General features: G+C 45.4%; 6 protein-coding genes and 1 pseudogene across 9 annotated transcripts; 1 reads left to right on the forward strand and 6 right to left on the reverse strand.

The window, feature by feature from the left end:
* Positions 1-7,413: 7,413 nt before the first annotated feature.
* Positions 7,414-8,558, reverse strand: LOC123101224 (senescence-specific cysteine protease SAG39-like). Its single transcript, XM_044522770.1, has 2 exons — positions 8,126-8,558; positions 7,414-8,045 (listed from the first exon to the last, which is right to left on the reverse strand). The coding sequence occupies exons 1-2, from the start codon at positions 8,556-8,558 to the stop codon at positions 7,414-7,416; spliced, it is 1,065 nt and encodes a 354-aa protein (XP_044378705.1).
* Positions 8,559-10,484: 1,926 nt separating this feature from the next.
* Positions 10,485-12,806, forward strand: LOC123106617 (39S ribosomal protein L54, mitochondrial). 2 transcript variants are annotated; one of them, XM_044528719.1, is made up of 2 exons: positions 10,485-10,741; positions 12,062-12,806. In XM_044528719.1, the coding sequence occupies exon 2, from the start codon at positions 12,103-12,105 to the stop codon at positions 12,490-12,492; it is 390 nt and encodes a 129-aa protein (XP_044384654.1). In that variant the 5' UTR covers positions 10,485-10,741; positions 12,062-12,102; the 3' UTR covers positions 12,493-12,806. The 2 variants fall into 2 exon arrangements, with proteins under 2 accessions (XP_044384654.1, XP_044384653.1); XM_044528718.1 differs by having other exon boundaries at positions 12,084-12,806.
* Positions 12,807-13,606: 800 nt separating this feature from the next.
* Positions 13,607-17,166, reverse strand: LOC123106619 (putative FBD-associated F-box protein At5g22720). Its single transcript, XM_044528721.1, has 3 exons — positions 16,095-17,166; positions 15,866-16,009; positions 13,607-14,353 (listed from the first exon to the last, which is right to left on the reverse strand). Exons 1-3 carry the CDS (start codon positions 17,121-17,123, stop codon positions 13,925-13,927), a joined length of 1,602 nt encoding a protein of 533 aa, XP_044384656.1. The 5' UTR covers positions 17,124-17,166; the 3' UTR covers positions 13,607-13,924.
* Positions 17,167-24,975: 7,809 nt separating this feature from the next.
* On the reverse strand, positions 24,976-28,871 carry LOC123101226 (B3 domain-containing protein LOC_Os12g40080-like; annotated as a pseudogene).
* A 3,337-nt stretch (positions 28,872-32,208) lies between these two features.
* LOC123101227 (B3 domain-containing protein LOC_Os12g40080-like) lies at positions 32,209-33,294 on the reverse strand. Its single transcript, XM_044522771.1, has 3 exons — positions 33,262-33,294; positions 32,691-33,137; positions 32,209-32,574 (listed from the first exon to the last, which is right to left on the reverse strand). The coding sequence occupies exons 1-3, from the start codon at positions 33,292-33,294 to the stop codon at positions 32,317-32,319; spliced, it is 738 nt and encodes a 245-aa protein (XP_044378706.1). The 3' UTR covers positions 32,209-32,316.
* Positions 33,110-34,667, reverse strand: LOC123101228 (B3 domain-containing protein LOC_Os12g40080-like). Its single transcript, XM_044522772.1, has 4 exons — positions 34,654-34,667; positions 34,420-34,537; positions 33,564-33,987; positions 33,110-33,473 (listed from the first exon to the last, which is right to left on the reverse strand). The coding sequence occupies exons 1-4, from the start codon at positions 34,665-34,667 to the stop codon at positions 33,397-33,399; spliced, it is 633 nt and encodes a 210-aa protein (XP_044378707.1). The 3' UTR covers positions 33,110-33,396.
* A 20,184-nt stretch (positions 34,668-54,851) lies between these two features.
* LOC123102367 (protein FAR1-RELATED SEQUENCE 5) lies at positions 54,852-59,421 on the reverse strand. 3 transcript variants are annotated; one of them, XM_044523698.1, is made up of 5 exons: positions 59,152-59,421; positions 58,863-58,997; positions 58,022-58,084; positions 57,654-57,716; positions 54,852-57,555 (listed from the first exon to the last, which is right to left on the reverse strand). In XM_044523698.1, the coding sequence occupies exon 5, from the start codon at positions 57,190-57,192 to the stop codon at positions 55,444-55,446; it is 1,749 nt and encodes a 582-aa protein (XP_044379633.1). In that variant the 5' UTR covers positions 57,193-57,555; positions 57,654-57,716; positions 58,022-58,084; positions 58,863-58,997; positions 59,152-59,421; the 3' UTR covers positions 54,852-55,443. The 3 variants fall into 2 exon arrangements, with proteins under 3 accessions (XP_044379633.1, XP_044379635.1, XP_044379634.1); XM_044523699.1 differs by having other exon boundaries at positions 58,022-58,104.
* Between the last annotated feature and the right edge of the window lie 11,347 nt (positions 59,422-70,768).

A 70,768-nucleotide genomic window follows, 5' to 3' on the forward strand; every position in this document is an offset into this window, starting at 1 on the left:
CGCCGTCGTGCTGCTGGATCTTCATCAACCTCTCCTTTCCCCTTGCTGGATCAAGAAGGAGGAGACGTCTCCCGTCCCGTACGTGTGTTGAACACGGAGGTGTCGTCCGTTCGGCGCTGGTCATCGGTGATTTGGATCACGTCGAGTACGACTACATCATCACCGTTCTTTTGAACGCTTCCGTGCGCGATCTACAAAGGTATGTAGATGCATCTAATCACTCGTTGCTAGATGAACTCCTAGATGATCTTGGTGAAACGAGTAGGAAAATTTTTGTTTTCTGCAACGTTCCCCAACAAAGCCTTCTTCTTCCTCATCGCAGTACGACCCCAACTATTATTATGGATATCAGCCAGGCCAGCCGTGGCCATAGGCCAAAAGCCTAAGCTTGGGGGAGTACGTATTTCTCACCGACGTTACATTTATGTTCACACACACTCATTGCTAGATGTCGGTGCTCATACTTTTTCATTGTATCATCCATGCTAGTTTATTTCCTTTTATGCTTTCTTCTTGTGTGTTTAATAAACCTTAAGAAAAACCCAAAAAATAGTTGTATCTTTTAATTAATTTACTTTCCATGCTTGTAGTAGTAATTAAAAAGAAAACCCAAAAATATTTCATGTTCTTCTTTTGCTTGTTGGGAGCTTTCCCGTGTAAATAGTTTTATTTCTTTTCTTTGGGGGTCAGTAGGAGAAGACCATGATTAAATTGTTGAAGTGGCTCTTATATGCTTTATTGTTGATTTAACCAAGAGCCCATATTGCTTTGTATTCTCCTGTTTATTGAATGCTCGCAGATTCCAGCTTAGTCCAATGCACATTCACTCTTATTATTATTCACATCGTTCAGTCGTGCAAGTGAAAGGCAATTATGATGATATATGATGGACTGACTGAGATGAGAAAAGCTGGTACGAACTCGACCTCTTTTGTTTTTGTAGATATGATGAGTTCATTGTTCTTGATTCAGCTTGTTATGAATAAACATGTTTGCAATGACAATTAGAGATCATAGTTGCTTGTGCCATGCTTGATTAGCTATGAGTTATAATGGTTTACCTTGCGTGCCAACATGCTATTAAAATGGTTATGATGTGGTATGATAGGGTGGTATCCTCCTTTGAATGATTTAAGTGACTTGACTTGGCACATGTTCATGCATGTAGTTGAAACAAATCAACATAGCCTTCACGATATTTATGTTTATAGTGGATTATATCCTACTCATGCTTGCATCCAATGTTTATTAATTTTAATGCATGTACATGGCTGTTGTCGCTCTCTAGTTGGTCGCTTCCCAGTCTTTTGCTAGCCTTCACTTGTACTAAGCGGGAATACTGCTTGTGCATCCAATCCCTTAAACCCCAAAGTTATTCCAGATGAGTCCACTATACCTTCCTATATGCGGTATCTACCTGCCGTTCCAAGTAAATTTGTATGTGCCAAACTCTAAACCTTCAAATAATCATCTTGTTTTGTATGCTCGAATAGCTCATGTATCAACTAGGGTTGCTTGTATCTTCCATGTTAGGCAGGTTATTCGCAAGAGGAGTGGACTCCGCTCCTCACTCACGAGATAAATGACTGGTCACCGGGATGCCCAGCCCCATGCTTTATGCAAACTAAATCAAAATAATTGCAAACAAAACTCCCCCTGGGACCTGATGTATGTTGGAGGCACTCGTTGTTTCGAGCAAGCCATGATGTTTGTTGGTGGAGGGGGAGTATAAACTTTACCATTCTGTTTGGGAACAGCCTATAATGTGTGTAGCATGGAAGATATCACCATCTCTTGGTTGTTATGTTGACAATGAAAGTATACCGCTCAAAATGTTATTCACCTCTATTTCAAAACCGAGCTCTGGCACCTTTACAAATCCTTGCTTCCCTCTGCGAAAGGCCTATCTATTTACTTTTATGTTGAGTCATCATCCTCTTATTAAAAAGCACCAGTTGGAGAGCACCGCTGTCATTTGCATTCATTATTGTTAATTTATATTGGGTGTGACTATGATTGGATCTCTTTTACCATGAATTACAATGTCTAGTCAGTCCTTGATCTTTAAAGGTGCTCTGCATTTATGTTTTGCTGTCTCAGAAAGGGCTAGCGAGATACCATCTTGTTATATCATATTATGATTGTTTTGAGAAAGTGTTGTCACTCGAGATTTATTATTATGGCTTGCTAGTTGATTATGCTATTGATATGGGTAATTATGAGACCTGAGAATTATTGCAAATATGGTTAGTTATAATCTTTGCTGAAAACTTGAATGCTAGCTTGACATATTTATAACAACAAGAGCAAACAGAGTTTGTAAAAGTTTTTCTTTATTTCTTTCAGTTTGTCAACTGAATTGCTTGAGGACAAGCAAGGGTTTAAGCTTGGGAGAGTTGATACGTCCCCGTCGTATCTACCTTTCCAAACACTTTTGCCCTTGTTTTGGACTCTAACTTGTATGATTTGAATGGAACTAACCCGGACTGACGTTGTTTTCAGCAGAATTGCCATGATGTTGTTTTATGTGCAGAAAACAAAAGTTCTCGGAATGACTTGAAACTCCACGGAATATCTTACAATAAATAATAAAAAATCCTCGCCAAAGATGAAGACCAGGGGGCCCACATCCTTGCCACGAGGGTGGGGGCGCCCCCCCCCCCCCAGGGCGCGCCCCCTACCTCATGGGCCCCCTGGAGACCTCCCGACTCCAACTCCAACTCTATATAACTGCTTTCAGGGAGAAAAAATAGGAGAGAAGAAATCATCGCGTTTTACGATACGGAGCCGCTGCCAAGCCCTAAAACCTCTCGGGAGGGCTCATCTGGAGTTCGTTTGGGGCTCCGGAGAGGGGGATTCGTCGCCGTCGTCATCATCAACCATCCTCCATCACCAATTTCATGATGCTCACCACCGTGCGTGAGTAATTCCATCGTAGGCTTGCTGGACGGTGATGGGTTGGATGAGATTTATCATGTAATCGAGTTAGTTTTGTTAGGGTTTGATCCCTAGTATCCACTATGTTCTGAGATTGATGTTGCTATGACTTTGCTATGCTTAATGCTTGTCACTAGGGTCCGAGTGCCATGATTTCAGATCTGAACTATGTTTTCATCAATATATGAGTGTTCTTGATCCTAACTTGCAAGTCTATAGTCACCTATTATGTGTTATGATCCGTTAACCCCGAAGTGACAATAATCGGGATACTTACCGGTGATGATCGTAGTTTGAGGAGTTCATGTATTCACTATGTGCTAATGCTTTGTTCCGGTTCTCTATTAAAAGGAGGCCTTAATATCCCTTAGTTTCCATTAGGACCCCGCCGCCACAGGAGGGTAGGACAAAAGATGTCATGCAAGTTCTTTTCCATAAGCACGTATGACTATATTCGGAATACATGCCTACATTACACTGACGAATTGGAGCTAGTTCTGTGTCACCCTATGTTATGACTGTTACATGATGAACCGCATCCGGCATAATTATCCATCATTGATCCAATGCCTACGAGCTTTCCATGTACTGGTTTACGCTTATTTACTTTCCCGTTGTTATTGTTACAATCACTACATAATACCAAAAATATTGCTTTGCTTTCATTACTCTTTTGTTACCGTTACCACCACTATCATATTACTTTGTCAGTAAACACTTTGCTGCAGATACTAAGTTTCCAGGTGTGGTTGAATTGACAACTCAGCTGCTAATACTTGAGAATATTCTTTGGCTCCCCTTGTGTCGAATCAATAAATTTGGGTTGAATACTCTACCCTCGAAATCTATTGCGATCCCCTATACTTGTGGGTTATCATTCCCCTATAAAAATGTATCAACATTCATGAAGTAAGTCCTGGAGCTTCCTCTCTCTCTCCCTCTCTCCCTCCCTCTCTCTCTAATGACCCGTTTTGTGTGGGCGAGGATAGTTGGCTGGCTCGCAGCTCTCACATGGAGGGACTCCGGACCTCTGAAGCACGTGACGGGAATGGCAAATCCAGGTGCAACAGAAATAAGCGCCGGAACAATAACAGTGTCCTAGCGATGCCGAGGACCTGGCAGTCAATGTATTGTACAGTGGCTCACGGACTGGACCCAAAAAGAGGCCCTTTAAAGGGAATAAGGATGGCTCAAGTGCTCTGGATAAAATACTTGATAGGCCTTGCCAGATTCATGGCACCTCGAATAAGCCCGCCAACCACACCAATTGAAATTGTTGGGTGTTCAGGCAGGCCGGCAAATCAGTAGTCGAGGGGTCGAGCAAGGACCAGTCTCAGAGCGACGATGAGGATGAACCACGCAGGACAAATAGCGGTGGCCAAATTAAGTTCCCTTTCGATGTAAGATGTGAATATGATCTTTCTCACGCACATTCCTAAGAAGGAGCGAAAATGTGCACTTCGGGACATCTACGCCTTAGAGCCTATAGCCCCGAAATTCAACCCATGATTGGCTTGCCCGATCACTTTTGACAAGAAGGATCACCCGACCAGTATCCGTCATGGCGGGTCGGCTGCCCTAGTGCTAGACCCCATTGTCGATGGATTCCACTTAAACCGTGTCCTTATGGACGACGGGAGTAGTCTCAACCTGATCTATGCCGACACAGTCAGAAAAATGGGAACCGATTCATCACAAATCAAGCCCAGTAACACCACATTCAAGGGTGTCATACCCGACGTGAAGGCCCAATGTGTTGGCACCGTAACACTGGAAGTTGTTTTCGGCTCACCCGAGAACTTCTGCAGCGAGGACTTAATTTTTGATATATAGTCCCCTTCCGCAGCGGATACCATGCGTTGCTTGGTCGTACTGCGTTTGTCCGCTTCAACGCGGTGCCACACTACACTTACCCAAACCTCAAGATGTCGGGGCCCAATGATGTCATTACCATTAATGGCAACACAGAGCGCTCCCTCCATACAGAGGAGCAAACAGCTGCCTTCGCAGCTGATCTCCAGGCGGCCGAGGAAGCGGCCCGACGTACAACTCGACAAGATCCATCGGGATCCTCAAAGCGCGTCCGTGCTATCACTCCAGCCCTAGCCAAACTCGTGTGAACCCTAAATAGGGGAACACGCTCCCCAGCTCCTCTCCTCTGATACTCCCTCCATTCCACAATGTAGTGCTTCCTCTATCCACGTGCTTCAACTTTGACCGTAAATTTAACTACCAAGACCGATCGCGGCGGGAGTAAAAATTATATCAGTGAATTCGTATTCAAAAGAAGTTTTCAATTATATAATTTTTCTCCCGCCGCAGTTGGTCTCGTTGGTTAAATTTATGGTCAAAGTTGGACCTCGGAAAGTACGGGCGCACTATATTTTGGAATGAAGGGAGTAGCATACAACATACCTCGAGTACATAATTTTGCACTTAAAATTCCATGGGAGATTGGGGAGCATAACTTTATAAAAGGAGTGTGTTATCTTTGGTCACCCGTACACGCAACCACCGAAACCTAGTGTCTCTTCAGCACTATAAAAGGCCCACCAGGAAGTACATCTCGGCAGCAGAAAGCTGTCACACTACGACTTTAGCCTTGTTAGGGGCTCCGCTCCTCAAATGCGTCTAGCATAGCCTATGCAGTATAGCTGGCAGTATTTACCAACCTTGGATTAGACAAGAAAGAGTTGGTCAACAGCACGGAGGCACAGACGTGCGGCAGGGAAGACATGGGACACATCGCCCGCATTTTTAAAGCCTTGTATCACACTCCTTTTTTCTTCTTCCTATATTATCTCTGTATTTTTAAAGTTTTTAAAAAAAATCTAGCTCGCCATGTGTGGTTAAACCTTATGAATGAAGAAACAAACCTCTTTTTGGTCCTTGCACAAATTTACGTGTCATTTTTTCGTCCTTGCCTAGTAGCAATAGAGAAACCATTTGCAACATACAGATGAGTCCGGCTTTCAACCGGGCTCTCTCTCTCTCTCATTTCTCAAGAAGACTATGCTTTTTACCAGCTATGCACAATGCATGTATTGAGCACATCATCGTCATTTCTCTTATGGCCAGAATTGGCATCCTACGACAGAGTTGCCAACCACAACAAGCAAACTACTTGCGCTGTGCTCCTTGCATCCTACGGCACAGTCGCCAACCTCGACGTGACACAACTAGAGGAGCTAGGCTATGGAGTTTGCAACTTTGGCAACCTTTCATTGGGTGTTGAGGTCCCAAGAGGTAGACACAGTTGCCCCAAGAACTCCATGACAAACACAACATAAAGGCCTAATTGTTCCTTTTTGCCCTCTGCTAGAAGTACTGGCTCACAAGGTTGATAATTGCTAGTGGAATTTGTCGATTAATAAAATTTAAGCTTGCAACCGTTGTGATGCATGTTGTTTCGTGACGCATTGTGGATGGAATTTGACCACTGAAGCAATTGCCACCGGTATACCTATGATCGCAATAGGGCAATGGACGGACCAACCGACCACTGCAAAGTATGTAGGGAGTGCGCGGGGGCTCAGCTTGTGTGCACGTCGAGATGAGAAGTGCCTGGTGAGAAGGGAAGAGGTGGAGTGGTGCATCAAAGAAGTGATGGGTGTCGAGGAGTACAAAGGAATGCTTCTAAGGGGATGTTGAAGGCCAAAGAGGCAATGCAGGAAGGAGGAACTCTTACAAGAACATTACAAATTTTGCAGCCAAATTGATCCCTCTATCCCCAAATATATGGCGTATAAATTTAGTCAAAAATTCAATGCTTCCTAAGTTTGACCAAATATATAAGAATAGCACCAACAATAATATTAAACGAATACACTATAAAAATATATCTAATGGTAAGTATATTTATATTGATTTGGTATTTTTTTGCAAAAAGATTTGGTATTGTTTACCTTCACATATTTGTATATACGGAATTTCAAACTTAGAAAGCGTTGACTTTTTGACTCAGTTTATACGCCATGTATTTAGTGACGAAGGGAGAATATCAAATTAAGACCCTTTTTTTTATTAGAGAGACAATGTTAAGTTGCCAAGCTACACTGAACATTTGAGTCTCTTTTGTTGTAAAACCGAGTGGTTTCGAATAACTGCTGCTTACTACTGCAGAAATAAGATATCCGACTATGGTAAGTACACTAATACTCATGTGAGGACCAGAGGTGTGTGAATAGTAGATTTCTGATTGAAGAATCATTTTTCGAAAAGGGTGGTAAAAGAATAATGCAGGTTGTACACATTCATATGAGTAATGCTACACGTACAAACGAGTTACAAGCTTTTACAAAGAGGGTTAATTTGATTGGTCAATAGATGGGGAGGCGGCCCACCTCCCTGAAAATCAGGAAGGGGGGCAAGTTTGTGATTGGTTAGTATATGGAAAAAAATTCTAGTCGGTGTGTAATTGTGTGTAACTCCTTATGTTTAGCATTATTGCATCCATATATATACACCACAAACGCTTCAAAGGTGGATCGATTTACAAGCTAGTAGGATAGGAATGAAGCAGCTGGCTACGCCGTGGGGTAGGAAGGGCAGCATGGCGAGCCCGCAGAGGCTCTGCTTGTCGGCGACGTCCCTCTCCATCCTGATAAAGTCGTCCTCGCCCCACCCCGCACCCCACGAGTTCTTCATCACCCAGAACTTGGTCCCGTCCCCGGCCACGCCGTACCCGACGGCCGCGATGCCGTGGTCGAGCTGCGTGCCGCACGCGCCAGAGAGCACGCCGCCCTTGTAGAACCGGAAGAGGTTGTCCCCGCCGTCGACGGCCAGGGACACAGGCTGCGCCGCCACCGCCTTAAGTAGCGACGCCTCGTCGTTGGCCGGCACATCCTCATGCCCCGTGATGGTCGCCGCGGCCGTGCTGGAGTCGCAGGTGCTGCCGTCTGCACCGGTGTAGGGGTAGTCGGCCTCGGTGGCGAGGCCGCTGTTTTTGACGACGAACTCGAAGGCGTTGTCCATGAGCCCGCCCTCGCAGCCCTTGTCTGTGTCGTCGCAGTCCACCAGCTCCTGCTCCGAGAGGGAGACCAGCTTGCCCGTGCTCAGCTTCACGATGCCCTCCATGGAGGCCACCGTGGAGAACGCCCAGCAACACCGTAAAATGTCACAAACGAGTCAGCATACTCCAGTCCATTGTTTCATCACGTACGCAATGTATTGGGTCCGTGTTGCTTACCGCATTGGCCTTGGTCTTTGATGGGAGTGACGGCGCCATTGGTCCTCCAGTCGACGGAGGCCGGGAGGTCGTCGAGGCTTGCGTTCGCGTACCTGAACCCGGTGCTCCGGCCCTTGTTAGTCACAGCAACTGGCTTGTATCCGGTGTGGGTAGCCCTGAACTCGTCCTCGGTGATATCGGCAAACTGGTTGGCCTCCAGCCAAAACTTGCTGTTCCCGGCGTTCGTGGACTCGTTGAAAGCAACGTTGGCCTTGAAAGCCTCCAGCCGCCTTGCTTTCTCGGCGGCGTCACCGTACACGCGGCCATACTTGCCCATCCACTGCTCGTGCCTCGCGGCCATGGACGCATCGTCGGCGAGGTCGCGGGCCGCCAGTGCGCCACTGAGCGCGCAGGTGCACGCCAAAACGAGAACTACCCAGTAATAACTAGCCATGGCTGGTAGGGGTGGAAGATTGATGGAGAAAGTTGTGCTGGATCTTGTTTGTGTGATGATACATGTGGGTGTAATGAGGATTATATATAGATATGACATGAGATGGTTGGTGTGCAGTGAACTGCTTAATTTGATTCTGGGGCAGTGATTGCTGCGTGCCGTGAGAGGGCGAACGGAAGATTAGTTCTAATCTTTTGTTAAACAAATGCACGGAATTGCTTTGGGGGCGAGCTGGCTTGGTGAGAACAACACTAGTTAATATTATTCGACTGAAGAATGTTGAACATCTTGTTACATCCTTGAACAAGATGTCGATTAACTAATTAGCTGTACACGACCTGTAAAATAAATACTGATTAATTAAGCATTGTGTACCAATAAGAAAAAGAATGCACTTAGTTATAGAAGGTACGGAAGAAGCAAAACAGGAATTCAAGACCGTCCTCATCACACCCACATAATATATGCAAAGTAATGGATCCTTCCAAGCCAAAACAGGAAATGAAAAAGAAGAAGAAAAAAACAGACATCCATAGCACTTTGTGCGAGGCCTGCAATGAAATGTGAAATCACGGATCAAAGAAATGGCATCCAAACTTTGTGCATGGCCAGTGTTTTCTAGCCAAATGTTGTATGCTAAGCGTACCACATGTGACAATATATTTGTAAGAAGAGTAGGGCGTTTTGGACCTTGGCCTCCATGGAGGCCGAATTTTCTGAAAAATAATAAAATTCAAACTTATCAGTTTCAAAAAAAATTGTACAAGTATGTGTACAAGGATATAATGTGTATGTGTGTATTACTTTTGGGTGAAATACCTTGAAATGCGAGCTGTACAAATAAAAACAAAATCATGGATTATAAGGATGAATGGTGCATATAATAAAAAGGCGCATAATTTTTTTGCAACACTCATTTTAACATATTTTATCTTGAAAATTTACACACTTGTACATTAATGTCTATAAGTATATGTGTATTTAAAAAAAATCTGAAACATACAATCTTGGTCATCTTAAATTCAGCCTCCATGGAGACCGACCTCCATTCAGCATTTTCGTTGTCTGCTATATATAGTCTACTAAGTCTAGTAAGATTCACAATGTCAATCATATTTGCGGGAAACCTGTTCAAAAGTAAGTTTTGCACGGCAGGCCTGAACTAAAATGATACGGCTTAGTTGAGAAACTGCACTGGCTGTGTAACCTGAAGACGTCATGGCGGTGACCTTCCTGAAACTCATTGTGCTGGAGTATGTTCCTTGGCACATGCGCAGATTTAATGAAGGTAGGTGGGTAGACTGATGTTGTTTCAACGCAGAGAGAAGGTATGCGCAATGAACGAGCAACGGGCGGCAAGCCACTTCAATGCCGACTTCAGTGTCGCGTCTGATGTGGGCCGACATGAATACGAGCAGCTGACTTCGAGCGGGAAAACGTGCAGGCGTGGAAGAGAGTTTTTTGGTGGGCCAGATTAGTCAAAGGTGTACGTGGCAGCAATTTATACGCCCAGACCCCCTCGCTAGATTGTCTAGAAAAACACGTCTGGATCGGTTGATGGATCGATGATGGCAAAACAGTCATAGTCAAATGGTTGCGGGCGACTCGATGTGGGAGATGCCCTAAGACCAAATACAATAAAATGACACAAGCATGCTATAAGCACTAGAATATTATACTATCTTTTTTTAGTTAAAAGAAAAGGAAAAGAAGCAGACTCTTGATTAGTAGCCGGCTGCAACATAAGCCCCAAAACGCTTTGTGAGATTGTAAGATGGATCAACTACTAATAAGTATTTAAATTTTATTATTGTACATGACGGCTATGAGGTTGAAAATAGATAACATGATAACTCTTTATAATCGACCGTTGGCTGTATTATTAACCATGCTTTGAATTGCTATATAGTCTAGTCAAATTCACAATCAGATGAAATGAAATGATACAGCTCTGCTGGTCAACTGCACTCGCTGGAAAAGGGTCCTCGAATCTTGGGCTGCCTCCATCGCCGCCGCCTAGATCCCACGCGTCGCCGCAGCCGGCGTCACACCCCTTCCCTCCCCGGGTTCGTCGCCGAACTTCCCCGCCGCCCGCCGCAGTCTCCTCCCCTCCGACCTCCTGCCACCACCGACCGCCGCCGGCTCCTCCCCATCTTCAACTCTACCGACCGCCACCACCCAAGGTACTCAGCAGCCTAGGCTTCTCTCCCTCTCTCTTTTCTCTTCTGCAAAGATGAGTAATTTCAGAAATGGCGATTTCAGACTGCATATTTCTCTGAAACCAAATACTACTACAGTATTATCCTCGTTCCTTTCTCTTGTGGTAGTTAGAGAGATGACTAATTTCCGACATTCTAATTTCAGGTTGTACTTCTCTGTTGTAATTTTGCTGACACTAGTAATTTCAGATATATTGTACATCTCTTGGTATAATGTTGGCACAGATTGTACTGTGCTTCTTTGTGGTTGGTCCATCTATTGGACCAAAAACAATTATGGGTTTAGCATTTTTAACATCTACATTACACGTAGGATTGGACTAACTACTGCTCTAGGTGGGAAAAAAATCTGCAGCCGCCCCTGCCAAAGTTGTTCATCCTGTGATATATGAGTTTTTAGGAGACTAAAACCCTTATCAGGTGCAGCCCTCCCATGGTTTAACGGTGAATTAAATTCGCTAACCATGTAGTGCCGCATATAGCTTATTGTGAATTGTGCATAATAAATAAATGGTCGAAAGGCGGATGCAGTTCTGATTTTGGGTCGGCTAATGCTTGATGCTGGAAGGTGTGTCTGATGTTCCAATTGATTTTGCTTCAACAAGAAACAGACCGGTGTTTCTGGTCTGCACCTTTCTCATGGTTTTGCTAAACTCCTAGACAAATTTGCTAATCATATTGTGGTGTTCATTGCCTGACATCTTGTGAATGATGCCATACTGCCAATCATGCACTATGGCCTTACGCGGGGAATCGGGGATTATTATAGTTCAGATTTTGCTTTGGTTGGGGCTTGATGCTGGAAATAGCGTTGATGTTCTTCAGGACTTTGGTCTGATCCGGTCTAAATGTTGTTTTATTTGTTTTTACTTTTGCAAGAACCTTTAGATGATGGTTATATCTGATTATCATCTTTAACCATGTGTAATTCATGTATTCAGTTGAACAACATAAGAATTTGGAAATGAATTGCAGTAAACATCTTGAAAGCAGAATTACAAGTCTTAAATGAAACATGTTAGCTTTCGAGCTTTAGTTCCCCATATTACAGTATATAAATAAAGACCTTGTGGCAGAAGCAGGCTGCATAACATGGCCCCAGATCTGATATTCCAGAGTCAGCATACTCCTTGTACATCTATGTACTAATTATACGACCTTCTGTTCAAATGCCTTGATTCGTTGCGGATTTTGAACCTTCTTTTTTCTGTCAGCACTGGTGGTTTTCTAATGTTATATCAGTAGACACTTGATTCTTTTTTCAGCAGAGTTAACACTTCTTAGTTGTGATGATTGATGTGTGCAGCTAAAATATCGACCCAGGAATGGCAGTGTCCTGGACACGAGTATTGAAGAGTGGAGTTATTCCAAGAGACGCAACTCAATTGGTTGGGACAAGAGGCTTTGCCGTTGTGGCCAAGGGAAAGAAGGACGGAAAAGGTGGCGCGGCTGATGCTAAACCTGTGCCCAGCAAAGAAATGAAGAGCACACGTGTGTTTGGGGTGAATATCCTGAAGGAGGGTTCTGACCCGAATATCCAACCAGACTCTGAGTGCCCTGGCTGGCTGTGGCACATGATCGACAAGCATCTGGTGCTGAGCGAGCTTCGGAGGAAAGATGCCAAGACGCTGCCCTATGAAGACCAGAAGCGTTTCGTCAAGCTGGACAACCGGACTCGGATCAAGGAGAACAATGCTCTCACAGCTAAGAACTGATCAGGACAATCTCATCTCATCATAGTGTCTTCTTATCTGGAGTAGTTGATTTTGGTAATAATGTAGCATTGAAGTCAAGCTCACAGTAGAATGTAGCCTATGCGACCAGCATATTGTTTGTCATGTTCTTGTGAAGATTTAACTTGTGTATCTTGCAGCAAATGCTGTAGCAAGTTTCCCATGCTCCTGCTTGTTTGCGTTTCGCGGTAAGATGTAAGTTTCATGCTTTGAAGTAAAAGATATAGCACAGGGGGGTCCTTGTGATGGTACCTATTATTGGTACAGCTTTGAAATTTGAAACGGTTGGTAAATTATTTATGCTTGTCCCCTCCTTGTCCCAGTGAATTATCACCGACATTTCACAAGCGCGGTGCGTGAACTGACAGATCAATACTTCCATGCATTAAACCAGCAAGGATTTGTTATGCTTGCTAACTTAGATTTTTAACATTCCCAATTAGAAAGTGAGGCAACAGATTTCAGTCAACCATGTAGGTCTTAAACATGTGAACGGTTTGCCAAATGTGAGCCGTGACAACCAGTTGAGAATTACTCCACTTTTCTGTAGTATGCTGATGACACCATCTTGTTTGTGGGAAACGGTTGCACCGGCTTTTATCACAGGTTTCAGTTGCGCCGGCTTTTATCACAGGTTTGTGCCAATGCGAAATGGCATCAAGTTTTACCGAGGTCATACATGCAGTTCATTCTACTCAAACTCTATCAGAACAACAAACTCTACTAAGTACTACCGAGGTTATACATGAAGAAAATATTCCAAATGGTCAAATAGAACAGTACAAATAAAATTTGAACACACAACTAGCAACGCAATGTAAATTTATAGATCAAACGATATGGCATCATAATATCATGCATCAGACCTAATGCTACAAGCTAAAAGAGATAAGCACGCGAGTATGCAACCCATAAATTGGATGATAGTTACATGCAAAGCAACAAAGGCTCTTTCAGATATGTGAAAGGCCTGAAAAAAAATGGCAAGGGGGTGATGTTCTAAGCCATTGTTGGTCAAGGATATCCGGTCATGCAATTCAAAGATATTATATGTGATCACTACAGTGCATGCCAAAGACCATGGAGTGCTCTGATGGTAACTAAAATTTTCAGATCAATCAGGAAGGGAAGATGCAAATCTGCAAGCAATGTGACATGCTGCCAGATGGAACAAACATTTGAAGGAGCAAACTTAGGGAAACTGATAGCACAGATTACACAGCAAGCAAAATACCAGTTCATAGTATTTCTGTTTCCCACCAGATATCAATCAGACCACAAATTTAACGCAAAGTTTGCGATGTAAGGCCACCAAAGTCAGGGGCGGCTACCAAAAGAAGCAGATACCATGGATGATTCATAGTTCAGCACATCCAAAAATCTTCCACTCCTCACAGGCATTTTGAAGCAGATGTCATGCCTGTTTCCTACTTTCATCAAATCCAATAAACTTCGACTGCTCCGGAGTGAATACGCTGCTCTCCACTGTTGAAAAAGGGTCCTCGCATGAAAAATCACTTCCTTCTTTAAAACTCCATGCTTTGCCTCCTTCGGGCCCTGCACTCTTAAGAAGCAGCACTTGGCAGCACCTTATGACCTCAGAAGCCTCCTTCAGTTCGGAGAACGCCACGGCTACTGAAAATGGAGTGAAGCTTGGGTTTGCCATTATAATCACCGCAGTCTCCAGCACCTTTGGGAAGATCGACTTGAGGAAGGCAACCTCGCCTTGTTCCCCTCGGAATTCACGGAAATGCATCTCTTTGATGTGCAACATAGCACTTTCAGTAGGACCCTCCTGGAAATTGAGGCTGAGCTTACCAGCGGACCGATTACATTTTCTGGACTGCAAAGGGAGATCAAATCAGTCAATAGTTGGAGAGCAACCGAGGGAGGTGCGCACATTTGGTGAATGAAGAAAGCCTTAACATGTGTTGCTTGAATAACTACATACAGGATTCACTTTCCACAACAGAAGAAAATATAGAAAGTGAAGAGCTCTGATGGTAATTGACTTGACAGGTCTATGCAAATCAATCAGAACAAATAATCTACAAGTGATAAAATCTACCGCATGAAGGAACAAGTATTACATGCAATATCTAGAGGGAATGGGTCTGTCTAGGACACATCTAGATGTGACAAAGTTATGTCACATCTAAACTGATTTTCACTCTGTTTGTGGTCTATTTTTTTTGTCCTAGTTTTTTTTGTTTCTTGTTGATGCATTATATACTTGTGGGAGGTTAGATGTGACATCCTTAAAAAACATCTAGATGTGAATTAGACAAACTGAAAAGAAAAAAGAAATGAGGCTGCAATCTTTCAATATTAAAAAATCGGAGATACATTCCTGAGCTGATGCAAACTAGTACGTATTATGCAAAGATTAAAATCGCCCATGAAAGTGCAGCTATTGCGGCGCAATCGCTGCCTGGGATGCTTCCCGCAACGCTATGGCCAAAATTACGCGATCTGCCGCGAGGCCCGCGGTTGCATTTAAGTTTTCATTGGGATCCAGAACATGGCAGGCTCTTGGTTCCCTTGTTTGTGAACTAGTGATGCTTGTTTGTAACTTTTAATTGGTGATGCTTGTTTCAGTTTATGTCTAAGTATATACTGCAATCCTCTGTTTTCCTGCTGAAAACACCCTGTTTTCCTGCTAAAAATGTCCATGTACTAGCTGCCACTAAATGGCTTAGTGGCCGCTATTGCCCGCAATAGCGGCTGTAGCATTTCGGACAAGCTGCCGCGAAATGGAATTGCCCGCGATTTAAAACTTTGGTATTATGTTATATCATACAGACCACTAAGAAACTGTAGACAGCAATGTGCAAGATTACCATATGTATCTGTCATCAGTGTGAAATAAGCATAGCAGGATTGCTATGTTGCTACTAGCTTGCAACATCTCAAATGCACCAGTGTGAAATAAGAAAACGAACATTTAGATGCTGTGTTCCAGAAAAAGATCTGGACATGCCAGAATTCAAGAAGCAAAGCAATAGAAACAAAAACTGTGCCACCAGAAAAAAATATTATTACCAAATGTCATAGCATAAGCAGATGAGCATGCAATCCCTGGAATTATAGTTGTGTACTCTAGTCAACATATAAAGAAGACATGATCGCTGACGATGAATGGCACCTTAACATGTGGTAGAACTGCATAATTATCAGCATTCACCAAAAGAGCTGACTGACTGACTGTGATGAATAAATGACTTGAAAGGCCTATGCATTCAATCAGAACACACACCATTTACAAGCACTCCCTCCGTCCCACAATATAAGAGCGTTTTTGACACTAGTGGGAGTAATAACATGTAAAATTAAAACTTGAATTAGTGGAAATTACCATGATATGCAGTCGCACGACATTGGGAAAGCATTTAAGGAACATGGGCACCATCCTTGCCTCATTGGGGACTCCAAAACGCACATTTAAGCTCAGGATCTTAACGCTTGCGACAGTGGTGGCCGCACTCTCCTTTATCCCAGCCTGAAATTCACCCAATTTAAGAACAAAGATGGCACATTTAACTCATGGACCTCCCACAGTGACAACTGCACAAATGGATACTCACCATTATGACGGTGTCTCCGATCCCCAGGACATGATTGCCTGGCTCCAAGAATCCAAACGAATGTAGCTTGGGGGCATCAAGAATGCTGACCATGGTACACAGGCCACTAGCAGCATGCCGGCCTCCCTGCAGGATGAGCCGCTCGAGGCGTGGAGCCTTCACCACCGTGACGTTCTCCACAACAGAGCTGCAGATTTGCACGCACCGTAGGCTCTGGCTCACGATGCGGAGGCGCAGCCCCTTGTGGCTTCCCTGGATGCTCAGGATCTCCAGGACGGGGCTGCTGGCGACCATGGAGTCGACGTCGCCCTCCCCCATCGCGACGGTGCAGATGCCGAGCTCGCGGAGGTGGGGGAAGGAGGCGCCAGCGCCACGCAGGCCGGCCGTGTCCGGGAGCTTCCAGAGGCCGATGTAGAGGCGGACGACGGAGCTGATGCTGAACAGCGCGTCAGGGAGGGGCACATCGCACGGCCACGGTCGATTGACGAGGACGAGGTCGTGGACGCCCTTGGCGGCGAGGAGCTGGAGCCAGCGCGCGAGCTGGGCCTGGTGCGCGCTCATGTGGCTGCAGGTTAGGTGGACGCGGCGGAAGGGCCCGGGGTGCGACTCGAGGATGCCCGAGACGGCGGCCGTGACGGACGACGAGCTGGGCCGGAGGAAGGCGTCGATGAGGACGGGCTCCGTGGAGAGCCAGACCCGGCGCCAGCGCGAGGCTAGGACGGCGGTGCGCGCGGCGTCCGCGATGGGGAGGCGGGAGACGATGTTGCGGAGGAGGGTGTCGGGGAGGACGCTGATGAGGTCGGCGCTGGCGGGGAGGGCGGGTTCGTGCGCGGCCTCCGTGATGAGGAGGCGGGAGAAGATGCTGCGCGGGGGCGCGTCGGAGACGGGCGGGGCGGGGAGGAGCTCGACGCAGATGTAGGTAAGCAGCTGCTCTGTGGCTCGGTCCAGCTCGTGGGGGTCGATGCCCAGGCGCCGCAAGTAGGCCGCCGTCTCCGGGTCGACGTTGGTGAACGGCGTACGGCCGGCCATGGTCGGCGGCGAGGGTTTTCCCGCTGATTTGTGGGGTTTCCGAGCGGAGGCGAGCGACTAGTGTAGTGGAGACTAGGCTGTGACTGTATATAGCGCTTGGTTCGTTTAGTTGGGCCAAATTCTGGGCCCATGGCTGCTCACTTAGTATTTGTTTAACCCTAAAAAAACTTAGTATTTGTTTTCTCCCCTAAAAAACTTAGTAGTATTTGTTCTGTTCAACTCTCTTATTAATATCACTAAAATCCAAAAGAATTAGGATTGTGTACTTTAAACATTATTTTATGATCTGAAAAAAGACAGAGTTTACACACAGATCCATGTAGATTTCATCTATATGTAGTACTACTAAAAGCTGCTAAATGAAAAAAAAAAGTTACTTCATTTCTATAGTTTCATTTGAATTTTCTGTCCTCTAAAAAAATGCCTAATTTCTAGTTTGCAAATCACACCGTATATTCTAACCTACATTAATATTATGGTTGTGGATTACACTTGAACTCAGGCCTAGATCTCAGTCGACTTAGACTTAGTTGAGTCTAAGTCCAGTGACGCCAGCATCTTTTTTCTCATTTATTTCTGTCATTTTCTCTTATTTTTATGATTTGAAACTTTTTAGCACTACTTGAGCTAAGTATCATTTTGATTTTGCTAAATCTTAGTCAACTTAAGTCAATGCAAAATCTGTCTAACTTTATGCGGAGATCCGCGCAAAATTTATTTAAAATCTGCATGGATCTTCGTGTAATATCTAAGGGGTATAGGACTACTGAAAGTTCTTAAATTCTTGAATTTTTATTTGATTTCTATAGTTTCATTTGAATTTCATTTCCTTTAAAAATAACGCCCACCATTTTTGAGAGTGGCATTGTGTCTTTCTAACCTGTATTAAAGTTATGTTGGGGGTGGGGGTCACACTCTAACTATGGTCCTACTCCCTCCGTTCTAAAATAGATGACTTAATTTTATGAAAAGTCTAACGCCCACACATGTGGACGTTTCCCAACTCGCCCACATGCCTGGATCGTCGTCCAGTGCCTTTTGCACGAATGTTGGCACAAAAAGGTTGATTTTTTGTGCCACGTAGGATGGGGCTGGTGTGTGGGTGTTGGAAAGTTTGCCCACACGCTCGCACCATGCTGTTTGCCAGCTGCGTTGTGTGGACGAACTAGTTTCTGCCCACACAGCCATCACCTAGGTCATGCGCGTGTGGGCGAACTGCTTTTCGCCCACATGGCACTCATATGTTGTGGACGGCAACGGCAGTTACGCGAACGTGGCAACTCGGCACACACACACGGCAACTGTGATTCTCTGCTACACGGCAACTGCAGTTACGCGAACGTGGCAACTCGGTACACACACATGGCAACTGTGATTCTTTGCTACACGGCAACTACAGTTGCGCGTACGTGGCAACCAGATAAACACACATGGCAATTGTGATTAACAATACATGTCAACTATGGTTGGACCACACGTGGCAGCTAGGTAAACACACATGGCAACTACTGTTTTGACCATATGTGGCAAGTAGTTAATCACACACGGCAACTACGGTTTGATTACACGCCGGAACTACCATAAATTGGATATGGCAACTATAATTAACCAAAACAGATAAAGTTGACATGCTTTTACAACTACACTTGCCATCCCGGATAACTACATCTGCCATCCAGGATGGCAACTAAATAGTCATCCCACGGGGTACCTAACGTAGCTGCGTCAGAACGTGTGGGCATTTTTTTGCTTCGTGCCACACGCACGGGGTGAAGATGAATAGTACTTGTTGGGCGTGTGACACGAAGTAGCCGCGCCCACACGTGTGGGCAATTCCAATGTCCGCCCACATACAGCCCGTGTGGGCTGCCTCCTACTCACACCACACACGGTATGTGGGTGCATATCGTATATGCCACACGTGTGACAGTTAGCGGCGTCCTAACTTTATGATCTCAGTCCACTGCAAGCACACGATCTGAAAAATCAAGTGATCGCTCTAACTCTGCCTACTTTGATAATTCTAAGTCAGGTGATGTCAACATGTGTTTTCTTTTTTTCTTTTATGTTTTGTATTTTTTCTCATTTGTGTTCGCCATTTTCCCTCTTATTTCTATGATCTGAAAATATTTAGCACTCCTTGAGCCAAGTCTCGTTTCTCTTAATTTTCAGTTATTTGTATTTCACTTGACTATGGACCGAATCTACAGGTTAGAAGACATCATGCGACTCTCCCATCACTTCACTCATTCTCTGTATGGTTTTATGATGCCCAAGTATAACAGTTGGCGCGAATCAACCTGTGGTTGAGTTGGTTAAGTGGACAGTGGTATCCCCAATCCACCAGGGTTTAAATCCTGGTGCTCGCATTATTTCTAGATTTATTTCAGAATTTCCGGTGATGCGCCCGTTGACGACGAGGCGCCTACGGTATGAGCGCTTGTGTCTGTACTGATGCTCAAAAAAAAGAATAACAGTTGGCAATGAGGCGTTATTTTCTGAGGAAAAAAACAAGATTCAAATAAACTCTCGAAACAAAGTAAAAAATCCAAAAATTTAACAACTTTTAGAACTTGGCCGGCAATAATCGCCATAAATTCGAATGCAACATGGCAAATCAAACTGCAACAACTATGGCATTACTCTTATTGCAAACTGCTCTTCACACGTCGCGCATTATGTCTTTAGAAATAAGCATCCAGAACAAGGGATTTTTCACTATAGCTAGAGAAGGCCTAAAAAGAGACATTAAGGTTTGCAGTTGATCAACTGATGCAGATGAGCAATATATGAATATATCATCACCAAATCACAACCAGCAATGGAACGTTTCAAGGTTGCATTACACAGCAAGTCAAAATAACAGCTGAATGTACACCTAAATGCGGGATCAGATTTGTAGGAGATGTGACAACTAGGACCCTTAATGACAACTCTATGCTTCAATGCATGAAAGTACCTTCCCCTGCCTCCTCGAGGCGCTCCCGCGGGCGCCCCCGGGAGGAAACCCTAGCGCCGCCCCCTCCGCCCCCCACGCCTCAACCCCCTTCCTCGCCGCCGCTTGGGGCGTCGCCGGCCAAAGGCCGTGTAGCATTGGCGGTGGCGAGGCGGCTCTCTCCTGCACGCAGTTGGGGGCTCCGCGGGGCGCTCCCCTCTGCCTGGTGGCGCCGGGCGTCGGGCCGGCCCTTCCTTGGCTCCTTCTCTCCCTCCCGGCGTCCTTCGGTCTCTGGCGCCGCCTCCTTCCCTCCCTCCGGCGCGGCCGCAGCTCGGGGCTCCGGTGCGGGTTGGTGGCGGATCTAGCCCCCTGCCCTGTTCTGGATGGTGGTGGGTGGCGGGGGCTGAGGATCTGGGATTCCCTGCCCAGATCCGGTGGATGGTGAGGGTTGGTGTTGGCAGCGGTGGCCGCCGGCCTTGATGAGGTGGTGGTGATGCGGCTAGTGTCTCTGTTGCTCCGGGCGGGGTGGCGGGGCTCTGGGCGGATCTAGCCAGGGCGTGGACACGCTGGTGTTGTGGTGGTGGCAGATCGGTTGCGGCGGCGGCTGGTTTTTTTGGCGTCGGCCCGTCTGTAGGCGGTATGTGTCAGCCTTCGGCCCCTTCCCCCATCGTCCAGGCGCTCACTCCGTCGAAGGGTCGGTCCGATCCCAGTTGCGGTCCATCGCTTGTCTCGCGCCCCATGCTACAGGATCGAGCTCGTCTCACCCCCAGTAGCAGGACTGACCTTATCTTGTGCCCGGCAGCAGGACCGAGCTTGTCTCGCGCCCGGCAGCAGCACTATGCTCATCTCGCGCCCGGCGGCAGGACCGAGCTCGTCTCGCACCCGGTGCAGCAGGACGGGTCAATGGAGGCCAATTTTGGCCGGCTTGTTGGGTCACGGCACTGGGGGCCGCCCAGGGATGCGAAAGGCGAGTCATTTCCGCTCGTGTCTTTGGTTGGGGTAGCGCCAAGTCTCGGGTGAGGTGGTATGAAGGTCTTGGATTCTGGGGCGGCGACCCTGGGGGTGGTACCGTGGTGCTCATGGGCAGAGCTCGCGGTTTGGTGCTGCCCGGTGGCCATGTCCGTGTGGGCAACGTGGTCGCCGGGTGTGGCGTTCGGTGACGGTGAGTGTTGGCCGGGGTGAAAACCTAATCCTTCCTCGGACGGACTAGCGTGCGTTTGTACCTGGCCGTGTTTGATCATTGCTTTATATATAAAGTGGGGCGGAAGCCTTTTTCAGCAACTAGCAGAATGTACTGTAACTAGTCCCTCCGTTCCAAAATAGATGACTCAACTTTATACTAACTTTAGTACAAAGTTGAGTCATCTATTTTAGAACGGAGAGAGTACTAAATAGCCTAGTAGTCAAATTGAAAAAAAAGCCTAGTAGTGCAGAGAGAGAAAAACAAGATGATTCATGGACAACAAATTAATACAAATTACTAGGAGATAAATTCCTAAGATCCTAATATGGTAAAATTAGTTTACTAGCATCAATATAGCGATTATGGTAGTACCAATACCAGAAAGCCTCAGGAAACTGTACTTAATGTGCAAGTTTACTATGTTTACCTTTCAAAAATATAAGCTTTAATATAGCATCTATTACAGTAACTCCTATTAACACAGTGAGAAACAATAGAACAAGAAAATTTGGACATACATAAAAAAGCAAAGCACCACAAATCAAGGTATCGGAATAATAATCATTGTGCCACAAGAAAACATTGTTACCAAGTGTCAGCATAAACTGATCAGCATGAAACCCTTAATAATTCTATCTGTATGGTATAGTCTACCTATGTAGATTGTCGAGAAGACCAGATGGTGGCTGAGAATAAATGGCAAGGCATGGAGTTTAACCTATAACTAGTCACATATGTCACGCATCATACATTACAGTGCACGAAACAAAAAAGATCATATAAAGAGCTATCACAATGACTGACTTGAAGTATGCAATCAATCATTAATATGTAGTCTCTCCGCAACCACATATAAAGAGCCATCACATATAAACACATCTCAAAGCCCATCGCAACAATAGGCGAGAAATCCATACAAATATAAGCCGATCATGGATTGGTGACACATACCACAATATGCAGTCTCTCGGTGTTGGAAAAGCATTTGAGGAAGGTAGGCACCATCTTAACATCATTGCGAACACCGAAACACACATTCAAACTCAGAATCTTCACACCCGTGAGCATGGCACTTCCGCTGCCCGGCTTTATCCCGAGCTGAAATTCAATGAATTCGAGAATTTCATCACACAGATTTGCACGCACCGGAGCCTCTTGCTGATGAGACGTAAACGCAAGCCACCCAAGCATCCGACGACGTTGAGGATCTCCAGGACGGGGCTCCTGGCAACGAGGGAGTCGACGAAGCTGTGCTCCATTTCGATGAAACAGAGGCCGAGCTCGCGGAGGTGGGGAAAGGAGGCGCCACGCAGGGCGGCCGTGCCCGGCAGCTTCCAGACGCCGACGTAGAGGAGGGTGAGGGTGGTGATGCTGAAGAGCAAGACGGGGAGAGGCACGTCGAGCGGTCGGGTGGTTGACGAGGACGAGGTCCTGGACGCCCTTGGCAGCGAGGAGCTGGAGCCAGCGCGCGAGCTGGGAGCGGCACCCGTTCATGTGGCTGCAGATTTGTGGACGCAGCATTTCTTTTCCAAAATGGAAAACCAGACTTTTAAAACAAGTTCCGAACATACGTCGCGAGAATGCATCCTGGGTACAGTGCTGAGTTTATAGCACAATAATTTCATCTCAGAACCTTCTTGAAGGATAACATATGCATAGAGAGGTATAGCATTGCAAGAGAAGGTGGCTGTAAGGCTGATGTAACAATGCCCACCATGTTTTAGCCAATTTACAAGCCAACAGAAACATCAAACCAGTCTTAATTGACCAATAGTTTCAAAACAAAACATAGATATGCTCGCAGGAGCTGAAACCAAACTGAAACCTGTCGCATCGACATCGACAGGGTTTCTTGCGAGAATGGGAGATGGGGGAACCAAAAGCTTGTGGATTTCTGACAGAAAAGGTACTAAATTACGGATCACCAAAAGAGTGGCGTCACTAGATTACGGATCACCAAAAGAATGGCGTCGACGCCATGACAGGCGACACCAGCCAGCTATGCTTTAATTATGTCGACATTCATTTTTTTAGAAAAGGAGGATGACCCCCGTCCTCTGCATCTGGGAGATGCATACGGCTACTTTATTGATTATTTTCGAGGACCTTAGACTTCCTCCAATGCAAAAGTGCTTAGATGAGGTGCTAATCATATTAAATGCCTTAGCAACTCAAGCTCACAATGCAAAGGTGCTAAGCTTTTGGGTGCTAAACTTTGTGCATTTAATTCGTTGTAGACTCAGAATTATGCTTCCACCTAGGTACACGTGCTTAGCACCGTTTCTTCCTGGGTCACCATACTACTCTCTCTTCTTAACTAGCATGCGACATCATATTTTTTGCTTAGTTGACAACCTTAACACCTGTACAAAGTGGAGCATTGGGAGGGGCCTTATAAAGTATTACAACAATGTGCCTGAATTCACCATCTTGCCAACATATGCCGCTACTCCTATCCAAAATGATGAAGGGGTGCTAGCTGGGCCACTACTCAAACCACTCACTTAAGCCTAACATCAAAAGCCAGAAGCCGAAACTCATTCGGAAGCCCCAGCCGAGCCACATACCGGGTCTGGGGCACAATCCGGTCAAACGCACTCGTGTGTCGTCGCCGCCATCTTCCACAGGTCTTCAGATCATATTGAGGCTTCTATCTTGTCTGGCCACTTTGCCATCGACGTCACCATGACGCCAGACAGCAACCTCCTCCTGCGCAAGCCCATCTCCGCACGTCGGACGCCGAGTCTCCACAGCGCCATGCCATCGATCTCCTCCGCCATCAAAATTTGGGATGAAACACCGCTCCACCATCCCTCCAGTCAGCACTTGCTCCAAGACGATGCCCCCAGAAGGGAAAGCGATAGAACGCCATCATCATCCGATCCGGAAGACCCAGATCTGGGGTTTCCCCCTGAGCACCCCGAACCTGATGGCGCAGACTGCCAACGATGCCTCGACCATCGGCAGTAGCTCCTTCAGACGAGCGTTGCCTACGTCGCCGCAACCTCCAAGATGAAGCTGACCAGAATGCATGTGTCGACACCGAACCGCCGCCACTTCCACCGCCGCTTGAGCAGCCCCCGAGCAACGCCTTCAGGAAGGAGCACGCCACCGTGGTGTCGTCGTCGCTTGGAACAGGGGGAGTCTGAGGTTTTCACCTGAGCTCCTGGGAGGGGTGGAAGGAAGGAGATCCTCTCTGAAGCCTCCAACAAGGGAAGCAACACCCAAAGGCACTGCCATCGGAGTGGCCGCCACGCCGGCCAAGAGATTCCCCTGGAACCCTTCCAGCCACCGGATCTGCAAGGCCAGCACCCAAGAACGGTGACCGAAGCCACCAAGGGCCGGATCCGCTGCAGATCGGAGTAGATCGGGGTCGAGGACGAACATCACCATGGCCACCAACATCCAGCGAGGAACCGCCGCCGTAGCCGAAGCCCACCACCTCCCCGCCATCCACATAGCCAGGGAAGTGGCCCACCTGACCACGCCGGCGCCGCCCGCCGCCAAGCAGCGCCGCGTGCCACCAGCCATGGCCGCCGCCATGGATCCGAGCCGCAGGCGGGCCGCCAGCCGCGGGCCCCGCGGGAGAGGAGAACCGCGCCACGGGGGGAAGACCCCGCCGCCGCTGCCACGACGCGGGCTTCGCCCGGTTGTGGCCTCCGGCGGCGGCGAGGGGATTAGCTGGAGAAGGGGGGCCCGGCGGCGGCGCGGTTGGGGGCTGCCGCCCGGGTCGCCTACCCTAGGCGACGCGGGGGCCAATGGTTACTAGAAAAACATATGTTCATGTCCCCTTCTCGTTCATTCATGGTGAGCTCCTCCTTGTTCTTCAGCAGCTCAAACAGGCACATGTCCCCTTCTTGCAGCTTATTGTCTTTTACGAATTTCTTCCAGCCTCTGCGCAGTGCATTAAATTTTCCATGGACTTTGTCACCTACATAGAGCTTGGCTTTCCAAGTGTCGTTCTTCCCGGGCAGTCGAAGCCTCATTGTCTGGTCCTCACGTGGAAGATGGCAGTCAGCGTATCCCTGTTCAATGTACTGAGTTTGTTCGTTGCACATTCACAAGGCAGGATGGTAAGTTGTCAAAATGACTTGAGTCCATTATCTAGAAAGAGGAAACTGCATGGATCGAGCAGAACTTACCAGGCTGTAAGCCTGTAGCTGCTTCTCTGCAAGACTGACACAAATATTTTGATTTCAGGCTGAATGGCCTGGATTCTCTCTTCAATTTTTCTCTTCTGCTTGCGAGTCAGTTTGATGCTTCTTGCAACCACATATCCTGGGTGAGTCCATTTCTTCTTGTGCTGGCTAGCTGGTTTGGCGTGTCCTGTTATGACATACTCTGAGTGACCGCTTTCTTTAAGTGGATGGACTGTTATCATCACTCTACTGTCGTTCTTTGACACTTCGAATGCGCAGATATCGCCTTCCCGCAAGTTGTTGTCGCGTACGAAGCCCAGCCAACCAGCAGTAAGGATGCATGAAAGGGTGCATGCGCCATCACTGATAACCGCCAAATTGGCATCCCATGTTTTGCTATTCTGAGGATGACAGTTTGATCATCTGGTCTTGATGCGGAAGGTGTTTGACAGCATAGTCCTTGCAGATGACCTGTTACAAATGAATGAACTAGCTGGTGAATTATGTCAACACCATAAGTTGCAGAGCACTAGTGTATCAACACAAATATTCTAGTGTTCATTCAAAAATAATTGAAGAATGGTGTAACAAACGCTATCTGAGTCGTCGCTCTAGAAGATATTGTGATTCTGTAAACGTACCAGATATCCATCAGACAGAGTTTTCTCGTTCATTGCTGTGACATAAAATTCGATTCCAGTCTGGCTTTCCTTGACAAATGTGTCGACTCTTGCCCTCTGGGCACTAGTCAGTTTACAGCCCATTTCTAAAATGTAACAAGATTCAGAAGATCCCTGAAGAACACCTGAACCCCTGGGTTCCTGAATATGTTTTGAAGATGTGACATCTTCAGCTGTACAACATTGATCATGACAGGAGCAATGAGAAGAAAAAAATATCGAAAAAGGCTTTCGCCCCGCTTTATATATAAAGCATCAAACCACAAGCATTCAGTACAAACACACGCTACGCCACCGCAACACACGCACACACCCAGGACAGGATACATAGGCACTGAGCACGGCAACACCACTTCTAGCACTACCGCCCCGAAGAGATGAAGCTACATATGACGAACCATACGCTCCAAGGCGGCGCCTTCAGGAAGGGTACGACGCCGGAGCGCCGCCACCGTCCGATCCAAGGATCAGAGTTTTCCCCGGAGCCGCATGACGGGCAATGAGAGCCGTGACGACGCCTTCAAGAAGGGACCGATCTTCGCCGCCGCCGGTCCGTCTGAAGATAGAGCAGGTTTTCACCTCAGCCAATATTCACCGCCACCGAACGCCACACCCCGGCAACCACGCCGCCCACACGACCATGGTGACCGGGCAGCACCAAGGCACGGGCTCTGCCCAAGAGCACCGCGCAACCACCACCAGGGCCGCCGCCCCAGCATCCAAGATCTCGACACCACCTCACCCGAGACCCGCCGCACCCCAACGAAAGGGATGAGCGGAAAGGTCCCACCTTTCGCGCCCCTGGGCAACCCCCAGCGTAGAGACCCAAAGGGTCGGCTGGAACTGGCATCCACCGACCCATCCTGCTGCCCCAAGCGCGAGACGAGCTCGGTCCTGCAACACCGAGAGGGGGACGAGGTCAGTCCTGCTGCACCGTGCGCGAGACGAGCTCGGTCCTGCTGCATCGTGCGCGAGACGAGCTCGGTCCTGCGGCATCTGGCGCGAGACGAGCGGTGGACCGCAACTGGGAAAGGACCAGCCCATTGATGGGGGTAGCGCCCGGGTGACGAGGAGATGGGGTGAAGGTCGAGACGGCCCGAACGCAGACAAACCGACGCCAGAGAAGCCGGCCGTTGCCGCGGGCAGATCCATCGAGCCACCGTGAAGCCGCCACGACACCGGTAGGCCACCATCGAGACCTACCCCTGCCGCCGCCCACGGCCGGAGCAGCGGCCACGCCCAGCCGCTGCCCTACCCGCGTCGCCCGGCGAGCTCCAAGCGCCGGAGCCGCCGGGCACGCACCACCGGAGCCAGGCGCCGCCGGCCGGTCCCCAATGCCAGATCCGGCCGGATCCGGCAAGAGACCGGTCGCGCACCACCTCCCGAGACGGGAGCACCGCAGCCGCCCCGCGCGTAGAACGAGGGCCGCCGAAGCGCCGCCACCAGCAGATCACCCCGCCGCCTAGCGAAACAGCCACCGCGCCGCTGGATCCCGCGGACATCTAGCGCCGCCGCTTGAAGGAGCCGCCCCGCGCCGGCGCCCCCAAGTGGATGGGGAAGGAGGGCCCCGCCGCCGCCGCGCCCCCCGGGCTTTGCCCGACGGAGCTCGCCGGCGACGGCGGGGGGAAGGGGAGGGAGGCGGGGCCGAGGGCCGCGGCCGCAGGGAGCCCCCTGGGCGCACGCGGGCGCGCCGCGGGAGGGGAGGGGAGGAGAGGGGGGGGGGGGAAGCAGAGAAAAATAGCAGACAAAGTCAAAAACTCGATAAAAATGCACACTCAACTGTTCAATTCTGAACCTGGTTTCTGCGAAGGTGAGTCCGTTGGAGTCTTCTTCGTAGTTTCCAACTGTCAGTCAAACCATCGTTTCGGCATCTCTTTTTGGTGGGTAGTGATTGATCATGACAAATGTCCCTCTCTTGGACATTAGGACCACAGCTCATGGTAACACATGAAAACTCGTTCTCGCAGCCACTTGGTTTAAAGATTTTTACTTTGAAGTGAGAGTCCCCACTGTATGTAAAGACTAGGAGGTCACCCTCTTTAAGTTCATAAGCACCGGCAAAGTTCGCCCACCCTGATCGAAGAACTAACTTATGCTGTTCCTCGGCAACCTGAACATTATAAATTTTACCATCCGGGACTTCTAGTTTGACTTCATCAGATATGCGACCTCTGAAATTAGTGGCGAACTTTGGTGGTATGGCCTGCATGAAGAAACAAATGACAGAGAATCTTTAACCAGCAAGTGACCACAGACGATGCTAAGTGATTGCCAGTCTATCTTAATCCCTATATAATTCACTATAAGGAAAACTAAGAGCACACATGCTTCTCTAATATTTATTATCAAATTTTGGTTATCTGGGTAAGTGGGTATACTTCGTGGCTTCGTGCAATTTAGTTATCAAAAAAGGTATATTTGTTATATAACAGGTGCTCAAACTCCTAACTTCATCAAGATTATCAAACTGCTAGCAGTATTTCCCTTTTTTTTTTCACAAAACAACAGTTTTGAAAATTGTACACGATATATTTGTGCACAAAAAAATAGTGTAATCGGCAAGGCCTTACCATCTCATCCTTAAAATTACTCAGAATCACAACCTTGAAGAAAGACCAGTTATGATCCTCCATGTGCCAATAATGGCGTCCAACACATTCTTTGCATTTTGTGCATGCTTTGTTCCTGTGATCATTTGGTCCAGTCCTGCCATATCAGTTGTGATGAAATTATTGAAATCAAAATCCACACACACATTTTGAGACGAACTTTGACAATCGACTTGACAACAGCTCTACTCTTGAACGACATTGCGAGTTGTTGCGACAAGTGTTTCAGTTGCTAGCCAAGCACCGATTTTACCTCAAGATGTCCAAATGCAAATTTGCACAGCCAAGGCTCACCTATTTGGGGCATGTCATCAGCGCAGCGGGGGTATCGACTGACGATAAGAATATTGCAGCCGTCAAGGACTGGCCGACACCCACCAATGCCAGGGAGGTTCGTGGGTTCCTTGGACTGGCAGGGTACTATCGACGATTTGTCCGCAACTTTGGCATTATCAGTCGCTCATTGACCAATCTGTTGAAAAAAGGGGCTGTCTTTGTATGGAGTGAGGAAGCAGAATCAGTGTTCCAGCATCTCAAGCAGGCTTTGATCACAGCCCCCGTCCTTGCACTACCGCGGTTTGATCTTCCATTTGAGGTCGAAACAGATGCTTCTAACACTGGTGTTGGTGTTGTGTTGATGCAAGCTGGCCACCCATTGGCATTCTTCAGCAAGGCACTCGGTCCTCGAAACCAAGGGTTGTCAGCTTATGAGAAGGAGTTTATGGCAGTATTGATGGCAGCCCAGGATATGATCCTCAGATCCATGCATTCCAGTCCTTTGGGCGGGCACTCGGGTATACATGTGACTTATGACCGGCTCAAAAGGTTGTTTGCCTGGTCTGGTATGAAGGCAGCAGTGGTGAAGTTTGTGTCCGAGTGTGCAGTTTGCAAACAAGCCAAACCAGAACATGTTCGCACTCCGGGACTGCTCGAACCACTAGAGGTGCCAGCGCACCCTTGGCATACTGTTACACTTGACTTTGTCGAAGGGCTGCCAGCGTCGAGGGGATATAGCTGCATCATGGTGGTTGTGGACAAACTGACAAGATATGCCCATTTTGTGCCGCTGGCACACCCCTTCTCGGCGGTTCAAGTGGCATCTGCTTACATGACTAATATCTACAAATATCATGGGTTGCCTCATGCTCTGGTGTCCGACAGAGATCGCATTTTTACCAGTAAATTGTGGCGAGAACTGTTTCGTCAAGCTGGCACAGAACTGCGTATGTCCTCGGCCTATCATCCTCAGACAGATGGCACTACTGAGCGGGTTAATCAGTGTCTGGAGGCATACCTCCGCTGCTTTGTCCATGCCTACCCTCACCGCTGGTTCCAATGGATACATCAGGCAGAATTCTGGTACAATACATCGCTGCATTCTGCACTTGGGATGTCTCCTTTTGAGATGCTTTATGGCCACCCTCCTCGGCATTTCGGCATTCTGGATGCATCTGCAGCTGCTCCGCCGGACCTCTCTGTTTGGATGCACGAACGCGCCCTGGTAACAGACTTGCTCAAACAACATCTGGAGCGAGCTCGCCAACGAATGAAGGACCAAGCAGACAAGCACCGGTCAGAGCGCGAGTTTGCCGTGGGGGATTGGGTGTTCGTCAAGGTCCAGCCTTATGTCCAGGTTTCAGTTGCGGAACGTGCTAATCACAAACTATCCTTCCGTTACTTTGGTCCCTTCCAGGTCACAGCTCGCATCGGAGCCGTTGCCTACCGTCTGCAACTTCCAGAGTCAAGCAAGGTACACCCAGTGTTTCATGTATCACTTCTTCCGGAGCTCTGCCACCAGCAACCACGGTCGAACCGGAACTGCTTGCACCACCCAAGGAGCACTCTGTGCCGGCCATCCCGGAGCAAGTCCTGGCGCGTCGGGTGGTTACCAGAGGAGCGGCCAAGATACCTCAAGTGCTGATCAAGTGGGCATCGCAACTAGCGTCATTGGCGTCATGGGAGGACTACTTCGAGCTCCGCAGTCGGTTCCCGGGGGCTGCGGCTTGGGGTCAAGCCGGTGCTGAAGGCGGGGAGAATGTCACGGACGCGGACACGGGCCAAGCCCAGGAGGACAAGGAGGGCCAGCCCAAGAGAAGATGAAGGCCCAATCGGCGGTTCGACCCGTCCACCTGGGAGTTGGGTGGATAAGCCAGGAAGCGGCTGTGTGTGTAGGGGCATCGAGAATTATCTAGAGTTGTAACTTTCCCCTTCCCCTGCTCTCTCTTCCTCCCCCGAACTCTACCTCTCCTGTAACAGATCTCACCTTTCCTACCCCCAATTCCTCCTGTACCGCCATGGATTCAAGTCAATAGAGGTAGAGATCGTAACACATTGAAGATTCGGACTTTGAACTGGGAGTTACTATTATACCCAAACAACAATGTGTCACCCTCTTTAAGTTCATAGGCACTGACAAATGTATCCCATCCAGAGCGAAGGACTAGCTCATTCTGTTCATTGTCAACCTGAACACTATATGTTTGGCCATTTGGCACTTCTAGCTTTATTTCTTCAGATATGTGCCCTGTGACATAGTTTGCAAACTTTTCTGGTATGGTCTGCAGGAATAACCTACTAACAAGTTAAGGCAGTCATTGTAAAGAAAAATCAAGAGCACTTTACAAAACTAGTTTGCTACTCCCTCCGTTCCTAAATATAAGTCTTTTTAGACATTTCAAATGGAATACAACATACGGATGTATGTACACATATTTTAGAGTATAGATTCACTCATTTTGCTTCGTATGTAGTCACTTGTTGGAATTTCTAGAAAGACTTATATTTAGGAACGGCCCACAATCTTGAATCACCTACAAACGGTCAAAAAACGGACAAAAACGTCGTCTGTTTGAGTCGGCGTGTTGGAGTTGCTCTAAAATATATATCTTTAGATTTGTTGTTAAATGTACTAGTTGGTTGGAGGGTATTCACCATAGTCTGAAGGGCCAAATCGCGTTGTGAATTTATGTCACTCTTTGGGCAATTTGGAATTGCCTGAATGTACCTGTTTAACAGATGATCTATTCCATTTTTTGCAGGTTATCTTCAAAGCTACGACGTTGATTATATGTGTCATGGATGCAGCGTGTGGACACACGAGAGGGCTTATGGTCTTTGGGTGCAACCGTCAAAAAATTGTTGCACTAAGTTTGTTCATCCAGTTTGGCTGGCATTGCCAGTAACAGATTATGTGGAGCTATGTAGTTCTTTCAGACCCTTTCAGACCTACAAATAGGTTGTGTTTTGCAACCTTTTTGTACTCAGTGAATTGGACTTATTTTGCTTAATAAATAGGTTGTGTGCATCTTTCGATGCAGAGGCCAGGCTTCTTGTCATTAAAAAAAGATTAATTCAGCAATATCAATAATTAACAATATGCATGCATCACTCGGTGTAGAGATTGAGGGTTTTTTCCTCTTCAAAAAAAATAAAACAAAACTAACCAGTAGCTTTGAAACAAAACATAGACATGCTTGCAGGAGCTGAAACCAAACTGAAACCCATCTCATCGACATCAACAGGGTTTCTCGCAAGTATTTGGGAGATGGGGGAACCCAAAGTTTGTGCATTTCTGATACAAAATGCACCAACTACAAGAGTGGCGCCACCACCACCATGGCAGGCGACATTGGCCAGCTACGCTTCTCTCAATCTCTGCGAATGATGTGGACGTTCATGGTGAGCTCCTCGTTCTTGAGTAGCTCAAACAGGCACATGTCGTCATCCTGCAGTTTGTTGTCATCTACAAACTTCTTCCAGCCTGTTTGTAGCGCATAACATTTGCCTTTGTCCTTGTCGCCGATATAGAGCTTGGCTTTCCAAGTGTGGTTCTTCCCAGGCAGTTGAAGCCTCACCCACTGCTCCTCGCGTGGAAGATGAGCGGTAGCATATCGCACTTCTATGGACTGAGTTTGTTCGTTGCACATTCATAAGGCGGAATGGTAAGTTGTCAACAGAGCAACAAACAACATATATAGATCCTTATTAAGAAGATGAAACAGCACGGATCGACGCAACTTACCAGCTTGGCACGGCTGCTATAGATGATGGATACGAATATTCTGATTTCAGGTTTAATAGCCTGGATCCTCTCTTCGATTTTTCTCTTCTGCTTGCAAGTCAGTTTGGTGTATTTTGTAACCACATAGCCTGGGTGAGACCATTTCTTCTGCTGCTGGCTGGTTGGTTTGGTATGTCCTGTTACGACAACATTCTTTAAGAGGTGGACTGTTATTATCACTCTATCATGGTCCTTTGACACTTCGAATGCGCAGATATCACCTTCCCGCAAGTTGTTGTCGCGTACAAAGTCCAGCCAACCAGCAGCAAGGATGCATGAACGGGTGCATGCACCATCAGTGATAACCGCCAAATTGGTGTCCCATGTTTTGTTGTTCTGAGGATAACAGGGTTTTATTGTCTGGTCTTGGCGCGGAAGGTGTTTGGCTGCAAAATCCTTGCAGATGACCTGTTACAAATAAATGAACTGACCGTAATTGCAGAGAGCTAGGGTTTTAACAATTTCGACAAAGCTCTAGCAAGATATTATAGTATTCATTCAAAAAGATCATTCACTGCAAAAGATACTGTACCAGACAACCATCAGGCAGACTTTTCTCATTCATGACTGTGACATAAATTTGGATTCCAGTCCAACTTTCCTTCACAAATGTGTCAACTCTTGCCTTCTGAGCGCTAGTCAGTATACAGCCCTTTTCTAAGATGTATCATGATTCAGTGGACCCCGGAAGGCCATATGAACTCCTTGGTTCCGGAATATCTTTTGAAGATGTGACATCTTGTGCTGTGCAACATCAATCATGAAAGCAGCAATGAGAACAAAAAAGTAGTAAAAGAAATCCTAAAAAGCAGTAATGGAAATTGCACACTCAACTGTTCATTTCTGAACTTGATTTCTGCGAAGGTGAGTCCGTTGGAGTAACCTTTGCAGTTTTCAAATTGTCCGTCAAATTGTCATTTCTACATCTTTTTATGCTAGGTAGTGATAGAGCATGACAAATGACCCTTTCTTGGACATTAGGACCACAGCTCATTGTAACACATGACAACGCTTTCTCGCAACCACTTGGTTTTAAGATTCGAACTTTGAAGTGGGAGTCCCCACTATATATAAAGAACAGGGAGTCGTACTGTTTAAGTTCATAAGCACCAGTGAAGTCCACCCACCCTGATCGAAGAATAAACTTATCCTGTTCCTTGGCAACCTGAACATTATAAATGTTGCCATCAGGTACTTCTAGTTTGACTTTATCAGAAATGTGACCTCTGAAATTAGTGGTGAACTCATCTGGTATGGCCTGCATAAAGGAACAAATGAAAAAGGATCATTGAGCAGCCAATGACCATAGACATGGTTAAGTGATTTCCATCCCATCTCCCTACCTATAATTCACTGTGAGAAAAATTAAGAGCACATGTTTTCACTACTATTTATTACTCCCTCCGATCCAAAAAAAAAGTGTCGTGGTTTTAGTTCAAATTTGAACTAAAGCTGAAGTAAACCCACGACACTTTTTTTTGGATCACAGGGAGTAGAAAATTTTGGTTGTTTGGGTTTCATGCAGTTTCATTTCATGTAAACTATATTTATTGTGAACAAAATTGGTTCTCAAGCTCCTAATTTCAGCATCAAGATTGGCAGTGTTTCTCAATTGCTCACTAAACAACAATTTAGAGAACTGTAGAATATATATTTGGTGCAGAAAATAGTGTTATTGACAAGGTCTTACCATTTCATCCTTGAAATTACTCAGACTCATAACCTTGAGAAAACACCAATCATGATCTTTCATGTGCCAATAATGGCGATCAACACATTCTAGGCACACTGTGCATAGTTTCTTCATACTGTGTTCAGTTGAGATGAAATTGTTAGAATACAGAAATCAAATCCACCGAGAGCACATGCTCACACACACACACACATGCACACACCCAAGCACCACACACGCACACAGATATACCTTACTAAGGGCATCTCCAACAGTTGTAAGATAGGTGTTGGTAAAACTTGACACCTAGTATGTATGATCATGTGACAGGAATCCTATATGTCTATATACTTGATCCCCGCTACTTTCATTTCTCTCAACATGCACACATCCTACCTCACCACACATGCCACCTCATCAATCCAACTAATTCTATTACTCTCAACATGCATGACTCCATTACTTCTGTTGTTCTCAACATGTACACTTTTCACCTCATCACACATGCCATTTAACCAAACCCACTAATTATATTTTCTCAACATGCACGGGACATGATACTTATATTCTATAAATATTTTACAACTACATAGAGGGGACAACCAAATGGACGGGACATAAGGCGAAGGAGGTGGAGGATTCCAGCTTCAAGCTATGGTACACGGGGACGACTACAAAGAGAAATGGAGCAGGCATCTTTGATCAACAAGGGCCTCAAGTATGGAGTGGGGACCGGATTATCCTGGTCAAGCTAGTAGTTGGGAACTTGGTTCTCAATGTTATCAGCGTGTATGCCCCGCAAGTAGGCCACAATGAGAAGACCAAGAGGGAGTTCTGGGATGGCCTGGAGGACATGGTTAGGAGTGTACGCATTGGCGAGAAGCTCTTCACAGGAAGAGACATCAACGGCCACGTGGGTACATCTAACACAAGTTTTGAAGGAGTGCATGGGGGCTTTGGCTATGGCATCAAGAATCAAGAAGGAGAAGATATCTTAAGCTTTGCTCTAGCCTACGCAAAGAAGACTGCAAAGCGAGCTGTGAGTGAAGCAAGGGGTCGGGCGTATGAGGATCTCTACCAGCGGTTAAACACAAAGGAAGGCGAAAGGGACATCTATAAGATGGCCAAGATCTGAGAGAGGAAGACGAGGGATGTCGACCAAGTCAAATACATCAAGGACGAAGTAGACCAGCTCCTGATGAAGAAAGAGGAGATTAAGCATAGATGGCGGGAGTACTTCGACAAGGCATTCAATGGGTAGAATGAGAGCTCTGCCATTGAACTGGATGACTTGTTTGATGATACCAGCAGGCGTTTTATGCGGTGAATCTAGGAGTCCGAGTTCAAGGAGGCTTTAAAAAGTATGAAAGGAGGCAAGGCAATGGGCCCTAATTGTACCTCCATTGAGGTGTGGAGAGGCCTTAGAGGCATAGCGCTAATATGGCTAACTAATCTTTTCAACCTCATTTTAGGAGCAAATGAGATGCCAGAAGAATGGAGACGGGGTATATTATTACCAATCTTCAAGAACAAGGGGGATGTTCGAAGTTGTACTAATTACCATGAAATTAAGCTGATGAGCCATACAGTGAAGCTATGGGAGAGACTCATTGAGCACCACTTAAGAAGAATGACAAGCATGATGAAAAATCAGTTTGGTTTCATGCCTGGGAGGTCGACCATTGAAGCCATTTTCTTGGTACGATAACTTATGGAGAGATACAAGGAGCAAAAGAAGGACCTGCATATGGTGTTCATTGACTTGGAGAAGGCCTACGATAAGATACCACAGAATGTCATGTGGTGGGCCTTGAAGAAACACAAAGTCCCAACAAAGTACATTACCCTCATCAAGGACATGTATGATAATGTTGTGACAAGTGTTCGGACAAGTGATGACGACATTGATGACTTTCCGAAGGACTACACCAGCGTTAGCTTTGAGCCCTTATCTATTTGCTTTGGGGATGGATGAGGTCACAAGGGATATACAAGGAAATATCCCATGGTGTATGCTCTTTGCGGATGTGGTGCTAGTCGATGTTAGTCGGACTGGGGTTAATAGAAAGTTAGAGCTATGGAGACAAACCTTGGAATCGAAAGGTTTTAGGCTTAGTAGAACTAAAACCGAGTACATGAGGTGCGGTTTCAGTACTACTAGGAACGACGAGGAGGTTAGCCTTAATGGGCAGGTGGTGCCTCAGAAGGACAACTTTCGATATTTGGGGTCAATGCTACAGAAGGATGGGGATATCGATGAAGATGTGAACCATCAAATCAAAGCCGGATGGATTATGTGGCGCCAAGCTTCTAGCATTCTCCGTGACAAGAGTGCCAAAAAAGCTGAAAGGCAGGTTCTATAGGTCGGCGATTCAACCTGCAATGTTGTATGGTGTTGAGTGTTGGCCGACTAAAAGGCGACATATCCAACAGTTATGTGTAGCGGAGATGCGCATGTTGGCATGGATGTGTCGCCGCACAAGGAGACTGGGTTCGGAATGATGATATACGGGATAGAGTTGGGGTAACACTGATTGAAGAGAAGCTTGTACAACAACGTCTCAGATGGTTTGAGCATATTTAGCGCAGGCCTCCAGAAGCTCCAGTACCTAGCGGACGGCCAAGCGTGTTGATAATGTCAAGAGAGGTCAGGGTAGACCGAACTTGACATGGGAGGAGTCTATAAAGAGATATCCGAAGGACCGGAGTATCACCAAAGAACTAGCCGCATGGAAGCTAGCTATCCATGTGCCAGAACCATAAGTTAGTTGCGAGATCCTATGGGTTTCAGCTCTAGCCTACTCCAACTAGTTTTGGACTAAAGGCTTTCTTGTTGTTGTATGGTAAATTATATATAATTTCCCATTTACATTCTCATATTCAAATTCCATACAACTAAAACTCTTTGAAAATATTGCAACCAATCCCGCTGCAACACGCAGGATATCATCTAGTAAATGTAGAGAGGAGGGGGGGGGGGACACACACACACGCACAGAGACAGAGAGAGAGAGAGAGAGAGAGAAATTGTATGTAAATTAACCAACAACCCTTGCACAAGCTAATGAGGTGAATTAGTTAGCAACCACGCTTATTTCTCTCACCTCCTATTGGACAATTTAGATACAACTCATTGGAGTAGTTGTATGATAATTTGTTGATTGATGACATGTATATTTTTTTTCCAACAAGAATGTGTACAGCTTGTTGGAGATGTCATATGTACTCCCTTTGTCCCATAATGTAGTGAGATGTGTTTTCACCAAAGTAAAAACTTTGCCAGGTTTATTGAGATAACCATCTATATCTACAATACCAAATATATCCCATATGAAAATGTATTTCATGATGAATCTAAGGGCATTGCTAATGCATTATAGCTTAAGCTATATCATATAAATTAAGTTTGTAGTCAGATATAGCTCCTTCACTGGATCCTATCTTATTGTTGTATTTAAAAGAGCTCTTAATTAATGTGTTTTGTGAGAGAAAACACATGATTTGTCTTGGTTTTTGTGCTAAGAGCTATATCTAGATTAAGATATAGTAATGCTCTCTTTCCTCGTTAAATAGTGTGCCACATCAGATTTTTGCCTATGTGTCAACATTAAGATATAGTCCAAGGTGGAGCACCAGTAGGTCACTAATGGTATTGATTTCGTATTCAAGATGTTGATAAAAATTTCTTAAACTTGATCAAAGCTTACAAGGTTTGACTTAAAAAAAAACCCTAAAGCACACTATTTAGGAATGGAGGGAGTCCTAGGTACATTTACAAGAAAGTATATAGAAGACATGACACAACAAGTGCACAAAGTTATGCTTATTTGTCCTAGAAACACAGAATGTGAATTTAGTTACCACTGACCTTTCTCTAGGTGAGTGCATAGGATTATTCTTCACGACGCACGATAACAATTTATCACAACCACTTAAATTGAAGATTTGAACTTTTAAGTGGGAGTTCCCAGTATACGCAAACAACGATGTGTCACCCTCTTTAAGTTCATAGGCACTAACAAATGCATCCCATCCAGATCGAAGGACTACTTCATTCGGTTCCTTGTCAACCTGAACTCTATATGCTTGTACATCTGGCACTTCCAGCTTTATTTCGTCAGATATTTTCCCTCTGACATTGTTTGAGAACTCTTTTGGTATGGTCTGCAGGAATAACAAAAAGAACACATATTTACTTACGAGTTAAAGCAGTCACTGTAAAGGAAACCAAGAGCAGTGTACAAAATCTAAGGTCCCAACTTCGGCATCAAGTTTACAAAGTTGCTAGCTCAATTTATCAACATCCCCCCAAATAACAATCTAAAAGAACTATATAAGATACATATTGGTGCACGAGAACAGCGTGATTAGCAATGTCTTACCAGTTCATTTTTTGAGGCACTGACACCCATCATAACCATGAAGAAACGCATTTTATCCATGTGGTGCCAATAATAAAATGCAGCACACACCTTGCATATTGCGTGACGTTTGCCGCTCATGTTACCACACCTACCATGTTAGCAGAGATGAAATTGTTTAGACGCACACTAACTCAGATACTCACTCATGTTACCACACCACATGCTGCAGTTAGGTAAACAGTCTACTTACATGATAATAAATACAGTAATAAATTTGGATTATTGCAGTAGGCGGGCAAGTATGCGCCACAATAAACACTAAAGGAAAATAAGAGAATTTCCTACTTCAGTATGGATAAGGATAGAATATCGATATTTCTACGTAATTTTACTTGTTAGGGCATAAAGGTGACGAGAGGTAACACTGCAGTTACAAGCCAGCCTTTCATTATTTGGCGACTGCATATCATTATCATGCGGCATGCTCTTTTCATCGAGACAAGCAGTGTTTTTCATCGCAACACAGGATAACTCTTTCTCACAGCCAGTTTGATTGAATATTCGAACTTCAAAGCAGGAGCTTCCACTGGATTCAAACAATAAGATATCACCCTGTACGAGTTCATAAGTTCTGGCAAATTCTGCCCATCCAGATTGAAAGATGAGGCCGTTCTCTTGCTTCGAAACCTGAACGGTATATGTTTTACCGTTAGGTAAATCAAGATTGACTTCGTCAGGTATCTGCCCTCTGATATTATTTTCTAAAAACTTTCTTGGTACATCCTGCAAGAATAAGAAAATGTGAGCTCTTTTTTACTTAAACAGAAGGTTCCTGTACTGGCAATCAAGATTCAATGGTGCACTATAAAAGCCCATTTGTTTGAACAAAACCAACATTTATTTTTTACGGAGAAAAATAACACACACCGACTGGATCATATCAAAATGTAGTCATGTCGGCACCAAGCAAACAATAGTTGAGTGTGACCACATGAAAGTTACTCATGCTACGCTAGTATAGTCTGTAGATGGTTGGCATGGGATTGGGAAACTGTAGTAGTAGTTTGTAGGTGATTTATGTCAGTATGGAGAATATCATAGGGTTAGGAAATTTGACACTGCTGTAAGTGGGAAAAGATATCAACAACAACGAAGGCACTTATCACTAGTTCATCGTCATGCTCAGAATGACTTCTTATACCCAGATAAGTGCTGATGACTTTACTCACCCCTACTTGTTATTTTGTGAAGTGCCACCTACATACGTTCCATATTACCTCGCATTCTTTGGTTTCTGTCAAAACATGCCTTTGACCAACAAGCACTGTTGACGAAACTCTTTTTCCAGAACAGAGAATGACCAGGTCTTACCACAAAATCACCAGTGACAATCTTGACGAAACGCTTTTTCCAGTCACCTTTGCGGTGCCAATTATGGTACACGACGCACTCGTTGCATCTTGCTACAGATGTCTGCATTCTTTGACCACACCTGCCATGTTAATTGAGATCAAGCTGTTAGAAGATCTATCACGTAAGCATCCCAAGAGAAATTTGTGGGTAATGATCCGAAAATTGTAATTATATCCACTGAATTTGGGAGAAACAAAAAAAGTACAAATGCAGCTCCTGCAAAGGTATCTGCCCGTTTCCTGTTTCAGTACAATTTCATTTAGCTGTTTCTCGTCTACCTATCTACTCATGTCTGAACTGCAAATACGAGTTCCAAATACCTACCATCAGGCCACGCACAAAGACCCAAATATCCTTCTTCTTCCTCCTCCTCATCCCCTCACCCTCTTCCTCACAGGCCACGGTCTCTCTCCACGGCGAGACACTGCCACCAACTACGCCTCGCCTAGTCGAATTTCGCGCTAACCCTCTGGACCCAGGCGGGATCAACGCGCGCGGAGCGCCTGCTTCCGCCGTAGGGCATCAGGCGACTCGCCGCCAACTCCACCTGGAGCAGCAAACTGCATCCTCGAAATCTTCTTCCCCGGTAGTGACGGAGAAGGTTAGGCTCCGGCGCTCGCCGCTGCGCTGGCGGCAGTTTTGGTGAGAAAGGTAGCGATTTGGGCCAATTTGTTTAGGCCCACCATACCTACAAACATTTTAGATGATCAATAAAGGCTAGCTATCTTTGCTCAAAAAAAAAAAACCACACTAGACCGTTCCTTTTCCAATAAAATACTACAAATAAAAAGAATCCTAAATGAACCCTGTACTCAAAATAAATAAAATATGTCGTTCAAAGAAAAATGTAACCACGAGAACCCAAACAACTTTTTTCTGTGAAAAAGAGAACCCAAAGTTGTCCCGTGTGGCCCTCGTTGGGGGCGCAAAGGGGATTTTCGTATGGTGTGAAGGCAATGACTCTCGAGGAAGTTTGAGACACCAATAGCGGAGTCTGATCAAGGTTTAAATTTTCGTTGAAATTTCCAGAAATTTGGACATTTTCAAGTGGGCAAACTTTTTGCTTTTCGCTGGAAATATCACAACTAATTTGAATTTTATGTAAAAAGGTACTTGGATCAGTTAGTACTATTAACATATGTTTCGCTACCGCAGCAGGTCAGTTTCGCCCAATCTATTGGTCTACATTTCAAATAATGTGGCACACCCCCGCAAAAAAAATGTGGCACAAACATTTTGATTATTTTTGCACCGAATATAAGATTCGAATCTAGTAGGCTACTAATTAACCAACCGACAAACCCTTAGAGCATCTCTAACCGATTCACTATTCTATTTAGAAAAAAAACTATCCATTATTCGGCTAGAGGAGGGTAAATTTCGTTTTCCTCCTCTAACTGACAACAAACCGACCCCTATCGCCATTAGTGGAGGATATATTTTTACTCCGTGATTGTCGTGACCCTTATATATACTCGACCACCCATTCATAGAGTAAAAATTATCCACACCCCACCTTTCCTCCTTTTCCATTCCATTGATGCACAATCCCTGCCGGCGGGCCTCCACCCCCATCCCTATCCACTCCAGCATCATCGCCCTGCTGAAAAAAATGGCCAGATCCAGCTGTCGCCACTCCTCGGCGTCGCGCGGATCCATGTCGCCATGAGCAGTCACGAGCCCATGGCACCTCTCATCGCCGCCCCCGCCACAAAGGAAATACCTTGGCGTACGGCAGCGCCGCTGGGGGGCGTGGGTTGCGGCGACCACCGACTGTGAAACACATGAGAAGATTTGGATTGGCTCTTCCCTCTCGACAGTGCAAGAGGCACGGGAGTACGACATACTTTCAGTGCACCTCCACAATGCCAACACCCGGTGCAACTTCCCTGACGGCCTGCCGCAGTTGGTGTTGGGGAACGTAGTAATTTCAAAAAAATTCCTACGCACACGCAAGATCATGGTGATGCATAGCAACGAGAGGGGAGAGTGTTGTCTACGTACTCTCGTAGACCGGAGGCGGAAGCGTTAGCACAACGCGGTTGATGTAGTCGTACGTCTTCAGATCCGACTGATCCAAGTACCGAACGCACGACACCTCCGAGTTCAGAACACGTTCAGCTCGATGACGTCCCGCGAACTTCGATCCAGCAGAGCTTCACGGGAGAGTTCCATCAGCACGACGGCGTGGTGACGGTGATGATGTTGCTACCGACGCAGGGCTTCGCCTAAGCACCGCTACGATATGACCGAGGTGGAATATGATGGAGGGGGCACCGCACACGGCTGGGAGAGATCAACTGATCAACTTGTGTGCCTTTGGGGTGCCCCCTGGCCACGTATATAAAGGAGTGGAGGAGGGGAGGGCCGGCCCTCTCTATGGCGCGCCCTAGGGGAGTCCTACTCCCACCGGGAGTAGGATTCCCCCTTTCCTAGTAGAACTAGGAGCCCTTCCAAGTAGTAGGAGTAGGAGGGAAGGAAAGGGAAGGAAAAAGGAGAAGGAAGGAAGGAAGGAAGGGGGCGCCCCCCTCCCTAGTCCAATTCGGACCAGCCCATGGGGATGGGTGCGGCCACCCTTTGAGGCCTTTCTCTCCTTTCCCGTATGGCCCATTAAGGCCCAATACGAATTCCCGTAACTCCCCGGTACTCCCGAAAATACCCGAATCACTCGGAACCTTTACGATGTCCGAATATAGCCGTCCAATATATCGATCTTTACGTGTCGACCATTTCGAGACTCCTCGTCATGTCCCCGATCTCATCCGGGACTTCGAACTCCTTCGGTACATCAAAACACATAAACTCATAATATAACCGTCATCGAACTTTAAGCGTGTGGACCCTACGGGTTCGAGAACTATGTAGACATGACCAAGACACGTCTCCGATCAATAACCAATAGCGGAACCTGGATGCTCATATTGGCTCCTACATATTCTACGAAGATCTTTATCGGTCAAACCGCATGACAACATACCTTGTTCCCTTTGTCATCGGTATGTTACTTGCCCGAGATTCGATCGTCGGTATCTCAATACCTAGTTCAATCTCGTTACCGGCAAGTCTCTTTACTCGTTCCGTAATACATCATCCCGCAACTAACTCATTAGTTGTAATGCTTGCAAGGCTTATAGTGATGTGCATTACCGAGTGGGCCCAGAGATACCTCTCCGACAGAGCGACAAATACTAATCTCGAAATACGCCAACCCAACAAGTACCTTCGGAGACACCTGTAGAGCACCTTTATAATCACCCAGTTACGTTGTGACGTTTGGTAGCACATAAAGTGTTCCTCTGGTAAACGGGAGTTGCATAATCTCATAGTCTTAGGAACACGTATAAGTCATGAAGAAAGCAATAGCAACAAACTAAACGATCAAGTGCTATGCTAACGGAATGGGTCAAGTCAATCACATCATTCTCCTAATGATGTGATCCCGTTAATCAAATGAAAACTCATGTCTATGGTTAGGAAACATAACCATCTTTGATCAACGAGCTAGTCAAGTAGAGGCATACTAGTGACACTCTGTTTGTCTATGTATTCATACATGTATTATGTTTCCGGTTAATACAATTCTAGCATGAATAATAAACATTTATCATGATATAAGGAAATAAATAATAACTTTATTATTGCCTCTAGGGCATATTTCCTTCAGTCTCCCACTTGCACTAGAGTCAATAATCTAGTTCACGTCGCCATGTGATTTAATACCAATAGTTCACATCACCATGTGATTAACACCCATAGTTCACATCGACATGTGACCAACACACAAAGGGTTTACTAGAGTCAATAATCTAGTTCACATCGCTATGTGATTAACACCCAAAGAGTACTAAGTTGTGATCGTGTTTTGCTTGTGAGAGAAGTTTAGTCAACGGGTCTGCCACATTCAGATCCGTTAGTATTTTGCAAATTTCTATGTCAACAATGCTCTGCACGGAGCTACTCTAGCTAATTGCTCCCACTTTCAATATGTATCCAGATTGAGATTTAGAGTCATCTGGATCAGTGTCAAAATTTGCATCGACGTAACCCTTTACGATGAACCTTTTGTCACTTCCATAATCGAGAAACATATCCTTATTTCACTAAGGATAATTTTGACCAATGTCCAGTGATCTACTCCTAGATCACTATTGTACTCCCTTGCCAAACTCAGGGCAGGGTATAGAATAGCTCTGGTACACAGCATGGCATACTTTATAGAATCTATGGCTGAGGCATAGGAAATGACTTTCATTCTCTCTCTATCTTCTACCGTGGTCGGGTTTTGAGTCTTACTCAACTTCACACCTTGTAACACAGGCAAGAACTCCTTCTTTGACTGTTCCATTTTGAACTACTTTAAAATCTTGTCAAGGTATGTATTCATTGAAAAACTTATCAAGCGTCTTGATCTATCTCTATAGATCTTGATGGTCAATACGTAAGCAGCTTCACCGAGGTCCTTCTTTGAAAAACTCCTTTCAAATATTCCTTTATGCTTTGCAGAATAATTCTACATTATCTCCGATCAACAATATGTCATTCACATATACTTATCAGAAATGCTGTAGTGCTCCCACTCACTTTCTTGTAAATACAGGCTTCACCGCAAGTCTGTATAAAACTATATGCTTTTATCAACTTATCGAAGTGTATATTCCAATTCCGAGATGCTTGCACCAATCCATAGATGGATCGCTGGAGCTTGCTTATTTTGTTAGTACCTTTAGGATTGACAAAACCTTCTGGTTGCATCATATACAATTCTTCTTTAATAAATCCATTAAAGAATGCAGTTTTGTTTATCCATTTGCCAGATTTCATAAAATGCAGCAATTGCTAACATGATTCGGACAGACTTAAGCATAGATACGAGTGAGAAACTCTCATCGTAGTCAACACCTTGAACTTGTCGAAAACCTTTTTGCGATAATTCTAGCTTTGTAGATAGTAACACTACTATCAGCGTCCGTCTTCCTCTTGAAGATCCATTTAATCTCAATGGTTCGCCGATCATTGGGTAAGTCAATTAAAGTCCATACTTTGTTCTCATACATGGATCTCATCTCAGATTTCATGGCCTCAAGCCATTTCGCGGAATCTGGGCTCGTCATCGCTTCCTCATAGTTCGTAGGCTCATCATGGTCAAGTAACATGACCTCCAGAACAGGATTACCGTACCACTCTGGTGCGGATCTCACTCTGGTTGATCTATGAAGTTCTGTAGTAACTTGATCTGAAGTTTCATGATCATCATCATTAACTTCCTTTCTTGTTGGTGTAGACATCACTGGAACTGATTTCTGTGATGAACTATTTTCCAATTCGGGAGAAGGTACAATTACCTTATCAAGTTCCATTTTCCTCCCACTCACTTCTTTCGAGAGAAACTCCTTCTCTAGAAAGGATCCATTCTCAACAACGAATATCTTCCCTTCGGATCTGTGATAGAAGGTGTACCCAAAAGTTTCTTTTGGGTATCCTATGAAGATTTACTTCTCCGATTTGGGTTTGATCTTACCATGTTGAAAACTTTTTCACATAAGCATCGCAGTCCCAAACTTTAAGAAACGACAGCTGAGGTTTCTCGCCAAACCATAGTTCATATGGTGTCATCTCCACGGATTTAGATGGTTCCCTATTTAATGTGAATGTAGCCGTCTCTAATGCATAACCCAAAAACGATAGTGGTAGATTGGTAAGAGACATCATAGATCGCACTATATCTAATAAAGTACGGTTATGACATTCGGACACACCATTACATTATGGTGTTCCAGGTGGCGTGAGTAGTGAAACTATTTCACATTGTTTTAACTGAAGGCCAAACTCGTGACTCAAATATTTTACTTCTGCGATCATATCGTAGAAACTTTTATTTTTGTTACGATGATTCTCCACTTCACTCTGAAATTCTTTGAACTTTTCAAATGTTTTAGACTTGTGTTTCATCAAGTAGATATACTCATATCTGCTCAAATCATCTGTGAAGATCAGAAAATAATGATACCTGCCGTGAGCCTCAATATTCATCGGACCACATATATCAGTATGTATGATTTCCAACAAATATGTTGCTCGCTCCAATGTTTCGGAGAACGGAGTCTTAGTCATCTTGCCCATGAGGCATGGTTCGCAAGCATCAACTGATTCATAATCAAGTGATTCCAAAATCCCATCAGCATGGATTTTTTTCATGCGCTTTACACCGATATGACCTAAACGGCAGTGCCACAAATAAGTTGCACTATCATTATTAACTTTGCATCTTTTGGCTTCAATATTATGAAAATGTGTATTACCATGATCGAGATCCAACGAACCATTTTCATTGGGTGTGTAACCATATAAGGTTTTATTCATGTAAACAGAACAACAATTTATTCTCTTACTTAAATGGATAACCGTATTGCAATAAACATGATCAAATCATATTCATGCTCAACGCAAACACCAAATAACACTTATTTAGGTTCAACACTAATCCCGAAAGTATAGGGAGTGTGCGATGATGATCATATCAATCTTGGAACCACTTCCAACACACATCGTCACTTCACCCTTAACTAGTCTCTGTTCATTCTGCAACTCCCGTTTCGAGTTACTACTCTTAGCAACTGAACCAGTATCAAATACCAAGGGGTTGCTACGAACACTAGTAAAATAGACATCAATAATCTGTATATCAAATATACCTTTGTTCACTTTGCCATCCTTCTTATCCGCCAAATACTTGGGGCAGTTCCGCTTCCAGTGACTAGTCCCTTTACAGTAGAAGCACTTAGTCTCAGGCTTAGGACCAGACTTGGGCTTCTTCACTTGAGCAGCAACTTGCTTGCCGTTCTTCTTGAAGTTCCCTTTCTTTCCCTTTGCCCTTTTCTTGAAACTAGTGGTCTTGTTAATCATCAACACTTGATGCTCTTTCTTGATTTCTACCTTCATCGATTTCATCATCATGAAAAGCTCGGGAATCGTTTTCATCATCCCTTGCATACTATAGTTCATCACGAAGTTCTACTAATTTGGTGATGGTGACTAGAGAATTCTGCCAATCACTATTTTATTTAGAAGATTAACTCCCACTTGATTCAAGCGATTGTAGTACCCAGACAATCTGAACACATGCTCACTGCTTGAGCTATTCTCCTCCATCTTTTAGCTATAGAACTTGTTGGAGACTTCATATCTCTCAACTCGGGTATTTGCTTGAAATATTAACTTCAACTCCTGGAACATCCATATGATCCATGACGTTCAAAACGTCTTTGAAGTCCCGATTCTAAGCTGTTAAGCATGGTGCACTAAACTATCAAGTAGTCATCATATTGAGCTAGCCAAATGTTCATGACGTCTGCATCTGCTCCTGCAATAGGTCTGTCACCTAGCAGTGCATTAAGGACATAATTCTTCTGTGTAGCAATGAGGATAAACCTCAGATCACGGATCCAATCCACATCATTGCTACTAACATCTTTCAACTTAGTTTTCTTTAGGAACATATCAAAAATAAAATAGGGGAGCTAAACGCGAGCTATTGATCTACAACATAGATATGCTAATACTACCAGGACTAAGTTCATGATAAATTTAAGTTCAATCAATCATATTACTTAAGAACTCCCACTTAGAAAGACATCCCTCTAATCTTCTAAGTGATCACGTGATCCAAATCAACTAAACCATAACCGATCATCACGTGAAATGGAGTAGCTTTCAATGGTGAACATCAATATGTTGATCATATCTACTATATGATTCACGCTCGACCTTTCGGTCTCAGTGTTCCGAGGCCATATCTGCATATGCTAGGCTCGTCAAGTTTAACCTGAGTATTCTGCGTGTGCAAAACTGGCTTGCACCCATTGTAGATGGATGTAGAGCTTATCACACCCGATCATCACGTGGTGTCTGGGCACGACAAACTTTGGCAACGGTGCATACTCAAGGAGAACACTTTTATCTTGAAATTTAGTGAGAGATCATCTTATAATGCTACTGTCAATCAAAGCAAGATAAGATGCATAAAAGATAAACATCACATGCAATCAATATAAGTGATATGATATGGCCATCATCATCTTGTGCTTGTGATCTCCATCTCCGAAGCACTGTCATGATCACCATCGTCACCGGCGCGACACCTTGATCACCATCGTAGCATCGTTGTCGTCTCGCCAATCTTATGCTTCCACGACTATCGCTACCGCTTAGTGATAAAGTAAAGCATTACAACGTAATTGCATTGCATACAATAAAGCGACAACCATATGGCTCCTGCCAGTTGCCGATAACTCGGTTACAAAACATGACCATCTCATACAATAAAATTTAGCATCATGTCTTGACCATATCACATCACAACATGCCCTGCAAAAACAAGTTAGACGTCCTCTACTTTGTTGTTGCAAGTTTTACGTGGCTGCTACGGGCTTTAGCAAGAACCATTCTTACCTACGCGTCAAAACCACAATGATAGTTTGTCAAGTTGGTGTTGTTTTAACCTTCGCAAGGACCGGGCGTAGCCACACTCGGTTCAACTAAAGTTGGAGAAACTGACATCCGCCAGCCACCTGTGTGCAAAGCACGTCGGTAGAACCAGTCTCGCGTAAGCGTACGCGTAATTTCGGTCCGGGCCGCTTCATCCAACAATACCGCCGAACCAAAGTATGACATGCTGGTAAGCAGTATGACTTATATCGCCCACAACTCACTTGTGTTCTACTCGTGCATATAATATCAACGCATAAAACCTGGCTCGGATGCCACTGTTAGGGAACGTAGTAATTTTAAAAAAATTTCTACGCACACGCAAGATCATGGTGATGCATAGCAACGAGAGGGTAGAGTGTTGTCTACGTACCCTCATAGACCGGAAGCGGAAGCGTTAGCACAACGCGGTTGATGTACTCGTACATCTTCACGATCCAACCGATCCAAGTACCGAACGCATGGCACCTTCGAGTTTAGCACACATTCAGCTCGATGACGTCCCGCGAACTCCGATCCAGCAGAGCTTCACGGGGGAGTTCCGTCAGCACGACGGCGTGGTGACAGTGATGATGTTGCTACCGACACAGGGCTTCGCCTAAGCACCGCTACGATATGACCGAGGTGGAATATGGTGGAGGGGGCACCGCACACGGATGGGAGAGATCAACTGATCAACTTGTGTGCCTTTGGGGTGCCCCCTGGCCACGTATATAAAGGAGTGGAGGAGGGGAGGGCCGGCCCTCTCTATGGCGCGCCCTAGGGGAGTCCTACTTCCACCGGGAGTAGGATTCCCCCTTTCCTAGTAGAACTAGGAGCCCTTCCAAGTAGTAGGAGTAGGAGGGAAGGAAAGGGAAGGAAAGAGGAGAAGGAAGGAAGGAAGGGGGCGCCCCCTCCCTAGTCCAATTCGGACCAGCCCATGGGGAGGGGTGCGACCACCCTTTAAGGCCTTTCTCTCCTTTCCCGTATGGCCCATTAAGGCCCAATACGAATTCCCGTAACTCCTCGGTACTCCCGAAAATACCCGAATCACTCGGAACCTTTCCGATGTCCGAATATAGTCGTCCAATATATCGATCTTTACGTGTCGACCGTTTCGAGACTCCTCGTCATGTCCCCGATCTCATCCTGGACTCCGAACTCCTTCGGTACATCAAAACACATAAACTCATAATATAACCGTCATCGAACTTTAAGCGTGCGGACCCTACGGGTTCGAGAACTATGTAGACATGACCGAGACACGTCTCCGATCAATAACCAATAGCGGAACCTGGATGCTCATATTGGCTCCTACATATTCTACGAACTTTAAGCGTGCGGGACTCCGAACTCCTTCGGTACATCAAAACACATAAACTCATAATATAACCGTCATCGAACTTTAAGCGTGCGGACCCTACGGGTTCGAGAACTATGTAGACATGACCGAGACACGTCTCCGATCAATAACCGATAGCGGAACCTGGATGCTCATATTGGCTCCTACATATTCTACGAAGATCTTTATCGGTCAAACCGCATAACAACATACGTTGTTCCCTTTGTCATCGGTATGTTACTTGCCCGAGATTCGATCGTCGGTATCTCAATACCTAGTTCAATCTCGTTATCGGCAAGTCTCTTTACTCGTTCCGTAATACATTATCCCACAACTAACTCATTAGTTGCAATGCTTGCAAGGCTTATAGTGTTATGCATTACCGAGTGGGCCCAGAGATACCTCTCCGACAATCGGAGTGACAAATCCTAATCTTGAAATACGCCAACCCAACAAGTACCTTCGAGACACCTGTAGAGCACCTTTATGATCACCCAGTTACGTTGTGACGTTTGGTAGCACACAAAGTGTTCCTCTGGTAAACGGGAGTTGCATAATCTCATAGTCTTAGGAACATGTATAAGTCATGAAGAAAGCAATAGCAACAAACTAAACGATCAAGTGCTATGTAACGGAATGGGTCAAGTCAATCACATCATTCTCCTAATGATGTGATCCCGTTAATCAAATGACAACTCATGTCTATGGTTAGGAAACATAACCATCTTTGATCAACGAGCTAGTCAAGTAGAGGCATACTAGTGACACTCTGTTTGTCTATGTATTCACACATGTATTATGTTTCCAGTTAATATAATTCTAGCATGAATAATAAATATTTATCATGATATAAGGAAATAAATAATAAATTTATTATTGCCTCTAGGGCATATTTCCTTCAGTTGGTGCCCGTTGGCCCCCGAGTGGCCACTGCAATGGAGATCTGGGAGGCCTCGCTAGCACCTCGAGGTGGAGCAAGCGGGCGAGGTGTACATGGTGGAGCTCTGCCACATGTACCCGAAGCGCGTCAAGGAGGAGTGCCGGTTGTACGAGATTTACAAGTACGGGGCGACGGAGGGCATCGACCTTTGCTCCAACGGCACCAATGGCGACGACGGTGGCATCGGAGCTAGCCAGTGTGGTGCCGGCGATGAGGGCGGTGGCAGTGGCGCCGGAGAAGACAAGCTGCTTACCGAATCGTACTGGGAGAGGTTGGAGAATGAGAGAGATAGCCAGTAGTATTTTTAAAGATTTTATGCAATCTAGTTTAAATTTCATTTAAGTTATGTAAAATAGTTGATGCAACTGGTTGAATCGAGTTCGAGTCAAGTTTGATGAAGTTGTTTGAATCAATTTTACACCGAGTTTATGTTAATTTTTTTTAAAGTTTATGAGTTCAATTAGAAACGACACTTGGAGCAAATATGCTCCTCTAAAGAATACTCCGATGTATGCTCCTCTAAATTATAGTGGATCGGTTAGGCATGTCCTTAGGATAAATACACTATTATGTCATTCTATGCCACATTTCTTTTTACCTAACTGTTTAAATTTAAATTATTTGAATTGAAATAAAGAATTATTCATTGTCCAAAACAATTTTCAAAGTTTTAAAAAATATTGACTATTTAGAGGGTCAGCCAAAAAGTTTTCCATTTTAAGATCGGAAACCTTGAGTCCGATGCTAATGAGCAACAAGCGCACTCATTGTTCTCCGCCAGCATCCAACACCAGCGCAACGACTCCGATGGTATGGTGGATGCTGAAATGTAACTCGTGCCGATGTAGAGTGGCAGCGGCCAGATCCGCATTGAGACATGGGCATCCACCAGAGGGACGTGCCAGTGGTCTAAGATGGGAATACGTCATACCATTTTTGCTAGTGCTTTTTGGCCATGACATGAAGTGTGAGTATTGGTGAAGGAGGCTATCAAACGATCATCAAGCAGTTGACTAAAAACCATTTCATATTGGGGTGAAAACTCTTGTCCCGGCCTTTACTAGTCGGCTCAGTTATGAACAATTTGCGTCCTTACCTTGTTGAAGGTGATGGTGCGAATGCAGTTGATTTAATCATAGATGTTATCTTTATGTGTCTATTATTAAAGGGTACTACGTATGTCTTGGTTTATTGATTCCCTTTGTGTTTTGTGCCAAATTTTGATCATAAATTTAACTAACAAAATGTTAATGCATGTCACGAAAAATTATATCGATGAATTCATATTTGAACATAGTTTCGGTGATATTACTTTTTCTATGTATATCTTATTAGTAAAAATTACTTGTATCCTGTGTCTTCACGCGTGGAGTGTGGCACAAGGTTCTCACGACTTTAGGGCATGAGGCTTGGAAGCCAGCAAGAACGGATCCCCGACCTATTGGAGTGAGCGAGTCACTACAACCCTCTGCACACACGAATGAAAGGACCTCCAAACTATAATGCTACTGATCTGCTAGGAGGTGTGGAAACATCGCAACGTTATCGTTTTTGACAATGCATCACCGGTCATGCACGTAGTGATGAACCAGATCTATAAGGAGGGTAAGGCTTGGCAGAGAGCCGGGTTGCTCCAAGGAGACATGTACCCGTTCTTTCTTAGGTTGTTTAGGTGGGCCAACCGTGAGTAGTCACGTTGTATTCGGCCAAAGGTCAACCTTGTAATTTGGTGGATGGGGTTCTTCTCCTTCTCTTTTATGAATATGTGATACACATGTTTGCGCGTATTCTAGAAAAAAAATATGGTCAAAATATGACCACCCATCATACTCGACTCCCCTCCACCGATTTTTTCAATGAAACCCCACCTCACATGAAAAAAAAAGCTCCCCAAAATCAGAAAAAGAAATGCTCGCTCTCCCCTGATCTGGCAGTCCCCATCATTCCATTCGCCATATCAACGATCTCACCCTCCACCACACCATCCCCTCCATGAGTGTCAGGCCGTTGGCAGATTTCCCTGTCGTGCCGACTCTTTATGCGATCTGACTAAGCTAGGGTGCACGCAAGCGTGTTTTGTGCTTAATGGTACAAGTAGTTTGGCACTCGTTGACGGAGATTCATAGGGATCAAATCGAGAGCACTAGACCGACAGAACAAATCTATGGAATTTTGGGGATAAATTAGGGATCAGAACATGTGCTCTGAACACCAAATGCTACAAACTTAGACTTCCTTTGATTTAGAGGAATTTTGTACAAATTTCATAGGGTAGGATTTTTATAGGAAAAATTCCTATAGAGCTCTTTGGTTTGTAGGAATGGAATCCTATTTCTATGGAGGAAATCTTTCTATCCTCCATATTTCATAGGAGAATAAATATTAGCCTAGACTCAATGAAAAAGATCTTATAATGTGAAAGAAAGGACATCTCCTTTCCTATTCCTATTCATAGGATTTGAGAAACATGTCATCTTATTTTCTATGACTTTTCTATTCCTGTAATTTTCCTACCCTATGAACCAAAGGAGGCCTTAGGATAGGATCCTTTGGTTTGGAGGAATTTTGTAGGATTTACATAGGATAGGATTTCTATAGGAAAAATTCTTTTAGAGCTCTTTGGTTTGTAGGAATGAAATCCTATTCCTACGAAGGAATTCTTCCTATCCTCATATTTCATAGCAGTTTTGCTAAAGCACATCTAGATGTGCCATAAGTATTGCACATCTAAGTCCTATGTCATTGATCTTGCGTTGAGATTCGTGTGGATATTTTTTTTTCTTTTTTTCTTTTTCTCTTTATACTTGATTCATTCACTTAGATGTGCAATAACTAGAGCACATCTAGATGTGCCCTAGACACACCCGAAAATAAACATTAGCCTAGACTCAATAGAAAAATTCTTATTACATCAAATGACATCTTTTTCTTTATAAGAATTGAGATACATGCCATCTCACTTCCTGTGATTTTTCTATTCTTATAAAATTCCTATCCTATGAACCAAAGGAGGCCATAGCCTTTTCTATTCCTATGCATAGAATTTGAGATACATGTCATCTCATTTTCTATGACTTTCTTATTCATATGATTTTCCTATCCTATGAACCAAAGGAGCCCTTAGCAACATCTCTCGTCAGGCGGAGGATTGGATCATAGCAATGTCAAGATCACAGGAAGTTTTCGGGGATAGTTCATCAGAACTTGCCTCACACCACGTACGTAGCCAGGAATATATAAAGCCATCTCTTTTTTCAGGGAAATATATAAAGCCATCTGGTTTCACTGTCACACGGGCCTAGCCACACACACTAAGCAGCCCACTAACCTACAGGGGCCAAAACTCTCAAAAGTCATATTCTGATCCCAAGCTCAAATGCACCTTGATGAATAGCAAAATAAAAAAAATTAAAAAATAGTTTACTGTCAAAAAAAAATCAAAAAAATAGTTTAAAAAGTTCAAAAGGTTTTGTATGCTTGGAAAGTCCTATTCACGTTGTAAAATTTCAGCACGAAATGACATTCCTTGTAAGTCATGGCAAAATAGCAAAATCAATACTCCAAAATGTTTTCAAAACTAGAATTTTTAGAGAATCGTTTTTTTTTGCCATGACTTCCACGAATGTCATTTTGTGCTAAAAAAATTCAAGCATACAAAACATGTGTCAGAGTTTAGCACCAAAACAATTTAGATTTTTAATTTTTAAATATTTTTTGATTTTACTGTTTGTCAAGGTGCATTTAAGCTCAGGAGCATATGCTCCATGTCCCAAAAGTCTACTATATTTACAGACTTAAGCGGAGATCGTAGCAAATCCCATTGGGATGCCCAACATGGCAGAGCAATTGTACATGTGTGCGTAGCGCAGATTTTCCTTATATTATTTCAGTTGTGTTGCAACTTTTAAACACAAAACACGCTTTGAAATACTAGATGAAATCCAACTCTCAACTGATCCAACTTGGTCTTTCACTGAAAAACCAAAAGCTATCAGATTTAACGGTACAAGCTTTCAGAGACGAGCAAAATGCTGGATCAGACATAATCTCAGTCATGGCAGCAGTAGGCCAACAGTATTGCGCATTCAACACAAACTGTATTAACCACATGAACTCCTGGGGCAGATAAACTCACCAGCTCTAATCTCTGGCATTTTGAGATTGCATAGACACTATCTAGTTCTCTTGGACTCTTATCATTATCTTGAATTCTTAATTAGCTAAAATAAACATCCTAACTATTCTATCATCCTGGACATGAGCATCCTCCTAATTCTCTACAGAAACCTGCTGCTGGACATCCTGATTCCCGCACCAAAGACACTGGTGTTCAACACCGGGCTCACTCAAACCTATGAAAACCAGCAAATTCCAAACACCGTAGCAGCGCAAGTCTAGTATCCAGTAAAGGTAGTCAGTTAGTTCAACAAAATGACTTGCATAACAGTAACCCTGCAGTGACGCAGATGCTTCTGTTGCCTGCCCCCTTGTCCACAACACAAGTATAATAATTTTCAGGATTATTTTTGTGCTGTTGCGAAGTTCACCTGAATCTTGTCGACTTCAAGCATGAATGCGTCGTATTTTGCGCCATCGCTGCATATTGTTTTGCCGAGGTCAGCCATTTTAGTCATAAAATTTGTGTATCTCATTGTAGTGTCCATCTGCTCTGAGCATTTTTTCTTGTACTGTTTCTCCTTCTCTTCTCTGAATTTTTCAGTCCATCTGGGCACTATGTACTGCTCTGGTATTTGATTGATTCCAAACTGTGTGAAAAGTCTGAATATGTGGCAGCACAGTATTCCATCCCTGGTAAACTTTGCGCACTGGCATTTGAATGCATTGGTGCCAGATTCAACCTGCACTTCAAAGTTATTTTGATCAAACTCTGGATTCTCATAGCTGAAAACCTTGTTTAGTCGGTACACAGCCCCTCTTTGGACCTCCTGCACATTGAAAGCGGTAGAGTGGAGAAGTTCTCTCTGTACTTTCAGAAATATTTGCCTTGTGTAAATATCAGCTGCATGCTTTTCTATTGGCTGCAATGAAAAGCATAAAGGTACAGTTCCTGTTTGCAGTCTATCTTCTTCATCTGTTTTAGTTATATTCTTATGTATCTCCTCATATCTTTCAATGAACTTCTCTATTCTGTCAATAGAAAGCACATAGTCATTGAATAACAAGTTCATCCCTTCGTCACATCCATGTGATTGGACAAATGGATAGAAATCTTCTCTGAAATAAACAGGCACCCAGTTTTTCCTTCTTTGCCACAAGAGTTGTAGGTACTCGTTTTCACTTGCACCGTATCTCTCAATGAGTGCATCCCACCCTTCTTCAAATTCTTTTTCTGTCAGTGAGTTGTCAATCAAGCTATTCAGGTCTGCTTTTATGTTGCCACTTTCTGCTATGAAGGCTGAAATATTTTGCTGTGCTTTTTCCAGTACATCCCATTTGCACAACCGATGCCTTACTTGTGGCATGACCTCTCCAATTGCTTTTGCCATAGCTTCATCCTGGTTTGTTATAATTGATACTGGCATTTTGTCTTCCATCACATGCAAAAGTGTTTCGAACATCCATTTGTATGTTTCAGCGCTCTCATCATGTAACAAGGCACATCCTAACAAGAGGGTTCTCCCATGGTTATTTATTCCAATAATAGGAGCAAATAGCATGTGATGCCTATCTGTGGTATAGGTAGTATCAAACAACAGGAAATCTCCAAAAATCTCATAATCCATCCTTGACCTCGCATCAGTCCAGAAAACACTCCGAACTATGTTGTCTTCATCTGTTTGCTTCATGCATTGAAAACTTGGATCCTGAAGCTCCTTTTCTTTGAAGTACATCAACATTCTTCCAACATCTGAGTTCTCTTTTCTATGTTGTTCTATACATAGTAAATTGGTCCCATCTTTTTTCTTGAATGGTATGCTTCCAAAGCTGCCTCTCATTCTCCTAAAAATCTTCATAACTTTATTTGGAGGTATCCTAGTTCGTTGCAGAACTTTCAGAAATGACCTTTCTTCGGTTGATATGTGTTTGTGGCTCAAGTAGAATTTTGTGAGGGAAGCACTTGGACATAGCGGATGGTTATGCTCATTACGAACTGTTGTGAACTCCCATTGGCCTTTAGTGAGTTTCACTATTACCTTTGCTTGGCAATTTGTCTTCTCTATAGATTTTCTCTTCCGCTTCCTCTGCAGGTCCGGAGTTGCCCTCGATTTACCACTCCTGTTGCATATGAGGTGAAACTTCTTCCTCATTTAATTTGTACCGCGCTTTGCCTCAAAACCTGTTAGGAGAGCATATGTATTATAGAACCTATGCGCATCTTCAAGGGTTTGGAATTTCATTCCAGGCTCTGGTTGTTTTGCCATCTCCAATTGTTCAATTTGAGGATAGAAGTATTTTCCGACTTCACTATCTGAGTCACTCCCTGAGCTGCTGTCTGAATCAGTTTCACTGCTGCTATTGTTCCTTAGCATTTCGTTGCTTTCCACAATATCATGTAACTGGTTTTCTTCTTCGGCTTGCTGCAGTGGATGGTAAACTGAGTTGGTTTGTTGATCCTGTCCATCTGCCAGTAGTCCTTCTGTATTCTTTTCAATACTATCTGAAGATGGGTCCTGCATGACAATGAATAACTTATGTTAAGCTACTGTGAAATGCCATATTCAGGTATCTAACTTGGGTGACATGATTATGCTTTGCTCGGTTTGTTTACCTGATCATTATCACCAGCTGGTTGTAGTGTTCCTTCTGTCATTGATTGTTTGCCAACAGGTTCCTGTGTTAGGTATTAATTTGTTTATATGCTGAAGGATGGGATGACTCACGAAATAGAAAAGTGCCATATAATAATCTACACTATAATAATAATTCTCGGTCAGAATTTTGTCTTCCAGTCGAACAATACAAAGACTAATAGACAAATAGAAAAGTGCCATATATTAATCGCTCTAGGTCAGAATCATTACTTCCAGTCAAACAGCACAGAAACTGATGGACTAACAGTTCAATTTCTCCAACTCAAACAAAATGGAATGCATAACAGCGGGAAAGGTCGTAATTATGCTATTTTTGTCTGCATACCTGGTAATTATCACCGGCCGGTTGCAGTCTTCCTTCTGTCATTGATTGGTTGCCAACAGGTTCCTGTGTTAGGTATTTTTAATCTGTTTAAATGCAGCATGGTAGGATGACTCATGAAATAGAAAAGTGACATATATTAATCTACACAATACTAATCATTCTCGGTCAGAATTTTGTCTTCCAGTCAAACAACACAAAGACTGATAGGCATATAGTTCTTAGCACAAATTCCTTTTTCCATTCAAACAACATAATATGCATAACAGCCACGGAGGGACATATAATTATTACGTTGACAGAAACACATTCAGTGGTTACTTATTATCTGCAAAGTCCGTTGGTAATCTCCTCTACAAACATAGTTTTTTGTTGTTTAATTTAGCTGCAGCACAAGCAAGCATAGCTCTATTTCTGTCCAAATCATTGGGCACATATGGTACCCGCATACAGGCACAAACCACCCAGATGCATGTATGCACATACAAACTGAATACTTGGTGCCTACTGGATAGCCTACTGGACACTAGGGCCACAGTGCTGCAAGAGTATAAAGTCACTTCATGTGCATCGCTATGAGATATGAGCATTGCCAGCTATGATAAGAAAACCCATGTCAGCACTTAATACCAATACACATCCTACTGAACTATTTACTTAAGATATGTACCAAATGCATTTAAATTCCTGCAGCCCAACAAGCCCTTAACTCAACAAATTGTCTACGACACAAATAACCATTGCACTTAACATCCTAAGAACTAGCTGTCGCACGGGTCAGCCAGTGGTAGTTTGAACTGACGAATGCACCCAAACACCAAACGGATATATGTTCAAGTGATACCTTTCCACTAGGTAATTCTGTTGCAGGGGAAACTTCATGGTCTACTACATTGTATGCCTTCCTCTGTCCCGTGGAGTTCTCTGCATTTCTTACTTGTGCCTCGTCCAATTCCGTAACCATGTCTCCCATCACAAACTGTAACAATCCCATCAAGTCAGTTTCATCTACGAATACATCATATAACATCAGTAGCAGACTGTATACGAATTGTGGTCTGGGCCATGGATCAAAGCTACGAACATGTTATTACAGGGAGAATATATATTAATTGTAGGGTTTTAGGGCACACCTTCTGGGTATCAGCACCAGGGCTCGGCGGCGGATGCCGCCGAGGGGGGCTAGGCTAGATCCGATTCCCCAACACGAGAGGAGGGAGGGGGGGTTGGCTTGTGGAGCGAGGAGAGGAGGGGTTGGGTCCGAACAGGGAGAGGAAGACTACCCTTGCTGCGGCGAGATGGGGAAGAGGGCGGAGGATAGATGTGCGGCGGCCGCCTGCTGGATAGAGGACCGAGATGGACGAGGGATCTCATGCCCTGCGTTGTGTTTCTCCTTTGGCCCTTGTGCTATGAGGTGGACGTCCGCCGTTTAACTCTCGAGACGCAGATTTTTCGTTTTTTTAAGCAACCATATATACTTATTTCATTAGATTAGACAATCTGTTCACACAAATTAAACATATGGTCATTATACGCGACATAAATGCTTGTCAAACAACTCTGCATAAAGAATTTCACAAGAGGTAAAACTACCATTCCACCCCTGCAGAAACTCGTGCCTTGCCGAAACATAGTCCACAAACGTCCTCCACTGTCACCATGGCAATGCCGGAAAAAGATGAGAACAGCCGCCATACCAAGATCTAAGACAGCACAACCGCATACAAAGATGTTTTTTGAGCTGATGAAGCGGGTCGTAACAAGCAACGAGACCAAGTCTTTATGGCACGTAGGCGGGAATCTTCCCCGTGGTCACCAGATCTCGACGCCGTCAACTTCATCCGATGTATTCGAAGAAGAGGAACGTCGCCGCCCGTCGTCATCCATGCACCCAAATGCAAGACAGTAAACACAACTACAGCAGTCGACACGACCGCCACCCGTGCCGTCAATCGACCACCAGACACGAACCTCGCAGGATCCCCAGATTGGCGAGACTACCAGGCCACCTGTCCCCCAACGCCACCAGTTGCAACGACGACGTGATGAAGGAAGAGTAGAGGCAAATTATTCCGACGCGGCGCCACCTCCTCCATGGAAACAACGCCCCAAGGAAGCACTAGGCCAATCCTAACTATAGACCTAAGTCAAAGCACCAGGGTCCCCACCTCCTCCGGCTGCCGTAGCGGCGGACGGAGGAGACAGGGACCGGCGGCAGCGGTTTCGAGGCCGGTATATTATCTCCCCCCTTTTTGATGGGTTCATATAAATTGTCGGTATATCTAAATGACGAACATTCACTCGAAGGGAAATGTATGCAAGTTTAAAAAACATTACACTATGTCGCTGGCATCCCCCTAATGGCAATTTTCCATTACATACATGGAAAGTCCCTCAAAATTGCATGGCAATTTTAGTTATTATGGCATGGCAACCGGGTGTTCGCTAGCAATTTCTCCTCGACAAACGTTCGCCAGATAAACAGGTCCATTTGCTTCATATTATTCTTCAATGATGTGTTGTGGTCCTATGATGCTTGAGTAGATTTTGTTGTCCTATGGGTGATTGGTGAATTGCTATGATTGGTTTAATTTGCTTGTGGTTGTGTTGTTGTCATTTGGTGCCTATCATACGAGCGCGCGTGTGGATCACACAATAGGGTTAGTTGTATGTTGGTAGGACTATGCATTGGAGGGCAAGAGTGATATAATCTTCTTCCTACCATAGGAATTGATTCATACGGGATTGAAGGGGGACCAGTATCAGTATATCTTAATGCTATGGTTGGGTTTTACCTTAATGAAGTTTGGTAATTGAGGATGCTTGCTAATAGTTCCAATCATAGTGCATAGAATTCCAAGTAAGGGATGATATGCTAGCAGTGGCCTCTCACACATAAAAACTTTCTATCGGTCTAGTAACTTAGCCAATTGCTTAGGGACAATTCCGCAAATCCTACCACCACTTTTTCACACTCGCTATACTAACTTAATTGAACTTTTATTAAAACAACACCTAACTTTTATTTTTCACGTTCTTTATTATCTTGCAAACCTATCCTTGGCGATGAGCGGGGCGGCCGAGTGGTGAAGACGTGTCCAACCAGGTGGGGACGCACGGGGCAGACGAGTGGTGAAGACGTGTCCAACCAAGTGGCGATGCGTGTGGCAGTCGAGTGGTGAAGACGTGTCCAACCAAGTGGCGACGCGCGGGGGCTGCCGATTGGTGAATACATGTCCAATTGAGTGGCAACACACGGGACCGCTGAGGGAGTCATGGATTAAGGGGTCATCGGGTTGCTGGCCCATTGCTTATGGGCCGGACTGAGGGGGCTGCTATGAAGCCTAGCTAGAGTACGGATCCATGGATGGATAAAAGATCTTTGGAGTCGTGGAGTGCCCTTCAACTCAAGATTTAGCATGATCTTTCCTTCATTGTAATTGATCACATGTAACTCTAACCCTATGGGTGCCTATATAAACCGAAGGGTTTTAGTCTTTATGGCTAGAGCAACATCCATCACCCGATCAACCTAGGGTTTAGCTCGCCTGATCTCGAGGTAGACCGACTCTGTAACCATATCATACACATGAAATACAATCAAGCAGGACGTAGGGTTTTACCTCTTCGAGAGGGCCTGAACCTGGGTAAACACTGTGTTCTTCGTCCCTTGTTCCCCGTTGATCCTAGATCCACAGCTCGGGACCCCCTACCCGAGATTCGCCGTTTTTGACAATGACATTGGTGTTTCCTTTGAGAGTTTCGTTGTTGGGTCACCGAAGGATCGATGGCCCGCCTGATCATTGGAGATGGCGTCAGTTTCGGGGACCTCTTTGTCAACGGGCAACTTTTCGCGTTTGGCAGCATCGTGCTACACGCTAACCCAACTGGTCATCTAGACCAAATCAACAATTTCGCACCCGAGCAGCGGATTAGATTCGGTAGCTTGGAGTACATCGCGGACGCCTGAGGCGATCTGGTCTTTGCCGGATTCGCGACCTCGCCCGGTACCCCTATGGGCCCCCTAGTGCCTGCTCTGGAGCTTTCTCCTGATCCGATCTACGGATCGGCCTTGACCCCCCTATCGGCCTCAAGCTCGGATAGCACCACTGAAAGGATCGATATGGTTGACTAGAGGGGGTGAATAGGCAACTAACAATTTTTAACTTTTCTTTACCAAATTAAACTTTGCATCAAAGTAGGTTGTCTAGATGTGCAACTAGGTGAGCAACCTATATGATGCAACAACAACGAACATACATGCAAGCAAGAGAAGTAACACTAATAAGCTTGCACAAGTAAAGGTAAGAGATAACCAAGAGTGGTCCCGGTGAAGATGAGGATGTGTTATCGAAGTTCCTTCCTTTTGAGGGGAAGTACGTCTCCGTTAGAGCAGTGTGGAGGCACAATGCTCCCCAAGAAGCCACTAGGGTCACCGTATTCTCCTCACGCCCTCACACAATGCGAGATGCCGTGATTCCACTATTGGTGCCCTTGGAGGCGGCGACCGGACCTTTACAAACAAGGTTGGGGCGAACTCCACAACTCAATCGGAGGCTTCCAATAACACCACGAAGCTTCACCACAATGGACTATGGCTCTGTGGTGACCTCATCCGTCTAGGGTGCTCAAACACCCAAGAGTAACAAGATCCGCTAGGGATTAGTGGGGGAATCAAATATCTCTTGGTGGAAGTGTAGATCGGGGCCTTCTCAACTACTCCCGAGCAAATCAACAAGTTTGGTTGGCTAGAGAGAGAGAGAGAGAGATCGGGCAAAAATGGAGCTTGGAGCAATAATGGAGCTTTTTGGGGGAAGAGGTAGGTCAACGAAGAAGGGAACCCCCTTTTATAGTAGGGGGAACAATCCAACCGTTACCCCACTAAACAACCCCGCAGAGGGCGGTACTACTGCAGTGGGCAGCGGTACTACCGCTCCCCCTTACGGTACTACCGCCTAGCTAGAGAGGGCTTGAAGATAGAGGAGGGACTGGCCCAGCGCGGTATTGTCGCGGTTGCAGGGCGGTACTACCGCTCTTGAGCGGTACTACTGCACCTACTACCGCTGCAAGTGCCGCTCAACCCGACACGAGAAGTGCCCCCTCGAGTCGAGGCGGTAGTGGCCCGGTACCGCAGTGGTACTGCCGCCGAGGACACACAAGCGGTACTACCGTTGGGCACCGCGGTACTACCGTTGGGGCTAAAGACTGCCCAAACAGCAGGGAATAAGACCTCCAACGACGCGGGAAGGCCCAGAGGGTGTGAAACGAAAGTGTATGTGATGATTCCACCCTAGCCATACCAAAGCGGAGCCCCTCTTGATGGTACGGTGACTCCTACGAAACTAATCCACCAACAAGAAACGAAAGAGCTACACCGTCTTGAAAAACACTCCGAGGGGAAAGAAATCGTCTCGAGCCAAAGGATGAATCTCCGAAATGCTCAAAGCACAAGGTTAGTCCGCAAATATGTTGTCATCAATCACCAAAACTACATCGAGAGAGATATGCCTTAACAATCTCCCTCTTTTTGGTGGATTGATGACAACCAGGGATTTGCACAGGGAAAAAACATAAAAGTAAGGATACTTAGAACTACAAAATATAGACGCCCCCCCCCTGAATGTGTGCACCTAGTTAGTAGTGCCTTTGGAATGCAAGGCACACACATTCGGATCAACACTCCCCCTATATTTAATAGTCCAAAAGTTCTAAGCACGGGATACATGAGAGCAGGGAATAAAACAGGATAAGCATGCATCTCATAAGATACTACAGTACTGAATAGACATAGATAATAAGGTAAAGATAGGGTAGCATATGTCTCACACCATATGTCTAGAATTTAGGACTCACTAGCACCAAACCAAACCAAGCAAAACGACGAGAAAACACAAGACACCACAAACCACAAAGACACACTCGCAACACGGCAACAACACAAATCCCTAAACTCTCCCCCCCCCCTTTGGCAGCGAGACACCAAAAGGGCAAATAGCGAAGCTACGTCCCCAGGTGATAGAAACCTCATCACATCCTAGCAGGGTCATCCGCACTACCATCCTCAGTCGGAAACTGCTCGGTGTCTGAATCGGTCCACGGATAGTGCTGCTGAATCCATTCCTCCTCTTTAGTGATCTGGCCCTCAGAACCGCTGGCAATGGTCGCACCCAGCTGACGCATGAGCTTCTTGTGACGCCCCTGGCCTGCTTCTCAGCCACATGAGTCATGTACTGACCATGAGACTCCATGTAGAAGAGCTTCTTCATCTTGCATTTAAGCTTCTTTGCCCAAGAGGGTTCTGCACTAGAAGGCCCAAAGTCCTCATTGTGATCATCGGCCGCAGCCCCACCCTCGGTCTCCATGTCAGCAACAGTAGATGGACCCCCTGGTTTAGGCGCTGGGGTGCCCCAATTGTCCTTCTTCCTCATACGCTTGATCTCATGAGAAACCAATTCTCCAGTTTCCAACATCTCCTTGGGATAGACACGTGCCCAGGCCTTCTCAATGAGCCGCATGATGAATGGACCATAGATTGGGCACTTGCGCTTAGAAACGGCAGAGAGAAATTCAGACCACATAACATGAGAAATGTCTAGGCACTCTCCAGTGTTTGCTTCCTTCTCATGATGGCAGAATAGAAGCATGTCCACGAGATAGGAGTGGACCATATCCAGATTCCCGATGCGAGGGAAGAGAATCTCTCGGAAGACACGACGAAGGATGTCCAGAAAGGCAGACAGCTCATAGGTTTCCTTCTTAGCACTACAAAAAAATACACTTCCATGATGATACGTGTTTGTCACAGTAGGTTGCTTTTTTGTCATGCATGTACATCCATGACAAATTTATGACAGAATCAAGATAGTCATACCTATGCTGTCGTAGAAGTGTTCCATGACATTACCAAAATTATCATCACGGAAGTGTCCACTTCCATGACAATAAATCACGCGTCACAGAAGTGCTTTCGTCAAGGGTGACCGACACATGGCATCCACCGTAATGTAACGCCGTTAAGCTATCGGGTCGGGTTTTGGATCTGATAACCCGTTAACAGCCCCGACCAATGGGGATTTTCCACGTGTAAAATCATCATTGGCTGGAGGAAACACGTGTCGGCTCATCGTTGGGACAAATGTCAACCACTCGTTGGACGGAAGGCGCCTATGATACGTTGACACGTGGCACGGCCCAATAGAGGCCCATTCCTGTGAAAAGGCCGGCCCGTTTGACTTGGTCAAAAGGTGGCGGGCCGGCCCATGGAAAGTCTGTTAACGGCCTATTCGCATATAGCCCATTTACAGCCCGCTAACCCAAGGCCCGTTACGCCCTATCCTAATTAGGCCCAGTAGCGTCATCTGGGCCATCCAATATGATTCCAGCCCGTTTTCACTTCTGGCCCATGTATGGCCCATGGCGTCTTTCGGCCCATATGAGGCCCTATGTAACTCTTGGCCTATTAACGGCCCGTGGTGAAACTGGCCCGTAATGAACAGTGTATCACTTTACACCCATTAATGGCCTGTGGTGAAACTGGCCCCTAATGAACAGTGTATCACTTTATACCCATTAATGGCCCGTTATTCCGTTGGGCCGTTTCCAGCCCATGTTATCTTTCGGCCTTCTCAGAGCCCATTTATTCTTGGGCTCATTTCCAGCATTCATTTACTTACGGCCCGTTACTGTCATTTTCTGCTCGTGGGCCAAATTCAGCCCGTGGTTACAGTCGGCCCGTTTGTGGTCCGTTAATACGTTGGGCCGTTTTCATAGCGTCATCAAATACGGCCTATTAACGATGGCCCGTTACGGTCGGCCCATGAACGGACGATTCCAACTCTAGCCCGTTTACGACCATAATGCGGCCTGTTATTGGCCCATGTTTGGCTAATCGATCATACGGCCCGTATAAGGCCCATTGATGATACGGCCCGTAGAAGGCCCATTGTTTCTACGGCCCTTAGAAGGCCTACTGTTTCTACGGCCTGTAGGAGGCCCAGTGTCACTACAGTAAATATTAGCCCATGGTTATTGTGGCCTAGTTTTAAAAAATAGGTTATTGCAGCCACTAGTTAACTGCAGAAAAAGAACTGTAATGACTACAAGCAAACAAATAAACAAGACAACAAGGAAATAAATAAGCAAGCAACTAACGCTAGGCTATCACGGCTATTACACATATTACATCCACTGGGCATCAAAGTTCGCCACCAGTGCAAATATAGGGAACAAAGCAACATATCATATACACTGGCCTTCAAAATTGGCCACCAGTGCAAATAAACGCGGCAGCAAAACAAGAGAATAACTGAAACAACTTCAGAAGAGCTCAAGAAACGTTATCCTAGGTATCCACCATGCTGGCAATAAGCTTAGTAAGCTGATTAGCTTTGTCCTATTTGGCGCTAAAATCCTCCAACACTTGCCGTTGCACCAGAAAGTATGCATCTGAATGCTCCAGGGACTTCCGCAGTCCTTCCGCTTCTTGTCGCAGCACAGCTGATCGATGTCTTTCAGCTTGTAGTTGAGACTCAAGAAACCAAACTGATTCAGACAGTGAGTTTGAATAGCTTGTGCAAGCTGTAGTGGCCAGTAACTCCAACACTAAACCAAGACAGGATGTGTCACTATCCTGAACCTTATCTGCATTACTTCCTTTACCGTTGCTTAATAAGGCACTCTTCCCCAATATTCTGTCAGCATTCTAAAAGAAGAAACAAGCAGACACATAACAAGTTTAGCATGTACTAGTATATGAAACTCATTTTGGTGAACCAGTTCATTAGTAAGGTGGACAGGATTAAACTACCAAGTCTTCTATTGCCAAGTACTAGTACATAATAAAAGCATCAAACAAACATATATCTATGTCCTATGGTAGCAATGGAATCTTAAATTAGAACAGTTGTTCTTCAGGTTTAGGCACTTGTTCTACATGAACAGAGTACAGTAAGACGCAAGAATATAATACTTAAAAATAGAAAATGAGCTCATAGACCTTACCACATTCTTGGTTCGGGACCAGTACAGAACAAGGCGTTCCCAGTCATCATCCAGTAAATGTGTCTCAGGAGAACGTAAGGGAATTTGATGAGTTTCTTTGTCGGTGAAGTACGTTTTCTTTAGGTAATTCCGATACTGCCACCAAGCATTCTTGAAGATAGCAGAGGTATTAGCACAGGTTACCTCATCCTGAGTTTCCAAATTGGTCCTTCTCTATAGAGAAAAATGGGAAAATTTGCTGTATTATAACCATCATGGAGGTAGGATGTATGGGACGAAGCAAAGTAATTGCCATGAATAACATTACTTACACATAACTCCTGGACAAACACCTGCAACTGGCGTTTTCCTTCATCTTCAGTATAATATTTCCAAGATGGGAAGATACGCACATACGATTTAACAACATCAAATGCGATAGATGCTAAACTACGACTAGCTCGTTGTGCTTCCTCCACAGGAATAGGCGTACTAACTGGTGGAGTTGGGGTTCGCCGTGATAGTACTGGCCCTATGGGCACTGGAGCTGCCTTACTAACTGCTCTTGTTTGGGAGCTCTGTGGTGGAGATGGTGTTGTGTCAACAAGAACTGGGTTACTATCGGCTGGGGTTGGGGTTAGATTGGGTGAAGCTGGTTCTCTGTCCATCGTAGTAGGGGTACAATCTGCGAGAGTTTGGGTTATGTGTGGTAGGGCCGGTTCTTGTGCATGTACAACTGGGGTGCTATCTCCACCAAGAGGTAGCACTGTTTTATTTGAAGACCGTGTTTTTAGTCCGCTAGATACTGGCATCACCCGCTCCAATTCAAATGGCTGATAAACAGGAAACATAGTTGAATGTACAGACATTGTATGAGAGAGAGATGCAATAGATAGTGTGGAAAAAAGAGGGCATGAAATAGTTGACATGTATATTGTTTAACTAAAACGGATAGCATGACATAATTTCACATATATGATGTCTATCTAAACTGGATAGCATAGCATAACATAATTCAAAGATATGATGAATAACTAAACAGGATCGCATGACATAATTCACCTACATGTTATCTAAGTAATCAGGATCGCATCATTTAATTCACATATGTGATTTATATGCTAAAAGAGGGCATTTGATATGATGTCTGAACTAAGAACATGGTGTTGAATATTGTGTATATGATGTCTAAACTATGCAATGCAAGACACCGTATGCATGCTATGAGCAGTATAACCATGCCAAGTTAGAGCATACACCTCAGTGGGGGAATAGGACTGCTCATCTGTCTCTGAATCCATCTCTGAGGAGCTATCGGGACCCAACAAGAGATCTACTTCGACAGGTAGCACTATCTGCTCTGAAGGCCTTGTTTTCACTCCAGATTTTCCATCTCCCACCCAAATGGCTGATTCACAGGAAGAGTAGTTTAATGTACAAACATTGTCGACAAATGGAAACGTAATGACGAAAAGGATGGGCAAGATATCATTCAAATATATGATGCCTGGTTAAACATGATGGCATTGCACATTTCACATATATTATGGCTGGCTAAAAGACATGAGACTGCATAATTCCCATATATGATATAGAAACTAAATAGGTGGCATTATAGAACATGTCAAAACTAAGCAGATGACATATATGATGTTAAAAGTAGGCACTACAAGGCAACATATGCATGATATGACTAACATCATCATGCCAAGGTAGAGCAAACACCTTGGGGGTAAATAGGAGTGGTCAGTGGCGTCCGAATCCGCGTCAGAAGAGATATCTTCCTCTGGATTACAATCTGGAGAGGGGTGGGGAGGGTTTGCCATTGAACCCACCATGGAGCGATGTATGCATGACATTGCATTGCCGCGCAAAACTCTTCTCTTTTTCTCTACATGTTCATCATGACTGTGTACAATATCTGACATGCATACGAAAAATATATGGTGAGATTATGTAAGGAGAGCATGCAGAAATTTAGAGTGATGGTAATAACCAGTGGATCGATGTTTTTCCGTTGAACCAAAATAGCCCTAATGGATCGACATGAATGTATAGTAATAAGTGATGCAACAAGTGTACAACCTCTTTGCCGTAGCCGTGTCGACCTCAGCATCATTGGGTTGGTCGCTGAAGCAGTTGAGGCAGAGGTGGCTGTCGGAGGTGTGGAGGAAGATCTAAGGAATCTGTAGACGGCGTCCAGGGCACTGCTCTGTTCTGACGGATCGTTCTGTCGTTGGAGCAGCTCCGGTGAGCCGTAAGACGTCAAGGCTGAAGCAGCACACAAGACAAACATCGTCAATCTCAAGTGGGATTCTAATAGCATCTCCAATAGATGATGTAAAATGGATGTAAAATTAACATCACCAAAAACCACCTGACTACAACATATGAGGTAAAAACTGTTGACTCTGAACTTAACTATTGAAACTGAAATTTACTGTGGAATCTGAATGCTACTGTAGAAACTGAACGCAATGGTAGCAGAGAGGCACTTGACATGTAGTTTAGCGAGGGCCTGCAGTTCATCTTCAACCTGCACCCCCTTGAGTCGCCAGCCACCATCGGCCGAACCGTCGGCCCCAGCGCCGCCTCGCCGCCCCGAAACAACTCGCCACCGCCGCCCCGGCCAGCCCTCTAGGCCTCCCGCCCCCACCCTGAACCCTAAGATAGATAGTGGAGTACCTCTCCGGCGAGCCCCCGTCCCTGCTACGGGTGGTTCTTCCTTAACTCCGGCAAGCCCCCCAACCCGTGAAAATCGACTGACCCAAAAGTTGATTAAGTCGACTAAAGTGTGGCTTAATCGGAGCAGAGCAGCAGCACGAGCGAGGGGGAGAGCAGCAGCAGCAGCTGGGCGAGCGAGCAATCGAGCGAGAGCCGGAGCAGCAGCAGCAGATCCGGCTGGTATGGACGCCGCCGCCGAAGGGGCCTCGCACTGGGGGAGAGCCGCGGTGGAGATGTCGCCCGCGGCGCCGGCTTCAAGGTAGCCGCTCCATGGGGGTGCGGGATGGAGCATCGTCGGCGCCAGGAGGTCGAGTTAAGGATAAGGTTCGATGCGATGAGTGTACAACCTCTTTGCTGGCGCCGAGTAGGCCTCGGCTTCGTCCGAGGAGTCAGTGAGGATGCTGCGGTTCCGGTGGAGCAGGTTAAGGCGGCGCTGTGGGGATGGAGCAGCTGCGATAGACGAGGGAATCGTCGGAGCAGCTCCTTGGAGGTGGAGGACGGGGCGACTGAACCGGCGGGACGGCGAGATGGACGACGGATCCTCATCCGGGGAGGTGGACGAGGGATGTCAAGCTGTTGCGCTGGACGACGTCGTCGGGGAAGAGGGTCCGGCTGGGCAGCGGTGACGTGGCGAACGAAGGAGGGTGGGGTTTCGCGGCTGGAGCGGAGAGGTTATGGCGGCCTGGGATTTCGAATGGCGAAAAGGGGGCGATGGGAGGGGGTGAAGCATGACTTAGGAACGCGCTTGTCCAAAATGCAGGGTGTGTTACAAAAGTGCCCCCCACCAATTTGAACTAGCGGCCCTTTCGGCTCAGGGTTAGAAGGGGGATTTCGTGTGTCGGGATTTGGCAGCTGGAGGGAGTTTTCGCGTGCGTTGTAATTTCGGGATAGCAAGGCGCGGGTTGTGAAGGTGCCAGTTTTGGGAGCCCGATATCTGAATTTTCGGGATACAACAAGACGCGGGTTGAATTTTAGGGACAAGCCTAACGTGTAGTAATATTGTACTTGTACGTACCAAATCAATTTGCACTTCGCTCAACCCAAAAG

The sequence above is a fragment of the Triticum aestivum genome, chromosome 5A (assembly GCF_018294505.1).
Source record: "Triticum aestivum cultivar Chinese Spring chromosome 5A, IWGSC CS RefSeq v2.1, whole genome shotgun sequence".
Lineage (NCBI taxonomy): Eukaryota > Viridiplantae > Streptophyta > Magnoliopsida > Poales > Poaceae > Triticum > Triticum aestivum.

Excerpts from the sequence above, each read along its gene's own strand:
- LOC123101224 (XM_044522770.1), bottom strand. The coding sequence starts at position 8,558 with ATGGCTAGTTATTACTGGGTAGTTCTCGTTTTGGCGTGCACCTGCGCG. Across the intron at positions 8,046-8,125 it reads CAAAGACCAAGGCCAATGCG|GGTGTTGCTGGGCGTTCTCC; the intron begins GTAAGCAACACG and ends GTGACATTTTAC.
- LOC123106617 (XM_044528719.1), top strand. The coding sequence starts at position 12,103 with ATGGCAGTGTCCTGGACACGAGTATTGAAGAGTGGAGTTATTCCAAGA.
- LOC123106619 (XM_044528721.1), bottom strand. The coding sequence starts at position 17,123 with ATGGCCGGCCGTACGCCGTTCACCAACGTCGACCCGGAGACGGCGGCC. Across the intron at positions 16,010-16,094 it reads TCGGAGACACCGTCATAATG|GCTGGGATAAAGGAGAGTGC; the intron begins GTGAGTATCCAT and ends GGTGAATTTCAG. Across the intron at positions 14,354-15,865 it reads TCGTGCGACTGCATATCATG|TCCAGAAAATGTAATCGGTC; the intron begins GTAATTTCCACT and ends CTCCCTTTGCAG.
- LOC123101227 (XM_044522771.1), bottom strand. The coding sequence starts at position 33,294 with ATGAATGAGAAAAGTCTGCCTGATGGTTGTCTG. Across the intron at positions 33,138-33,261 it reads GTCTGCCTGATGGTTGTCTG|GTCATCTGCAAGGATTTTGC; the intron begins GTACAGTATCTT and ends TATTTGTAACAG. Across the intron at positions 32,575-32,690 it reads ATAGCAGCCGTGCCAAGCTG|TCCATAGAAGTGCGATATGC; the intron begins GTAAGTTGCGTC and ends GAACAAACTCAG.
- LOC123101228 (XM_044522772.1), bottom strand. Across the intron at positions 33,988-34,419 it reads GTAATTTCAAGGATGAAATG|GCCATACCAGATGAGTTCAC; the intron begins GTAAGACCTTGT and ends TCCTTTATGCAG. Across the intron at positions 33,474-33,563 it reads ATCAAGTTCAGAAATGAACA|CACAAGATGTCACATCTTCA; the intron begins GTTGAGTGTGCA and ends GATGTTGCACAG.
- LOC123102367 (XM_044523698.1), bottom strand. The coding sequence starts at position 57,192 with ATGAGGAAGAAGTTTCACCTCATATGCAACAGGAGTGGTAAATCGAGG.